Source organism: Amblyomma americanum, chromosome 11 (assembly GCF_052857255.1).
Source record: "Amblyomma americanum isolate KBUSLIRL-KWMA chromosome 11, ASM5285725v1, whole genome shotgun sequence".
NCBI lineage: Eukaryota > Metazoa > Arthropoda > Arachnida > Ixodida > Ixodidae > Amblyomma > Amblyomma americanum.
In genome coordinates, this window is record NC_135507.1 from 44,684,385 (window position 1) to 44,756,473 (window position 72,089).

Here is a 72,089-nt window from a genome sequence, read left to right on the forward strand (position 1 = left end):
CCCGCCTTATGAGAAGCCTTCTGGCAGGTCTACCTAATGTGGTCCATTACATAGATGACGTCTTGGTGGCTACCTCGACGTGAGAGGAGCACTTGAATACTCTCCGAGAATTGTTCAGGCGTATCAGACAGGCAGGCCTCACAGTAAAACCTCAAAAATGCGAGCTTGGTATGAGCCGCGTGGTCTTCTTGGGACATTTGTTGGGTGAGGGAGTGATTCGCCCAGTAGAGTCAATTGTCACCAAATTGGAACAGGCACCTAAACCGGAAACTAAGAAGCAGGTTAGGTCTTTTCTAGGTTTGGCTGGGTACTACCGGGGCTTAATACCTCACTACGCTGCCAAGGCCCAGCCTTTGGTTGAACTTACACGGAAAGCAGAGAGTAATCATGTGCATTGGACTCCCGAGCGCGAAAAGGCATTCGAAACCTTGAAACAAGCTCTTGCCTCCCGACCAGTTGTGAGGGCGCCTGATCTCGCAAAGGAGTTCATTCTCCGTACCGACGCCTCTGGGAAGGGTCTAGGTGCAGTTCTTTTGCAAGAACACAACGGTACGCTTCATCCTGTGGCGTATGCCAGCAGGCAGCTGCTTCAGCGCGAAACACACTATTCCGCCATCGAACGAGAATGCTTAGCACTAATCTGGGCGGTCGGCAAATTTCATATTTTCTTGTATGGTCGCACTTTTACTATCCAGACAGACCATCAGCCCCTTCAATACTTGACGCAGGCGAAGCATTTAAATAGCCGTGTGCTACGATGGAGTCTGGTGCTACAGGAATATACTTTCCGGGTTGAACATATTAAAGGCTCTGATAACGTTGGTGCAGATTATTTAAGCCGGTCATGACCCTGTGAGAACTCTATCGCTGTGACGTTCTATTGACTGGTCGGGTAACCAATCTTTTTGTGTGAACTTCCTTTGGTGGTGCCTGTGTACGGCTTCCTGAACCCGGGTGACCAGGCCTGGGGAAGCCGTCCTCGCCCAGTTCTGCTCAACCAGGAGCCTGCTGTCTCGTGTCTCCTGCCTGTCGCTCGCTGCCTCGGAGTGCGGGCGCCGTGCCGGGAACAGGCAGGTGCTGCCTGCCCGGAGATCCTGCCGGCCTTGCTGTGGGATCGTGCCTGCCGTCCCGTGGCTGGGATCCCCTGCCGTAAAAGGGTGCCTTCCTGGCCGTGCCCGGGTGCCCAGACCTGGGCGGCCGTCACCTTTCTGGTGCGTCGTCAGCGCCACCGGTGCTGGTGCTCCGCGCCCGGCTTCCGGCCGCAGGAAGAACAACCCTGCGGAGGTACCTGGCCCCGGCGCCTTTCCGGCGACGGGCCGCGGAACCTCACACCGGAGCCACTCCTCGACCCTCGGCCGCACAGCTCCATACTCATCAGTGACTGCTCTCCTATATTAAGTAAACCATTTTTGTTACATCTACGGACGTGCACGGTCTGGGACGACTTTTCTGGATCCTCCGGGGCCCCACCTCGGAGGACGCTCGAACCTGCTGGGGGCCTTTTCCCCTCACACCTAGTGAATTAATTAGATGAATTTTAATGGCAGAAAAAACACAACTTTTTTCTTTCATTTTTGAGGCATATGTGAAATATTTTGATTTTAGGTCCACGGTGATTCCTCATATGTCCTATCATGTGCTGGGGCAGTCCTAATATATGGCCGGAGGTAACGGTATGAAGGCTGATTTACATCAATTCGGACTCTTCAATTAACTCCGTACTGTGCCAGCTGCAGTCACCTTGTCACCGCAACATTGATAATCTCATCCGCCTACATCTGACTTTCTGCCGTACCCTGCTGCGCTTCCCTTGCATTGAAATGCAGTTAGTTACAATTAACGGCCATCGGCTGTCGTTTCTTCGCTTTATACTTCCTGCCCATGCCCATTTCTCGATTTTAACTTCTACCATCTCCTGGACTCTCTCTGCTGTTTTCTGTCTGTTATCGTTACACTTATTCTGCAATATACTGCTGCGAATCTTTGCAGTGTTTGTTCATTCTTCAAAGCTGCCGGCACGCCCCTTTATCGCTTTGCGTGCGATGAACGACGCGTCCAGATTTATCACGATTGATAGCATCCACGCGAAGCTGATTCTACGTTGTTCCAGAATGTTCTTGTAGCTTTCCACGCTTTATCTCGAAAGTTCGCTATCAGCTTTAAATGGAGCGCGGCCGAGAGCGGCGGGCATTCTGTTCGCCGACCTCCGAGCACGCTTGTTGCTACGCCTCCGCCGAGTGATTCAGTCCATTGAGTTCATTGTGGGCGCAAGTGAGCCCAAATAGAGTATTTTTTTAGACACCATTTTCGCAGCCTTTCTGCTCTCCGCACTAGTCACCACTCCCTGACAATACGACGCTGCGTAGTTTTCAATTCGTCGCAACCATTTTTTGTACGTCTCTGCCCGGTAACGGCAAAGTACCGGAAACGTTTTTCCTTATTAGTGAGCAATTTTGTACAACCTAAACAATGTGTATACTGAGACACCTGCCGCTATTTACTGACATCAATTCGAGTCTCGAATCAAGAATATGATTTACTGATTGCGCAGTGTTTGAGAAGTATTTCAGACAAACGGGCTCTGATAAACAAATGCGCTCTGAGGAAAAACTACAAATAATAGGCAAATTTTAAACACCAGGCAACCTAACAGGCAACACTATCATTGGCGTTCATATCACTTCCAGGCACGTACTCGAGTGTTCGTGCTAAGTCTGCTGGTGGTATTACTTCCTCCTTTCTAAATACACCGTGTAAGGAGTAAAGTGATAACTATTATTTGTTATACTCATTACACGTCCTACTTTTTGTATATTCTCATTGGGATGTTCAACTCGAGTATCTTCTTTGGACCACACTTTTGTTCTCACAACGTTTCTTTTTTGCTACGCTTTACCAACACCAGTGCTTGTAAGAAGCCGTTGAGAGCATTAATATAGCAGCCGCTCGAGCCCCATTTGAACGGTTCTTGATATTGTTACTTGATAAATCACGTATAGTTTTCATCGCTTTAAAATGACAGAAAAGCTCAGTAACAACGTTTTGTCTCCAACGCGGAAAAAAATTCGGAAGACATTTACTGGGGCGTAAATGTGCTGACGCGATATCGTTAATGAGCCTCTTCAGCGGCCTTTGGCTTTTTTTTTGCATATCACGTCGCAGGCACAGACACTGTTGTTTACTTTTTTTCATTTCATACGGTTTTTCTGCAAATTTTTAACTTAAAATTATTCATTCACCTAAAATACATGAGGCATCCTGTTAACTATTTCGAATGGATGTTGTTCAGTGGTCAAAGGGTAGCGCACCAGCCTAACGAACAAAGGGGCAGCGGTTTGAGTCCCTGCTCGACCGTGTTTCTTTCGATTGTCGTGGGGTGTTTGAATACCCCGCGCTTGTTCGCCTGTTTTTCACTTCAAGACACTTTCCACCAATCTCGACTTTCTAGATAGGCCAGCGCCAGCGGCAACTACCACGCCGGGTCCTTCGCTCAACAGGACCCTTAACGCTTTCGCGTTAAAATTAAATTTTTCGCTTGAAAGCCAGGATGAAATTTGCACGGATGTTATTGTTTTACTCTGGATTAACTTTTTAATTGAGAGCTGTCTGCAAAGTCAGGCGGTTTTGACATGTTCGTGAGATCAATTTAACGCAGCCACCGCTTTGCCTAAGGCTCCATTTCGCATTTAGGGTGTTGCGCGCCCTCACACTCATTCCCGTGACCGTGTGTTGCTCCTCCTGGCATTAAGGTGGCCACCAGGTACACTCTTCTCTTGCCTCGCTGTTGGTGTCATCTTGTGGGAATCGCCGTAGTAAAGTGCCCCAAATGCACCTTTGAGACGATCCCTGTGCGCCTATTTTACTTTTATGGCATTAAATCACACACCCTCTCCTAAGACGCCTCCATACGCTTAGTAACGCCTTTCGGAGAATTTTTGCGTTTCCATCTAGGGTATATAAGTGGTTATAAGAAAGGCTGCAGTAGCAGTGTTCCATACATGTACATACAAAACACGTACATACCCGGACACGTACTGAAAAAAAAATGCATAGTTGAGCAGGAAACCGTTTATGAAGGCAATTCATTCGTATAATGTAAGATTTCACTATAACAATTAATACATCCGCAGATCAGCCGCCTGCTCTCTTCATTTCATTTTCTATGAACATCTTTTGCTGCCAATACAAGCATTCTTCATTGGTTTTCTAAAGCAGTCTTAACGGTTCGACGCGATCGATGAAAACATTTTAAAAGAAATATCTTGCTACATATCAGAACTATGAATCACTACTTTCAATATTCTCTTAACAGTATCTTACAATTTTCTAATCTTGAAAATTCTTTTTCCAAGAACGTTGAAGATGGTTCGTACGATAAAGGAAGGGATCGCGGAATTCTGTAGAGATTAGAGATCACCCGACAAATATGTGTTAGCAGCATAAGTTGTAGAATTCGCTTTTTCAATAACACTGCGCCTGCTGCCACTTTTGTGAATGGGCAGGCTGCTATGGGGCTGAACATTCTGCAGGGTGGTGGGCACAGGTTCGTTTATGAGTAGTGCATTTTTACGGGTGGATTCTTCAGGTAGGTGCAGGCGGCCGAAGGCTCTCTTATGTTTCAGTTGTGTTGTGTTGGGTATTATGTCACATAGGCAGCTAAGGCCATCATGCGCCAAGCTCAAGGTATAGAAATGATTTTCTGTAAAATGTTTTGGAATATGAAAAATAGTCGATGGTGTAGATGGCCTAAAAATATTGAACTGCCTGGTAAAAAAAAAACAGAGAAGAAAAAATCTGGAAATAGCTTCCTGTAAAAGCCCCAGAGAAGGTAAGGTAGCCTCAGCGGCTATCCTTGGCTGGGCAAGGATCCTGGGGCTCCCAACCAATGAGATAAAAAGCCTCAGCCTTTTTCTCAAAAATGAGAAAGTGGCTGAGGTGTATCAAGTAATAAAGCGAACCAGTGGTTCAAAATTTACAGTTTTTCAAGTACCCCTGCTTCTTTTAAAAAGCTAATAAAGGAAGGTATGTTAACAATGGCATTAAAATCTACGGGCAGTGCTGGATGAAAAGAAAAGCATTCATTATAAAATTGAGTAAAATGGCTTTTTCTTAGTGTTTTAAGTTTCACGCATGAAAAAATATGTGATTAACCGTAAGGTAATCTACGCATTCGCAAACAGGTTTGTCTTGCTTGGTTAGCAGGAAGTTGTGCGTAAGGTGCGTGTGGCCTATCCGAAGACAGCATAAAATCACTTCCTTAAAACGTTCGTGTTGAACAGATGTTTTAAATTCACCTAAAGCCAGTTTTACCATATGTAGTTTATTATTAATTTTGCCGCTCCATGCGGACTGCCATTTCTCTCTTAATTTACGCTGTACTATATTTATGCAAACCTTAAAAGGTATGTTTACTTTTTTATTTCCTTGCCGTGAGCTTTGGCAGCGCAGAAATCTTCCCTCTCGTTTCCCCTTATTCCGACATGACTGGGAACCCAGCTGAGTTTTAAGTTTTGTCCTCGAGCTGTCGCTGTTACTATTTTGTGTATGATGTCACCAAAAATCGGACTGACTGCATTCCTAGAGTGCAGAGATGTAAGAAGACTGAGGGAATCTGCGTAAATTATACTGTTGATGAGGTTTTCATTTTCTAATTTTTCTACTACCACACAGACTGCGTAACGTTTTGCAGTGAAAATGAATGTGCACTGTGGAAGTCGTACTGTTTTCTCCGACTTCCCTCGGACCACAGCGCTTCCTACCATCTGTATAAAACAGTGTAAAACTGCTTTATTTTTTTTCGAGTGCAAGGAGTTCTTGTAGTATGTGTTTTTGCGGAGTTTGTTTTTTGTGGAATTGAGTAAGAGAGAGATCACAGATTGCAGGATAATTGTACCATGGAGGTTGTTGATCTTGCCTCCGAGCAATGTGAGGTAATGTACCTAGTACGAGGAGGTTTTGGCAAACCTCTTCAAAACGTAGGAGGAGTGGCCTGATAGCGAGCGGTTTATTGTTAAACAATGTTCTAGATGGCACTTTGTGACTAATGGGCAACATAGGTGTTTGGGCAGTGAACGAATTTTTCAAATGTATGAGCATGTGAGCATGTTTCTTCTATCTGTAAGTGACGGTTCGTTGATTTCTACATAAAGACTATTTATGGAGGACGTCCTCTAAGCACCTGGGGAAAGACGCAAACTTACCCAAGCAGTACAAGTAATTGGCCCAACATTAGAGCTGTATTGGCAAAGGGCGGCCCTATAAAGGACCACGATGGGACCATCCTGCTGTAATATTGGGCCGATCTCCTGTGCTGCTTGGGTATGCATTGAATCTAGTCGTTTCAGGTACGAAAGACTCGCTGACCCGTAAACTATACATCCGTAGTCTAAGGTAGAGCGTACCACGCTGCAATAAATTTATAAAAACATGCCCTGTTAGCACCCCAACGTTTACGTGATAGTACTTTGAGTATATTTAGGGATCCGGAGCCTTTCTTTTTCAGTGCGTTTATTTGAGGCAGGAAACTGAGTTGTTTGTCAAAAGTTATCCCTAGAAATTTGTGCTCGTTTTTGACGGGTATGTGTGTTCCGTTCAGGTGTATGAATGGGTCGGCTTGTATGCCTCGTTTCAGCGAGAAACGAATGACCACTGTTTTCTGTGTGGAAAACTGGAAACCATTCTGATATTCCCATGTCACCAGTTTATTCATTATCAACTGTATTTGTCTCTCGCATGTTGCTATGTTTGAGGATGTGCAGGCTATTTGAAGATCTTCAACGAACACTGAATACAGGATGAACTTTGTGATTATTTTACGTACGAAATTCATTTTTATAATAATTAATGCCGTGCTTAAAATACACCCCTGAGGAACACCGTTCTCTTGAACGAAGCTCCTGAACAGGGATGATCCTAGGCGTACTTGAAATGAACGGTCGGAAAGAAAGTCATTAAGGCAGTGTAACATCTTACCGCGAATACCTAGGTCGTCCAGGCCGCGGAGTATCCCAAACCTCCAGGTTGTATCATACGCTTTCTCCATATCGATGAAAACATCAGGACAGTGTTTTTGTGTATAAAAGCTTCTCTTATTGTGCTTTTGAGTCGAACTAAATGGTCTATTGTTGAGCATCCCTTTTTATAACCGCATTGATGGTGATCAAGATGTTCGCGGGACTCAAGGACAAATGTTAATCTTATATTAAGGTCAGTTTCAAAATATTTCGCTAGGCAGCTTGTGAGAGATATCGGCCTATAGCTACTAGGGGAAGTTGGTAATTTTTCAGGTTTCAGGAATGGCACTATGACGGCTTTCTTCCACTCTTTAGGTATTTCCCCTTCTATAAATATTTTGTTAAAGAAATTCAAGAGTGCCTCTATGGCAGGCTGGGAAAGATGGGCAAGCATTCGATAGTATATCTGGTTGGGTCCTGGAGCAGTTGTTTTGCCGGAAGACAGTACAGTATTGATTTCTTGGAGAGTGATTAAATTGTTGTATTGTTCGTTTACACCTCCTCTTGTTGGAAGTCTGTTTTTCAGCAATACTTTTGTATTTCAGGAATGAGTGCGTAAAGTGAGATGAACTAGAAACTACAGCGAAGTGTTCCCCCAAAATGTCTGCCTGTTCTCTTATGCTAATTTTTACAGCAGGTGTTGTCAAAAGAGGCATCGTGAACGGTGAGAAGTTGCCATTTAATTTACTAACCTGTTCCCACATTTTTTATGTTATTTGACAGCTTATAGACGAAATGCAACTCTGCCAAGAGGCTTTCTCGGCACTGTGACGGACGTACCGAGCTTTTGCTCTTGTCTTGCCTTTTTAAAACGTACGAGGTTCTCATGTGTAGGGTATTTGCAAAATTTGCCTCAAGCTTTATTTTGATGTTTTTTTTGCTTCCTTGCATCCCTTTTTCTACCACACTTTGTTTTTGCAGCACCACTCCTGAAGACTGAGGAATAGCTAAGTGTGCGGCATTAATTACACAATTCATGAACATTTCGTTTTTCTCATAGATTCTGAGGTTTTCTAAATCTATATCTTCTAAATTGGCTTGTAGTCTAAGAATTTACCAGTCTGCTAAATGCAGCTTCAAACGTCGCGATTTAGTTGGGATGATTTCTGGTGCGGATTTCAAACTTATCAACACAGGAAGGTGATCACCGCCATATGGGTTGTCGATAAGAACCCATTTAAAATCGTTAAAAACCGATGGCGAACTAAAAGACAAACCTAACAGTTCATTTTGCCTGAGGTTTGAGAGCAGTATGTGGCCTTTTCCATGTTTAAAAGACATATATTGTTTGTAAGAATAAAACCTTCGATTGCTTGCCCCCTTGAGTCGTAGCGCTCGCTTTCCCAAAAAGGGGAGCGAGCGTTAAAATCCCCAACTACCAGATATGGCTCTGGAAGTTCATCTATCAGTTCTTGTAGGGCATGGATGCCTAATGTAAAGTGCGGAGGAATGTATACGGAACAGATTGTTAGTGTTTTGTAGCTGATGATGGTGACTGCTACCACCTCAAGTTTTGTTGTGAGCTTGATTTCTTGAGCAGGGACGTCGCTTTGAACGACAATCGCGACGCCTCTCGAGGGTCGCTTTGCCTGCTCTCGATCGCGTCTAAAAGTTTTATGATGTTTTAGGATATTCACATGTTGTGGACCAAGATTGGTTTCTTGAATACATAAAACGATGGGTAACATTGACCCTAAAATTTGTTATGTCACTGTAATTTCGCTTAAGTCCTCTGCAATTCCATAGAATTAGAAAAAGCCATGTTTATGTTTTTCACGGGAAATGAAAAGGAGTTTACTTATGTGGTTGGCCCGTTATGAGGTGCCTGTCTTTTTTCCGCTCAAGAGAGTTGTTCCGCCGTCGTAATGGAGGCGGAGTGGGTGTTGTATCCATCACCTCAACAGAGGTGCTGGAGGACCGCGGAGGGGCCGCGGTTGTGTTAGTTTCAGGCATCTCCCGACGTGGGGAGGTCCTGCGGGATGCCGACCCATGGACCGGCGCTCCTTGCTTTGAGGGTGGCAGATCAGCCTTCGCTGTCCCTGCCTGGGGCGTGGAGGCCCTGCCTTCAGCTCGGTGGAAGCGACCTCGGCAAGTGCCGGAGTGCTGTGCGGTGCTACGCCCCTGCGCACCATATCAGCGAAGTTTTGTTTTGCTGTGAAGGAGAATGTGTTTGTAAGCGCAAAATGCCTTCTCGCTTCTTTAAAAGAAATGTTATCTTTTGTCTTTATGGTGATTATCTCTTTTTCTTTCTTCCAGGACGGACACGCCCTGGAGTATGCATCATGTTCTCCTTCACAGTTTGCACAGCGCGGAGCTGCGTCACATCTATGAGACTGCTGATCATTGGAAGCACATTTTGCGCAAGATTTGCAACCGCAGCAACTTTGTGAGCCATGGCCGAACCTTTGACAATTCAAACATCTGCGAGGGTTGGGTATGTATGATCTTAAATTGACTTTCAAATATCCCACGTCGATTGTGTCGGGCAATGTGCTGGCGCCGAACGTGTGGATGAAGTGTTTTGTGTCTATTTCTTTTTGTCCTTCCAGATTTTGATTCGGTGGAAATATTTGACGTCTTGGTCGGTAATCCCTTCGAGCATTTCTCTTTCAGTGATGTGAATAAAATCATTTTTGGATATTACGCCTCGGACGGTGTTAAGTAAGCGATGAGAAGTCACGGAGACAGGGATTCCCCCTATGGACATTACGCTGAAGGGCTTGAAGTGTTGGACATTGTCGCAAAGTTCAAGCAATAAATCACCGCTGGCCATTTTTGAGAGCTTATATGCAATGCCTAAGGTTTCTGTAAAGCACTTTCACACAAGGAAGGGGGGTAATATTCTTGCCTGCTTATCTTATTCTTCACAGTGGATGACATGATATTTCGGAAAAATAACTTTTCTTTTCTGAAAGAATTCGTCCGCCTCGTTCCGGCGTCTTTGAGAGAGCGATCTGGTTTTGAAAGTAGGGGAGCCATAAACAAATTTTGTTTTTTGGTCATGGTGCCAGCCACCCACCACAGAGTCCAACAAGGGGACGCGACAGGAACTTGAAAGCAAGTCAAGCCCACACCAGCTGTACACCTCAACTATAACCAAATATGACGCAACTCAGGGTAGTTGGTCACACAAGGTTAACCCTCGCCGCCTGGAAAAAAGGAAAAATCAAGAAGTGAGTAGGAGACAGGAGAGTTGTGAGAAAGGGGTAGGAAAGTGAAAGATAGAGAGGAGAATATGAAAAGGCTACTGCCGATTCCCCCCGGTCGGGTAAAGCCGGAGGTGCCGTCTACACTAAGCTGTGGGGAGAGTGGTGTGTTGCCTCCGCCGAGGGGCCTTAAAGGTCCAAACGCTCGGCATCGGCTCAAGCACCAGGATCCCATTTTCCCCGGACATGGCGATGCCACGCATGGCTAGGCGCGGGTGCTCGGGTCCGTGGTGATACACTGTTCACCAAAATCCCCATGGGGGGATGCCCCTGCGGATGCTCGGGAACACTTGGTGTCGCCAATCACCAACGCCCGCAAGCTGCAGACGCAACCCTGCGGGTGTCTGTTATGTGTCGAGGTGCGGAATAGGATGTGGGTGCATGAATTCCTAAATGTGTTGGTGGCGGTGGGCAAAAAGTTATGGTGGGAGGGGTTGCGTACGCGGTGAGTGAAGGTTGGTATGTCCTTTTGATGCGAAGTTTCACTACGTATCGCAGTGCAAATATCTGTTCATAACAGGTGGTTTCTTTTTATTCCTCAAGTAAGTGCATTTTTGTATATTTTCATCTTGCGGATTTGACCAGTGGTCTCCATTATGAATGTTTCCTTCCTTGTACCTTTAACCTAATATGCTAGGCTTTGTATGATGATTTTATTCAGTTTTTAAGGTTTCCTGTTAGTTTAAATAAGACTTGTATTAGACTTCAGAGGAGACGCCGTGAAGAAGGGCCGAAAATTAGGTTTCTGAAAAAATCAAATTTGCTACGCGTGCGGCTCGTTTTATAGGCTGTGACGAAGATCCTTTGCTGAAGTGAACCGAAGAATAGAAAAATCTTTGGCTTACCGTAGTGGTAGATTCTGCACGTACTGATAGGGTGAAAAATCTCGCGTTTCTTGAACATAGATATCTTCGCGAAGCCTCGGTCGTGAGACGCTTTTTCGGATATGGCAAGACGCCTGTTTTCTCGTCTTGAAACCTGCGTTCAAGAACAACATTTCACCAGAAAGGAAACGCACGAACAATAAAAGTATCGGGGCCCTACCATATAATTTGCGCACGTTAGCATTTCTTACTGGGGGATTCAAAGCGGGAGCCCATGAAACGGCCTGTGCTTAATTAAGAAACAAAACGATGTATTTTTACGTTAGCCGGAAGCGAAAGTTGCCAGGGGTTAAGAATGGAGACACCTTCTTTGCAGGATGCGGCGAGGAAATTGAAGGCGGCATGACGTATCCGACGTGCATCTGAGCTCCTAAGTTTCCAATGGCAGAGCTTGTGCGAAGACTAACTTTATCAGGCTATGCCACAGATCTCCATACGAAGCATGGTAGAGCATCCGCCTCGCATTCGGGAGGTGCTGGGTTCGATCCCCAGTGCCGCCGGGTACCCACCGGTTTTTAATGGGTACCAGATTTCCCCCGGCCTGGTGATCGGCTCTTCTGGGTGAGATGCTTGGGAAAAGGGTCTTCGTGGTCTAGTGGGTTGGGTGCCCGCCTCGGCTGTGGTTGGTTCGAAACCCACCGCCGGACACCCACCGGTAAAAATGGGTACAAGCGGCCCCCGGCCTGGCGCCCGGCTTTATTTAGGGGTGTCCGCTTGGGAGAAGCTCCGTAAACCCCGCTGCGCCCCTCGCGGGCCAAGCCCTAATTTCGGACAACCTCGCAGCCTGCTAAAGGTGGTGCCCCTTCGGCCAACGTGGTTCGAGTGAGAAGGCTCAAGATCAATGTTCAAGGATCAAGGTTCAAACCTTGATCTGTCTGCTGCATTAGACGCCATTTTCATGCGCTTTTGTTAGCAGTCAACAGCAGACTAAATCCTTCGGAAAAGAAACGCCATGCGTAGAAAGAGGTATCCAAGAAAAACTGCATTAAAAGGGTAGCCATCACCTATAACCGCTCGAGCTTTCGTGGTCAGTAAATGTGGTGGTCATCTTTGACTCCTTTTTTTCTCGATATCGTTTTTTCTTCTTTTTTTGCGCTGCTTGTGCAACAAAATTCTTTGCGTCTGATTTAATTAATTTGAAGGCGTTAATTTTGGTACACTTCTAGAAGCGTCCTGAAACTGAAGACATTCATTTTTTATTGATTTTCCTGATTATGAACTTCTTTAATAAAATTACGTTCTCATTAAAAAAATTGTTACTGCCTGTGCATCGAAAAAAATTTACTGTGGTTTAACCCGCTCAATACAGTAAGACGAGCGAAGAGCTCGGCTACGCCTGGTTAAGCAAGGCCAGGCACGGTTTTGCGTCGGTTCTGCCTCCGCTTCGAAGTAAACAAAGCAAAATGTTTTGCGTAAAATAATTCTAAGCCTGCCTTGCTGTACAGCATCGTGATAGAAACGCAATGAATGTTTAACCACAATTAATAATTGGTTTTTAATTGTTTTTTGGGGAAAGGAAATGGCGCAGTATCTGTCTCACATATCGGCGGACACCTGAACCGCGCCGTAAGGGAAGGGATAAAGGTGGGCTGAGCAAGGAGGGTCTGAGAGAACAAAGGAACAAAGCAGTACCGTAGTGGAGGGCTCCGGAATAGTTTCGACCAGCTGGGAATCTTTAATATGCACTGACATCGCACAGCACATGGGCGCCTTTTGCGTTTCACCTCCATGGAAACGCGGCCGCCGCAGTCGGGTTCGCACCCGGATACGCCCTTTTTCCACATTTTCTTTTGCTCTGCAGGCTTTTAACCAAATTCAGTGAGAAATATAGTGCAGAAAAAAAATCAGCTTGAGATGAAACACTGAAATTCTGGGACAGTAGTCATGAATATATTACTAGTACAGATGTAAATGTGCACATAAAGAAATTTACAAAAAATTCTGCTGAAAGCCGCGTCTCTCCTAGGTAAGAAATAAAAAAAATGAAGAGGAAAGTTTGCCAGTAGGCGGCCGGAAGTACGCCCACTGGAGGCTATTTGTGAAGGTTGCACGTGGGCGGAAGGTGTATGGGAACTTTCAGGAAAGGTAGGTTGTTGAAAGGTGACGGGTGGAGCTTTTGGAAGGTTGTTGTGGGGAGCGTGAGGAGGAATGTGGGAGTCGTAGACGTAGCTGGGAGATGCATTTTCACGAGTGTGCTTGGGTAAGCGCCCAGTGGAGAGTGTTTCCAGGACGTGGAGTTTGCACACACGCGCACAGAGACCAGAGAGTTTTCGTAGAACCAGGCCTCTATTGTTAACGGATTATCAATATTTGTGCTTCCTATAAATAAATTTTGCTGCACAGACAGCATAGCTTATGCATAGCCAATTTCTCTGTGAAACATGACCTCAGAGTAGACTTTCTAGCTATCAGGAGCCTGATACATGGAACAGCTTGTCACAGCAGCAAGACGACGTACCGAAGCACAAAGCACAGTGGGATTCTAGCGCTGTCTCGAAAGGTTCTCCGGTCACACGTGCCACATGGACTGTTGCTTTTGCGCTTGCTGCGCCTCAAATATGGCTTTGTTCACAGATTCATTCGGTATGCCTAAATTTGTATATATTAAATAAAATGTCTGCATAGCCCTAAGAAAGGTGCAATACATAAAATAAGACATAATATATACCACAAAAAGAATAGAAATGCCGCAAAAACACACATCAAATGCAATTAATCCCGCAGTTCCCAATTGACGTCGGGGCATAAAAAACAAGAAAGCGAGATTACATGTCAAAACTGAATCTCAGATTAATGCGACTTGAAGCCTACCTCCTGAAATTAAAAATAAATAACATGAAAACAATTTTAAATACATGATATTGATACAGCTGAGGAGGAATTGGAAGGAAAAGATTGATGTCACCCGCGGCAAATAATGGTTCTGCACATGACGAAATGACTGACATATTGCAATCCAGCGGATTATTTTGGCGCTATTCTCGCGTTCCTGCTTCTGTGCAGCGGTCGTTGACAAGATCGATTTTATTGTCAGGTTCTTTCGTTGAATCAATTACACAAAACTTCAACATCTGTGCCTCCAGTGAAGTGCGACCAAATATCTAGAAAATAAAGTGCTTAATAAACGCTATATAAGCGACCAATCCTCTCTCGACTGCATTGCTTACTCGTTAGAGAAGGCAGCTGTTGGTTGATCGAAAAATGAACTGCGTTGCCATAGCCTTATTGCTGCTGCTTGGCGCCACGATTTCTGGCGGCACAAGTTACGTCGGCTATCTTACGCGGGACGACCTTTACAATGTAAGAGTTGTATTTTTCTTATAAGAGATTATAGCTCACGCTGGCTGAGTAGTAAATTGGAATGCTTGTATAAACTGGCGCGGAAGTTGTGTTACTTCAAAATTACTTTATTCCAAGTTGCCAGCCTTGTTTACAGATTGACCAGGAATTACTAATTGTTTTCTTAAGATTGGTGATCGTACGTAAATTTCAATTTAACGAGGCAGATAATAAATGAGACTTTTTTGCAGTAACGCTCTTCTTGAGTTCAGTGTAGTCCTTTTGAGTGGAATCCGCATTTTAAGGTAACGCTCTTTCGGGTCAGAAAACCAACTGAAAGCACGCATGCAAGCGTCAGCAGGTTTGATATGAACACTGTCGAGCGTTCCGTTTAATCCCATATCTTCGTGTGAAGACATGTTTAGTGCATCGTATCATAATTACTTACTGATTTTACAAAGTCGACAATGAATAATTTTCGGCGTAGTCTATGCTAAGCTGAGCTTACCCCACTGCAGGAATGCACGTTTGCATATTACACCGTGATTGTTTCCATGCCCTCACATCGAGTGTTGTCAGTAACCTAATCATTATGCTCCCGCTTGGTCGCGCCTGTCTTTGATGCCGTCGTCCAAGACGGCGTTGAAGTGATCAGCGTGAAGTTCTAGCCAACTCCTCCACCAGAATATTTCTTTCGACTCCGAGTGCCCAAAACCATCGTAAAGGTCTGGCATTATTTAATGCTGACGACACCACTGTACAAGATGTTTTTCCAGTCTCCTATCTTGCTTGCTGCATGCGAAGGCGATCGCGCTGTCCCTTTCGTAGGTTGGCGTCACTGACTGCGTTTCTTATTGCCGAGCACCGTTGCTCAGCCAAGAAGGTGTTGTTCTATTGTCTACCGGAGTTAACGGGGCCTCAGCTCTCGTCTCAGCAGCCCAGCAGATGTCATACTGATACACTATATTAGGGGTGCTTGGGTGATGAATGACCAGCGGAGGAGCTGAATGGGAAGCAGTAAACGGTGGAATTTAGGCGTGTTCAACAAGAAGCCTCATCGAATCTTTTATAACCTCACTTTTTTTTTAGGCTGCACTCCACGATCACCACAAAAGGCTGGTCCAAGTGGCCGTGCTGCGCCTTTCACTAGACGTTTCGACGAACGCCGACCCACACTCGAAGCACCTGGCAGCGTCTAAGGACAGGGCACTCCACCCGACTATAACTAATACACAGATGAGCACAGAGCATCCGAAGAGCTGTTATTGCTTGCCAGTTTCGGGAGCGCGCGCTACCCGATGAAAACGAGGGTTTCCGTTTAGTCTGGTTCAAGGGGTATATCGTTCCAAAGCGACTGAGGCGATGAGGGTCGCCGTAGTGGAAGGCTCCGGAAATTTCCGACAACCTGGCGTTATTTCAAGATCACTGATGTCGCGCAGTAGAAGGGCCTGTAGCATTTTGTCTCCGTAGAAATGCGACTGATGCAGACGGTACCGAACCAGCGTCTTTCTGGTGAGCAGCCGAGTACCACAATCACTGAGCCACCATGGTGCCTTGACAACGAGGGCTGCATATTGTGCGAGGCGCGAACTACGTGCAGTGCGTGGCGCCAATAGATTATCAGACCTGACAAATGCAGCTATCGCTGAGATAACGTTTTCAAGGAGGCTCCATTTAGTCATCTCTCTTGAATACTGCTCATTCATGAGCGGATGCGATTTATCTCTCGTATGGTGTCGTTTATATAAATCTGCTTTTGCACGTTGAGATTCGTTGCGTACGCCTTTTCCGCGACTTTTTATGAACGTGGTTGTTAATCATGTCGCACTACTTGCAAGCCAGTCATTGCAATGAGCAAGTGCTATTTGCATAAGGTTCTACGTGCTGCTTGCCAGGTGATAGCAGCAGCAGTGCCCTTTGCTTACGTGGGCGCAAATGGCTTCACTGCGCCGCGTTGCAACTACCTGTACTGGTGTCTGAAAGGAGTGGTATTGATTCGCACTCAACCCTAAACCATATCGTGGGCGCTTTTTTTTCGTAGACTTTTCGTATTGTGTGGTGGACTGACGGATGGATATCATCGGACAAATAGGGTTGAAAATGTAGCCGTTAATGCATTTATGCGTTCAAACTCGATAGATTACGATAAATATCGCTCCATCTCAGTGTGCAATCTCACACAGCCTTGATGATGTTCTTAAAAATTAGTCAATTGTAGATATGAAATAAATGAGCAACGCCCTGATGAGGCTTAGGACGCTTAAAGACAATGAACTAGGAAAATAGTTCTTCGCATTTTGATAGGTATTTAAGGTGCTTTGCTTCTGCACTTTCAGTGCGAAAGCCCTTGTCCGGATGTTCAGAGCCTAGCAAAATCGTCTATCGTTGTCCGAGAGCAACCTGTATCGCACAAATTTTAACCTTGCCAGCACCTGCCATCTTAGGGTAGAGGCGCCGCGTTTAACCACTGCACTATTCCGCCTGGACATGATTGTTGAGCAACGGAAGACCAATTCTGCATATAACCACAGCGTAATGCTAGATGGATTCAACAACGAAAGCCGCACAACCATCAGCCCTAATGCAGTAAGGCTGTTCTATATGCATGTAACTTTTTGATATCGCTGGTCTATAGAATCATTCCTGTACTTACTTGTTATTGAATGCCCCTGGTATAGAAACTTAGCGGAGAACATTACAGAAGAGTAAGTTTATCTTTTTTGCAGGCCTTAAACACCCCAAGCCCATTTTGGTTGATATATCGAAGTCACATGGAAAAAACTGGTTATAGAGAACACACGTGTGTTTACTCTCTGAAGATACGTCTCACGTACACGGAATACGAATTCGACCAATATTACAAGATTGACTCTGAATGGTAAGTTTGTGGTGGCATATTACCGGAACTAAGTAGCCCAGTCCTACAGAGATTGTTGAAGGAACACAAGTGCATTAATTAAAAATTTTCATAATGTGACTCTGACCATGTTGTTAGTGTTGTATTATGCAGGTTGCTTTATATTTTATGAAATTTTAACGAAATGTTTAATTTTATGAGAGTAAAACAGCAGACTGAAACTTAGCATTATTTATTTATTTACCAAATACTGCCGGCCTGTGTTCAGGCCTTAGGGGGGTACAGATAAAAATGATAAAAAGGAGAAGTACCTACACTGCAACAGAAGCAGCTAGCGATCAGAGTCAAAACCAGAACATAAGCTACAACCCAATATCGATTACAAAGGCAGAGAACTGGCAATGACATCAAACTTGGCAATGAACGGGGGCATCAAACGTGTCCCAAAACAGGGATACATACGAGCCCTATGCTTAATTCAAGGCCTGTAAAAATGAATTCACCGATTCGCAATTGACAACGTCAGCGGGTAAACTTTTCCGCTTAGTGATGGTATGGAGAAAGAGCGAGTATTTAAAAAACATTGGTTTTACATGAAGACGCGGGAACTTTTTTATAATGGTTATAATGTTTTGTAAGCTAAAAGCTTTATTTTTTGCAGTAAGGGCGTAATTACGCATTGGCATCAACCCAAGTGCAGCCATACGGCTTCAAAGAAAAGCTATACAACTTTCTCAGAAGCCTCACAGTTAAAGAAAAATTCGTCCTGGTCCTGAGTTCGAACCCGGGACGACCGCTTCACTGGAGCAGTCGCTCTACCAATTGAGCTAACCGGGGCGGCAAGCTTATGGTTAGGCGAGAGCGAGTTGATCAACAACTCGACCAATAACTCGATCGATTGGTCAATAACTTGTGTGGTTTGCGCCAGCGTTCTTCTCAAATAGTGCAGTTGTCTCAGCGCTTTTTGTCTATGCACGATATGAGCTCATTCCATCGAAGGTAAGAGGTTATCTGAGTTCCTAAGTATTTAAAAGCGTTGACAACTAAGAGAGGTTCATTGGCTATACCGTCATCAACATCATCATAATCCTTACTACACCCACTGCAGGGCAAAGGCCTCTTCCATGTCTCTCCAATTAACCATATTTTTTTGCCAGCTGCGCTAACCCTATGCCTGCCAACTTCCTAATCTCATCCGCCCACCTAACCTTCTGCCGCCCCTTGCTACGCTTCCCTTCTCTTGGAATCCACTCGGTTACCTTTAAGGACCAGCGGTGTAACGGTGATTGCTACCGTCTTATTAGAATTCAAATTCATTTGCCACGTGTAGCACCATTTTTCTATTGCAGACAGAATCGCTGAAAAGGAGTTGATCTTCAAGGTTAGAAACTTCTTGATAAAATATGCAATCGTCTGCAAATAGTCGCGTTTAACGTGTACATTTCGAACTATGTCATCAATAATTACTAGAAAGAAAAGAGGACCCAAAACTGAGCCCTGCGGAATACCGGATTCTATTGGGACAGCATCAAAAAGGAAACCATCAACAACCACACTTTGACGTCTGTGTAAATGTGTAAAAGATAGGCTTCGATCCATGAGAGTAGGCACTCGTGTTTTAGCATAGGCTTTAACTTCTGCAATAATTTGGGATGAGACTCACGGTGGAACACCTTCTCGAAATCAAGAAAAACAATATCACCTCGATTATGCCCATCTAGCGCGCTGCCCCTAAATCGTGAACAACTGCCCTAAGATGTGTTTCCCTGGAGTGACCGCGACGGAACCCGTGCTTACAGATGTCAAGGACGTAGTTCTCGCTAAACTTAGTGTTCACAAATATTGTGTTCAAGAAGTTTTACTGAAGCGCACAAAAGAGAAATCAACCAGTAGCAAGAAGGTGCTGATTGTTTTTTTCTTAAGGAATCGGGGCAATTTTGGCGAGTTTGCAATCGCTCAGAAAGTCTGAGCAGTTTTTGGTTTTATAAGTATTAAAGTTAAGTATTTGGCGCACCATTCAGCATTTCGTACCAGAAACGTGTTAGGAATTTTCTCAAACCCTGGCGACTTCTTTGTGTCGCCAGGGATTAAGCCCAATTAAGCCCAGGGATTAAGCCCGGTTAAGCCCAAGAGCTAGGACATCGTTCTTAGTTATACAAATGTCCCTTATTGGTGTCAAATCATCAAAAGAAGAAAAATTGGGTGTGCAGCCGTCCTCGTCCGTGAAAAAATTCAGGGGGCACTTTGTTGACCTAACGTATGGTGTAGCGAAAGCCTTTAGCGCGGTGTTGCTGCTTGGGTCACTGATGTGTGGTTAAGATGTTAATTAGGTACATAATTGTTTGAGGTTCTTAAATGCTGGAGACGCTGAAGGGCGTTGGGAGGCATATCCGTCTTATTCGACGCCTTTTCGCAAACACTCTCCAGCGTACTAGACAAGGAGAATTACATGTGTGTTGGCAAGAAGTAGCGAAGTCGTTAGCGCGCTCAGCGGCGGAACGGAAGAATGGTGGTTCGAGTCCCATTGTTCACAAAGTTTTTTTTTTCTTATCGAGGTGAAGAGCATAACGGGCAGCCGGCATGACGTCACTTCCATTGTCGTGACTTCCATTTGGCGATGTAACGGACGGACAGGATCTCGACCGGAAGTACGGGCCATTAAAAGCTTTCGCCTTTATACCGATGTGAAGTACCGGTTGAGCGCCCGTGCGGTTTCTAACTGGTGCAAACCCGCACTATCTGCAGAAATGCCAAGAATCAGTTTCTTGCGTGGCGCGAGATGCCGCCAAAACGTCTTTGGAGAAGAAAAGAGGAAATTTTTTATACGTACAGTGTGGAATTAGTGTTTGGCCTTATTGATAGCGTTCCGCAACGACAGGCGTAGCGCTGGAATCTTATCGGCAGTGGCCGACGAAGGATGCTTTGAGTGATGCTGTCTCGCTTTCTTCAGTTTACACCCCAGACGCGCCATATCTTTTGTCATCTATGGGTTGCTGCTGCGCAAAATTTTCCGTCTTCTTGGCACAAAATTTCTTGTAAATTGGTGAACTAAGTTTTTGAAGAAGCGCAGCATGTGCTCAACAGAGGTACTCTGTACATCATACAAGCAGGAAAAGGAAGAAAATGAACTGTCTAGTGCACCTAAAATATCGACATCACTTGTACGTGAGAAGATCGGGATATTTATCTCTCTCTTCTGAAGCTTTGATGTAGGTTGCAGTTCCATAGTTAGACATGGCATTTTATGGTCTGATATTCCCTCTAGTACAGTCACACGAGGTGTTCGGAGTAGCAGGTTGCTGGAAACATTAAACAAATTCAGAATTTACTGAGAGTCATTTTGTACACTGGTGGGCTCAGTGACTAGTTGGGTCAAATTATGGAAGAACACTACGTCAAGAAATATTTGAGAGGCAGCAGTGAGAGTTTCTGGATGGTTTAGTTTGGTTTATTAGGGTTTAACGTCCCAAAGCAACTCAGGCTATGAGGGAAGCCGTAGTGAAGGGCTCCGAGAATTTCGACCACCGGAGGTTCTTTAACGTGTACTCACAACGAACAGTGCAGGGGCCTCTAGAATGTCGCCCCCATCGAAGTACGTACGACCACCGCGGTCAAGATCAAGCCCGCGTCTTTCGGGTCAGCAGCCGAGCGCCATAACCACTAAGCGACCGTGGCGGCACAGCCACTGAAGTATGAGGCAACCAATTTATTGACGTAAAGTTGAAATCAAATGTCAATAACAAATTGGCTGAGCGAATTTTTTTTCGGCATAGGAATTCATTAAGCTTTTCTAGAAATGTGTCATAAGCATTCGGGGTCGGTAGAATACCCCAATGATTAAATGAAATTTCTCAAGGAATTCTTTGAGTATAATACATTCTAACCCGTCAATGTTTGGCGACCTTGATACCCGCAGGTACTCTTGTACGTTATGGCAACGCCACCACCATTTCTATTTCCGTCGCTCCGGAAATATTATAACCACATGGTGTTATTTCCGAGCCGTAAGCATCAGGATGCAGCCACGTTTCTGTCACCACAACAACGTGAGGATTATGTGCCAGCACAATGCCCTCTAAGTTACTTTATCCAGTATTCCCCGGGCATTGACGCTGACACAACAGAAGGTCTTATTGTAGCAATCATCTATTCACTGTGACCGTTTGGACTCCGGCGTTCTTCAATTATAGGAACCCTTTTCTTCAGAGTGCTGTCCCACTGAAACACATCATCGTTTATTTTAATCTTCTCGTATACAAGTTTTGCTTTCTTGCCTTGTTTTCTTTCCTCAGCAATACTCTCCCACAGGTACTTTCGAATAGTTCTTTCGAATAGCATAAAACACGTTATGCTTAATTTCACAAAATCTCCTATTTTAAAATTTGACTCTCGGAAAGAACATGACTATTGGGATCACCAATGTCTTCAGCTTTCTGTTGATTAAGCATGACCAATGTGCGTTGAGAGCAGCTCATTCAAGTAATTTCCTCATTCAAGTAATTTCCAGCTCTCACTGTTAAAACCAACAAGTCATTCCAGTGTTTTATGTTACACGCCAGCGTATACTGCTCGTTCGGTCGAAAAGCCATCGGCGTAGTAGTTGTCGGCACCACGCGTCGGAAATATTCGGGAGCTGTGTAAAATTCCAGGCACACCGGGGTCTATGCTGGGGATCAAAGCAGGGGCTTTGGCGTTCGAGACGGGGGCACTTCCACTCCGCCACGATGGCTCGACGCTTCAAATAAAGGCGCGTCTAGTGAATATGTGCATGGGTTTATTAGAAACCTAACTCCGAGATCTGTACTGAAGCATACATGAGTAATTATGTGTCTGTAAATTACGAACGCCGGAATTAAGCGAGTACTATGCGTTTCAAACAAACTTTCTCCGTGTTTGGCGCGCACTCGCAACAAAAAAAATGTTGGCGGTTTAGCTCTGGTTAATTCTGGTCGAAAGCTAAAAGCAGAATCTCCCTGGCTACGTTTGTAGTCAAATGACGGGCGGATTCCATACATAGCCATACTGACACACACACACAGTAGTAGGCATTTTTTCATTTCCTAAATATCTTGCTTTCTTCGAAAGGACCAATAAAGGCGCTCACACAAGACATTACATATTTTAGATAGCTTAGGTGATATTTACCACTGCATTACTGCTCCTTGTATGCGGAGATACGGAACCAAAGCTGGTTGCAAACGACGCGCAAACCCTGCAGATAATTTCTTAAAGCCCAATTGAAAAAATTGCCAGTGGCTTAGCTCGGCTATGCCTGGATATACATCGCGCGAGGTGCGTTTCCCTGGCTGAGCTTGTTGTGGTCCCTGCATGTTTAGCAATGAGACACGTTGGGCATACACATCTTTTATTCATTGAGCTTGATAGAGCCAGGAATGCCCGGTGATCTGTGAAGTAGCATGCAGCGGTCTGAAATTTGTCGATACTGCATTTCGATTTAGTAAAGCCTCTTTAGTATACAAGCTCTATAGTAATTTTTTTTGTTCGAAAAGTGTGCCATCAGGCATAAGTTGAAAAAGAAGGGAAGGAATGCGGGACATTTAAAGTTAAAGGAAGGAGTGAAGACCCGTGGCGCTGAGGTAGTCGCAGAGGTTGCTGATGAAACGATTGTTCATAGTCCACTTCACATAGTCACGTTCGCGGCGTTCCACCGCAGGCCCACCTCCCCGAGGAGCCGTTTTCTTATAGCAGCCGTCGCTGAGCACGTCTACAAGTGCCGCACATCACAAATGTCCGGTGCAGTGCTATAGTGAGGACACCTGTAAGTTGCTGGAAGATCTTTTCCACGCCACCGATGACGGAGAGATGGTGTCAGAGCCTCCCCTGCCAGAATCCGGCGCACGGATACCTCCTCCTGCCGAATAGGACTACGGGGGAGAGGGTGCGAACACGGAGGAATTAGAGCGCGCGTTCGCTGGCGCAGAACTTCGGAATCGGAAACATGGGACAGGAACGGACCTGGGGGAAGAGGGGAAGGTGGCGGATCGTCTGATGTCTGAATATGAGTCATAGCATCCGCTTGAATGTTATGTGGATGTCGAGCATGGCCGCGAACCCAGTGTATGCGCACAGGACATGGATAGTTTGCACAGAGCACATGAATTGATTGTGAAATATGGAATGTCCATCGAACAGCTTTAAGCTGTTTAAGGGCGGCGTGGGAGTCGGTGTAAATATCAACTGTATTGAATGTTGAAACCAGCGAAAGGGAATCAATGGTATTATAAATGGCTTGATGTTCCAATGCCAGGGGAGTGCACGTATCCGCGGTATACGTCGGGCGAGAGTTGGGATACGGATGAGATGGGCTATACACAGTAGTAACTCCCCTCTTTACAGTATGTGATCCACCCGTGTACAATATGCACCCTTCAGGCAGGTACGCGGCCGATATCGACGGGGAAACAGTGGAGCGATTGTCTGTGAGCTGGCAATACGACTGCGGAGGAAGTGTCTTGTGACGACCCGCCATAATGCGCAGGTCCACACGGGACGGAGAGGCAAAGAGACACCGTATGGGTCAGTTTAAACAAACAGATATATTTAATAATTATACATGATTATGATTATACATCAGAGGCTGGGATGTCCGAGCTTACGTGCCGACTACTTCATGGGGACGATGGAGGGGCTCCGGAGTTGAGCTCGAACGGTTGCTGGCAGAAGCTGCACGCCGTCGGGCTTCGGCGCTGAAGGCCCCCTTGGCGAACGATGTCGTCCTGGGCGTTCCTTCTTCCGTACTCCTTGTCGATTTTTATATCCTCTTATCCCCACATTCCCTAGGGTGAGGACGCCCACGACGGAGTGGGAGGGGCCTAGGGCTTTCACTTGGGCGCACAAACACACCACCGCACTTATGGTCTCGCCCCCGTCACGTGCTGAGTCCGAGAGAAAGAAGGTTGTCGTCGAGGTAACGTCGGCTGTGGTAGACGGTCTCTGGCCCGCTGACGGTTCCCGCGGGTCACCGACCTCCGTTCTCCATCAAATGACACTCGCCACTCAAGGCCGGAACGCGAGGTCACTAAAAGGCCGGGAAAGTGGTCCCTTGTCCTGGGATGTGCTCGGGAGGGTTGGTGATAATGCCCGCTGTCTTGTCACGGGGCCAGGCCCGCCGAAACGAGGCCCCTTTGTCCCCGGCACGGTCACGGCAATTGGGGAAGATAACGCCCGTCTCCCCGCGCGGCGGCGTTCGACACGTGCCGACACTATGGAAAGGGGGTCCGGTTGTGCTTAAACCCCTTTGTTTTGGTCGTTCACTCTCAACGAGTATTGCTCGGCATTTGGACGCAGCTGTCACCTGGGTCTTTTCCGTGCGGTCCATGGCGGCAGGCCCGAAAGCAATCCCACTCAAGTTGCTTGCAGCCATATACAGTAGAAACATGTGTGCTGGCTGCTTCCAAAACGAGACCGGCTGTCGCCGATTCCTCTCTTCGAGCTGAATTGTTTTCCCTTGAGTGCTTTCGCCGCCACTGGGGGCTCCGCTTACGCCGCGCCGTCGAACGCGGACCCTCGTAGCACACACAGGGAACGTCACAGTCTTTAAACGATGAAGTTGGAGAGACTGTGTTCGAGCTCTGTAGTAGTTCCCCATATTGTAGACTGGACGTGAGCGTCCGAAGCTGAAGTCAAACGTTTGTTTCAAACGCTGACTAAGAGAGTCCTGTTTCCAGTTGAAATCACCGAAAGCCACACACAACTGTGAAACCTTGCCGTAAGCTGGTATGCACGCGGCAACCACATCAATCGTCTGCTTTACAGATGTTGCCGGTGCCGCGTAGAGCACTTGGATGATAATTCCGCTTTCCAGAAGCCGAACACAGCAGGCTTCATCATTATTCACCGCTATGGAAGGGAGGGAGATGTCTGACAGCGGTGATAACTTGTTTCACGTACACACAGACTCCATCGTCAGTATTTGGTTCAAGCCAATTTCCAGGCGACACCCTCAGGATCGGAAGAGTTAATCTTCTCTTGTCTATAGCGCCGTTTAACAGCAACTGCATTTTCCTTCTCTGCATGCATGTCAAACGTTGTGATACAGACGCCCACTACACTTCAAAGAGCGGCGTGCGTTGAGGCGGCGACGAAGAACGCGGCGCAGCCGTGGGGTCTCTGGTTACCATGGCATCGGCGCATGCGTACAACTGCTCATCCACGTGACGTCTCGCTCAGCTTTGACGGTGGAGCGGGCGCACGGCCGCGACGACGGCGAAGCGCACGCCACACTTTGCTCCTCTCCGGTTTCCATGGTAACGGAGCATGTACACAACTGGTCGCTCCGATGTACCGCGAAATGCTCGACTGGTAGCCTTGTGTAGCTCCCGCTACAAAAGAAATTGGTTTTTTGGGCATACAAAAAGGCGCAATGTAAGACAGGCGTCATACCCAACTCTTAAAAGCAACTTTCATTTTCCTTCGCACCGCGCGGTTCGGGTGTCCTCCGAAATCTATGAGGCAGGCGTAATTTCCTCTCCTTAAGACCAATTTTATTTCATTTTCCTTTCCTTACGGGCGCGCTTCGGATGCCCACCGTGATAAGTGAGACGCTTAACTTGCTTTCCTTAAAACCAATTTTCATTTCATTTCCCTACCTTAACGGGTGCGGTTCGGCTGTCGGTCTCCATTGCAGCTGTCGCATTATTCACACCTAGCGTTCCGCTGAAGGCACCAAAGTATACTAGCGTTTTAGGAGAACCCACTTTCATGACCTGCGCATGCGATACTGGCAGGCGCTTTCCCTCTCCGGCGCTCAAGGTCAAGGTCAACAGTCAAAGGTCACTGGTCAAAAGTCGAGATAGTTGGTGTAACAGCCGCTGCTGTCGCTGCTGTAGCTGACGTAGTATTCGAACCTGACTACCATCAGTCATTCTCATAGTTTTACCTCTACCAACAGTCAAGGTGAAACTTGCTGCCACCGTGAACTCTAGCTACATTCAAAGGTCAAACTTGCGGCTCCTGCTGACGGCTCGAAGTGTTGGTGTAGTGAAGCCTTTCGTTTCATCAATGGAACCCACCTTCCCCATGCACGGCGCTGGCCCGGCAGATGGCGCGCGCGTAGGCGACCTTTATGTGTCGAAGTAGTGTTGTTCGTTTCTGAAAAGGTGTGATGGAACCGCAGCCGTCTACGATTGCTAGACCCACCGGTGGCCCAGTGGTTAGGGCTCTTGGCTACTGATCCGGAGTTGCCGGGTTGGAACCCGACCGCGGCGGCCGCGTTTCCTTGGAGGCGAAACGCAAGGACGACCGTGTGCTGTGCGATGCCAGTGCACGTTAAAGATCCTCAGGTGGTCGAAATTATCCCGGAGCCCTCCACTACGGCACCTCTCTCTTCCTTTCTTCTTTCACTCCCTCCTTTATCCTTTCCCTAACCACGCGGTTCAGGCGTCCAACGATATATGAGACAGATACTGCTCCATTTCCTTTCCCCAAAAACCAAGTAAAATTTATATTATTATTTTCTACGATTGGTAGTATAGGGGACAGAACCTGGGCCAGAGGGCGCTGCGAACACCAGTGAACAGCGCCCTCTCAGAGCGACTCCTCCTAGTGTATTGAGCAGGACGACGAGCTTCGTCACTGACTTGTGTGCGTCTGCCTCACCCGCACGTGAAAAAGAAGTCTTGCGCGCGCGCGCTCGTTCTTTCTGGCTCGCGCTCCGGCGCAGTTTTGAGAGCAGCTTGCTTCGCGCACGCTATGCTCTCTCCGCTCGTGCATGGACGCCGTTGTGAGAGAAGAGCGCGCCCGCTCGAGGGTTTTCCTCGCGTTTTGACACCGCTGCGGAAATTTCGCGCGTGCTCTCGTGCTTTAGAAAGGGAGCAGCTCGTGTGCGCGGCGTAAAGCAAATAGTTCAAAAGGATGCTGCTATCGTAACGCCCTAGTTTTGTGCCCAGAGCGCATAACCCCCTTGTGTACGAAGTGAAAACTTAAATTAAAGCCTACCTTCAAACGAAACTGCGGCACGAATGCGCTTAGCGTTATTTTTTTTTTCATCTTTAAGCAGCGCGAAACACAGGACAAGAGGAAGAAACACGAGACGACACGAGCGCTATTCTAATAACTGAACTTTTATTTTCGAAGGGTTAGTTATAGAGGCACCAAAAGCAAGAACCGAAAAAACACACACAAAACACAAAACATAAAATCGCAATAGTCCATAAAACCGCACGTGCACGCTGCGGGAGGTTAATCGCCTCATTTTAACAAAGCACACCAGCAATCTTAACACATGACGTGCACCCAGCTATCACCCTGTCGCCACACATTCCCCGAGAGCGTGAATCTCTCTTTCCACAAGATTGATAGAAGGCGAAGCGACACAAGTTTCAGACTCCTGCCTTATCAGAAATGCGTCAACTAACTCCCTGCAGGTCCGATCTGGGTGACTAAACAAGATATTTGTCCTGTCCAAATGGGGGAAACAATATTTACATTTTCGGCAGTGCACAGCAAAGTTCGACGAAACAGCCCCTTTTACTGATCTTCGATGTTCAAACAGCCGCTCGTTAATACAACAGCCTGTCTGGCCGATGTACGTCTTGCCGCAGGAAATCGGGATATAATAAATCACTCCTGTGTCGCAGTCGACGAGCAGTTTTTTATGTGTAACTGTGCGTCTGATCCCCCTTCGGTCATCCCGGCCCTCAAGCTTCTTTCTAACTGCACTGCAGACTCTGCTCAGATTATTATTAGCTGTGAAGACTACTTTGACCCCGTATCTTGCCCCTACCTTCTTTAACCGGTGTGACAATCCATGTAGATACGGAATCCCGACTATTCTTGTTAGCGCGTCGTCTTTTCCTTTTCCTTTTGTTGTTAGAATAGCACTCGTGCCGTCTCGTGTTTCTTCCTCTTGTCCTCTGTTTCGCGCTGCTTAAAAATGAATGCATTCCAACTTGCCCAGTTTTATGTTCGCGTTTTCTTTAAAGCGAAAGCTTTCCTACGCCATCCAGCGAGCCATTTCGGCTCATCGCGCACTTCAGCCGTATGCCGTCTGCCGTGGCCGACGAAGGACCTTGAGCCGCCATTGCCTAGCAACGCCGCAGCCGCCCTTCAACAGATGGCGCCACCGTCGACGCCACTGCCGTCGCCGCTCGCTCCACCCACCAGATGTGCTCCGCGGTGATAGAGGAAGAGGAGGTGTCGCCTCCCGGGGTATATATATATATATACTTCACAAAAGTCTTCTTGGATCCAGAAATTTGTGATGCAGAAAAAGGGGCACACGAACGGAAACAGAGATTTATTAACGACGTTTCAGCCGGGGCCCGGCCTTCGTCAGGTAATGTACAAAGCATCTGTGCTTGGTCCTTCAATACCTGTTCTATGATAAGACATGTGACCAGCCACTAATGGCTGAAGACAATGTAATAAAATGCGCATGACGTCCTAAGTGACGCACAGTGATGAGGCCCCGGCCCCGGCCGAAACGTCGTTAATAAATCTCTGCTTCCGTTCGTGTGCCCCTTTTTCTGCATATATATATATATATATATATATATATATATATATATATATATATATATATATATATATATATATTGATACGGAAATAAAAGAAGAGGCGGAGAGCGAGCTCGAGCGGCGAGCGCGCGGCTCTAGCACGAGGGAGATAGAACGAGAAAGCTTGGCCGCCGCCGGTCGTGCTTCGCCGGCTCTCCTCCGTACTGCTGCTATATTTCTCTGGGCGGGCCCGTGGCCACCCCGTGGCATCCCACACCGTAACATTTTGGTGGCAGCGGTGGGATCATGCCGCTCACCCGCTCCCAGAATCAAGCACCCGACGTGCCAGACGACAGGAGTCCACCACCAGCCGATAGCGCCGACGACGCTGCGGCCGGCGCCGCTAGGCCTAGGCGCTCGTAGAGGCTCGGCTCTTCGCAGCAGCCGGACGCCGGTGTTGAGCGCCTCCTGGATACAGTCACCCAACAGATGGCCGCATGGGAGGCCCGTCTGACTGCCCAGGCTGGGGAGATGGAAGCTCTCCGGCGCGAACTCCGTCGCCTGGTGCCAGCCGAGCCGAGCACAGGTCAGGTGCCTTTGGGCGTCCCCGCCGCCGCTGTTTACGGCTCTGCCGTCGCTGGGCCTGCGGTCGTGGCCGCCAATGGCGTGCTCGGCGCGGGTGCGTCCTCGCCGCAGTGTTCTTTGGACGTTGTGGAATTGCCCACATTTGACGGCACCATCTCGTGGGATGCTTACCGCATCCAGCTGGACGGTATTGCGGCGGCGAGAGGCTGGGACGAGCAAATGAAGGCATGGATGCTCGTTGCAAAACTGAGGGGCCGCGCCACCGAGCTACTGCAGAACGTGCCGCCCACCAGCTGGGCTCTTACACTGTTCTGGCGGGCCTCCTCGCCGACCACTATGGTGCCTCAGGTCAACCCCGTGTGCAGTACCACCGCCTGCGAGCCCGCCGTCAAGAGCCCGGGGAGACGTACCAGGACCTCGCCGCCGCCATTGAGCGCCTGGCTCTGCAGTCGCTGCCGGGAGCGCCTCAGAACGCCGTGGCCCTGGTCGGCACCGAGGCGTTTGTCGACGCCATCCGACTCCCCGAGGTGCAGCGCTTGGTCCGCTCTGGCCGTCCTGATTCCGTCCGCGCCGCCATGGCGCTCGCCATCGAGGCGGAATTGACTTTGCTGGCCACGCGGGGGTCGCCACCGTCTGCCGAGCGCAGCGTCCGGGTGCAGGCTCCTCGGTCCGCAGCCCCAACTGCGGCCTCTATCCGACGCCTGCGTAACGACGTCCGCATGACCTGCTTCCGCTGCGGCCTGCGGGGACACTACGCGAGGGACTGTGCCGGCCCTCCAACGTCGGGAAACGATTTGGCGGAACTCCGGGGGCACCGTTCCGCCGAATCCACGTCCACGTCCACGTCCACGGCCACGTCCGTCCCCACACTCCTTCGTTCTCCGCGTCCCCTCCTTTCGTCGGCTCCGATTACCACTGATGCTCCTTACGTGCTCGTCGACGTCGCCCTGCTTGACCGGCACGTAAAGGCCTTGGTTGACACTGGAGCGGCTGTCAATGTACTGCACAAATCGTTTGTTGCTAACGCGCCCCACCTGCTTCTGCCAGCCGCCAAAACCCGGCTCTTAGCTTTTAACGGCACCCCTGTGGAACAAGTCGGACGTGTCGTCGTCAACCTGACAGCACTCGGAAATACCATCTCCACCGAGTTTGTTGTCGCAGACAGCCCTATTTGGCCAGTGGTCCTCGAGTGCGGGTGGTGCCAGCAAGCCGGAGTCATCCTTAATTTTACTAGAACCAAACCACGGGCGAGCCGAACTCTCTGTGGGCCGGGCTGGCTTAGCCGGGTTTCCAGCCTCGGTGTCGCCCTGTGGCAGTCCCTGGTGTCGGCGACCAAGCGTGCCTCAGCATCTCTGCGTGACCTCGCGACGAAGTGGCCGTGTCGAGTCAAGCCGTTCGACGTCACTACCGTGACTGTGGCGTCCGCCGTGACCCTGCCACCGGGTGCGGCAACGTGGGTGTATGCCAAGCTTGACAGTCCGGTCACAGCAGACGTACTGTTCGAACCCATCCGGTGTTCAGCTCCAGCCCGTCAGATGACCTCCCCTCGAAGCCTTTTGCCTGTGCTCAAAGGAGAGGCCCACGTATTTATACTCAACATCAGCAGCGTACCTCTCGCGCTGACTCCCAGCACGCAATTGGGTACAGCCTCAGTTTTGGACCCCGGGTCACCAGTGGCGTCTCTGCAACCTGAAGCCCCGCCTCGCCACCCTCCAGCGCCAGCGATCCTATCATGGGAAGAATTTAACTTTGGACCCAGCCTGACCTGCGCGGAGCTCGCCTCTCTGAAGACCTTGCTGCTCGAGCATCGCAGTTGCCTTGCTCTCAGCGTCGGTGAACTCGGGTGCACTTCCTGGGCTCAACACCGGATCAACACCGAAAACCGCGGGCCCGTTTATCACCAACCTCGCCGTGTAGCGCCAGCCGAACGGAGAGTCATCCAGCAGCAGGTGTGCGACATGCTTGACCAGGGAATCATTGCCCCTTCTTGTAGCCCTTGGTCCTCCCCTGCCGTCCTTGTGCGCAAGAAGGATGGAACATTCCGCTTCTGCGTTGACTATCGGAAGCTAAATGCTATTACTAGTTGCGACGTGTACCCGCTGCCTCGCCTCGACGATGCGCTTGACCGCCTGAAGGGGGCCCGTTATTTTTCCACGCTAGATCTGCTCTCGGGCTACTGGCAGGTGCCTGTTCACCCCGATGATGCGGAAAAGACGGCTTTCGTGACTCCCGACGGCCGTTACTAGTTCAACCGTATGCCCTTCGGTCTCTCGAACGCTCCAGCCACCTTCCAGCGTCTCATGGACCGAGTCTTAGGCCATTTGAAGTGGACTATGGCGTTGGTCTACCTGGATGACGTAATTGTCTACGCGGCTACATTTGAAGAACACCAGAGACGCCTCAAACTCGTCCTCGAAGCCCTTACCTCTGCTGGGCTTCGCTTAAAACCAAAAAAAATGTTTCTTCGGTTTCGCGGAGGTGACGTACTTGGGTCACGTTGTGAGCCGGCATGGCATCCGTCCCGACCCTGAAAAGCTAAAAGCGCTTACAGCTTACGAAGCTCCTACCACCGCCAAGGAGCTCAAAAGTTTCCTTGGATTTGCTTCGTATTTCCGTCGTTTCATTCCGGACTTTGCCAAGCGCAGCGCTCCATTGACCGCCCTGCTGAAGAAGAATGCACCGTGGAGTTGGACGCAGGCCCAACAGCTCGCGTTTCTTGACGTCAAGCACGCCCTCCTCGAGCCTCCTACATTGGCCCATTACGACGAATCGGCCCCCGTCGTTCTCCACACGGATGCCAGCCAAGATGGGCTCGGCGCTGTCCTCCTGCAAGAAGACGAGTCTGGTGACCACAAAGTCCTAGCTTATGCCAGCCGCCAGCTTTCCGACGTTGAGCGCCGCCGCCACTCTTCAGAACTCGAGTGCCTCGCCGTTGTCTGGGCCGTCGAGAAGTTCCGTCCCTACCTGTACGGCCGTCACTTCACCATAGTCACGGACAATAGCGCTCTCACTTGGCTGCAGTCCGCCAAACATTTGAATGCCAAGATTGCACGCTGGTCCCTGCAACTTCAAGAGTACAATTTCACAATAGTGCATTGGCGCGGCTCTGCCCATCAAGATGCCGATTTCCTTTTTCGCCACCCTTGTTCCGTGACGGCTTTGACGGACCTGAGGACTGCACAAACGCAAGATCCCGCCATTGCTGCCATAATCCACTCCCTTGGCACCGCCGCCGGCGCAGGCCTCCGCCAACTACGCCGGGTCTATCGAATGAAGGACGACCTCTTGTGTCATGTGAAGCGGCTCCGTGGTCGACCACCCGTCTGGTTGCCAGTTGTGCCGGAAACACTGCGGCCGCAAATCTTGCGCGGCTTACACGACGCTCCCACGGCTGGTCGCCTTGGTCGCGGCAAGACCTACGCACGAGTGTCGGAGCGGTTTTGGTGGCCTAATATGTCCAGAGATGTCAAGGAACACGTGGCGTCCTGCCAGACATGCCAGTACAGAAAACCGTCCACAGGTGTAACCAAGCCACCCCCGCAGGCTTTTTCGCCACCAAGTTCACCTTTCGAGCTGGTTGGACTGGATCATTTGGGCCCGTTTCCGAAGACGCGTGCCGGCAACCGGTATGTTCTGGTTGCGATCGACTACTTCTCCAAGTGGGTCGAAGCACTGCCCGTTCCAGACACGTCGTCCGCTCATGCCGTCGCGTTTGTGGAACAGCATCTCGTTCTTCGGCACGGTGTTCCCCGGCGCCTCATCACGGACCGTGGGAGCTGCTTTATGTCCCATGAATTCGAGCGAGCCCTCCGCTCCTTCGGCATTGCGCATTCCACTACATCCGTCAATCATCCGCAGTGCAATGGCCTCGTGGAGCGTGTTTACCGTACCCTCACGGATATACTCGCATCCTACGTCGCTCCGTCCCACACAAACTGGGATCGTTTTGTTTCTGCTGCAGCTTTTGCAGTCAACACTGCAGCGCAAGAAACAACGCATGTGACGCCGTTCTCAGTCGTGTATGGCAGAACGCCCTCCATCCCTCTCGACGCGCAGTTGGGCCTTCCCCATCCTACTGCGTCACCAGCTGAATCTGCTCAACGACTTCATTCCGCCCGCCTCGACGCCCAGCGCAACCTCCTCACGGCTCACGCGCGTGTGCAAGCGGCCAACGCGGCAGCACCACCACATCCCCCCTTCCGGCCCGGTGACATGGTCCTCGTTCGCCGCACCATCCGTGCGACTGGCCGTGCCGCAAAGCTCTTGCCCCGATACCGCGGCCCTTACCGTGTCGTTGCCCGACTCGGCCCCGTGACATACCGCCTCGAAGACCTGCCAGAGCATCGACCATGCGGTGTGCACCACATTTTCCCAGAGCATGTTTCAAACATGAAGCGATATGTCTACGGCGCCTGCGGTGACTCCGACTTAGCTACCGGGTCCTCATCAGTGCCGTCGTCGCCTGCTGGCTCCATGCCTTCCCCACGCAATGCAGTCCCATAAACGGATCGCCGCTCAATATGCATAAAACTCCCTGAAGTTAGCCTAACCGGTGTGGGACCTTCTTCGGCGACTGCAGACACCTTCGCCCAGCTCACACACTTCCAATTCAACGAAGAGTGTGACCGTTTCCTATCTGCGAGCCCACATTGCATCGCCCCAGGAAACCCTGCATCAAAGCACGGCCTGACTTCTCCCCCCCCCCCCCCCGGTGGAAAGGTGATACGGGAATAAAAGAAGAGGCGGAGAGCGAGCGCGAGCGGCGAGCGCGCGGCTCTAGCACGAGGGAGATAGAACGAGAAAGCTTGGCCGCCGCCGGTCGTGCTTCGCCGGCTCTCCTCCGTACTGCTGCTATATTTCTCTGGGCGGGCCCGTGGCCACCCCGTGGCATCCCACACCGTAACAATATATATATATGCTCTTCGCCTCAGTGTATGGTAGTAGTTATGTAGATATAGAGATCGCTAAATAGAAGCAACAACGACCGAACGAAGCGAGAAAGAGACAACGCGCTGAAGAGACGTTAGTAGAACGCGCGCCGCGCGACTCGAGAAGCGTCGTAATGAAGATGCTGCTAGAAGAAGTCGTGCCACGTCGGAGTAACTCTTCAACTGCGGAAGGGACCGGTTTGACAAGAGCGTCGGAATGAGGCGCTGCGTAGGCGACGTGCCGAGGAAAGGAAGCTTTCGCAATTCAACCACAGCTAAATCATAGCAAAATTTTTTCTTCCTGTCTTCAAATTGTACTAGCTCAGCTCGATCTGCTTCCTTCTGCCGTGTATGTTGGTGCCACGTTTCTGCTACCGTTTTCTTTTCTATTTCCGCGGTGTTTCAATGGCTTTGGCGCTAGGCTGCTCACCCGAGCGTCACAGGTCGAATCGCAGCGCGTTTAGACTTGTGCGAAATACGAAAGCGCATTTCGCGATTTCGGTGCGCATTAATGAATTCCATTTTGTTGAGGTTTGAGAGTTTTAGCATGGGCGTGTGGCTGATAGGACCAATATGGCAACGCATTGCGGTTCGTACCGGTGTCGCGCTTGCCTAGCCGCTTCTGCCGTATGGTCGTATTTACAGCAGATGGCGTATTTACCATACAGACATCTAAAATAATACCTTAATTATTATTATTAATCCAGAACACTTGAAAAACGGCTTTGCGCACAATCTACGCACATCCTTGGAAGTCAAACTCACAAACCACTGGCACGACTCTGTTCTCATGCGCATCGATGAGGCACGAAAAACTATTGTGCGGCCGCCCGATGTCTACAGGCCGTGCTCTGTAATGCAGAGCCACACTGCTACCACGTGTGTACGACAGAGACACAAGGTTAGTTCATATGTGGAATCGTGTCTGCCATCTTCGCCTTCCTAGTTGTATGCGCTGCCTGCTTACATCGTGTCGACCGAGTAAGTGCACATATATTAAGTGCCCGCCAGCGCTCTCTCCTGTTGTCGCAGGTGACGGATCATTAGTACTATTTGTTAATCAATACTGCAGCGCACGATACAAGCCAGTACTTCTCATTGAACGATTCCTGCCACCTGGGCAATTTCTGTTCACAGCACACACGGCAGTAAGCAAATGCACCATTTCAGAGAAGCCCACAGGTCAAGCACGACGCTTCCCCGCCTTTAGGCAACCATGGTACCGTGCGCCGCTTCAATCATCGCGTAAAAACTGCCAACCGGTGGACATAAACGGCGCACTATGCAGTCGTCAGGCTGTGCTCGCCTTCGCCGGCGCGAGCAGGACGCGGAGAGAAAAAGCGAGCGCAGCACGTGAACACGACCAGTCAGAGTGCCGCGGCGCCGTCGCGCCCGGTCGACGCTTCAAAATTCCGTCGCTGGGGAAGGAGCACGGCGCTGCCGCCGCACAGCAAACTTTAGGTCGGGGCCCCTCTAGAGCAGCGGTTGGTGTTGTTTTAACGCGACAGTGTTAAGGGCCCCTTGCCTCAAAAAAGCCGCTGTCTTTGGCATCGGGGGCGTTGGCCGTGAGCGAAAAATACTAGAAGCATTAAAAAACGAAACCGAGTACAAAATTGGTCGAGTGTGGGAATAGAACCAGGGCCTCCGGAGTGCCGGAGGGACACGCTAACCACTCCGCTACGACGGCTCGATAGTTTGGAATGAACAAAGGCGCGTCTAGTGAATACGGTGTTGTCTTAGAAGGGTGGCATTCCTTCACTTACGGCACAGTTTGTGTGTCCACTGAGACAGGTGACACCTAACACAATCTTTTTTATCATTTTCCTTGCCTTACAGCGCGGTGAGGGCGTCCACCAAGATATTTTTTGCTTTCCTTAAATTCTGCGACAAAGGCGTCGCGCCGAACGGAATATTGGCGTTCCGTGGATCCCTTGGCAACGCAGCAGAACGCTGTCGCGTCCTGCTCTTAAAGAGGAAGCTTAAGCATCCTCAAATTTTGAATAGTTACATTCTGTATATCCGCCGCGGTGGCTCAGCGGATAATGCTCTCGTCTGCTGAGCCGGAGTACTCGGGTTGGAACCCGACCACGGCGGCCGCGTTCCGATGGAGGCGAAACGCAAGGGCGCCTGTGTGCATGTCAGTGCACGTTAAAGATCCCCAGATGGTGGAAATTCTTCCGGAGCCCTCCAATACCGCACCTAATTTTTTCTTTCTTCTCTCTGTCCCTCTTTTATCTCTTCCCTCACGGCGCGGTTCAGGTGTCCGCCAATACGTGAGACAGATACTGTGTCATTTCCTTTCCCCAAAAACCAATTTTCATTTTCCATTCTGTGTCGACCAACTCATAACGATCATGGTTTTTTTTAGCCGCCCATGAGAGCAGTTTCATTTGTAGTGCTCGATGTCAGACACTTGGTCGGTGCCACCGGAGCATATATTCGTATAGTTGCAATACATTTAGGGCTATTGTCGAATGCGTCGTGTCATCAGGGACAATATTATTTATACGCATTCCAGTACAATGAACTGAAAGCGTCCTTTATCATTTGTGAGTTTAGACTGCGCACTTATGACTCAACTCAGGTACTGGCTACGTTTAGGTATCCGGTTAATGGGCCTTGAAAGAGCTCTCATAGACAAACATTGAGCGTATGGTGTGAAGCTGATTGTGGTCTTGCCGTCATGTGGTTTCAGGAGCACCTTGTAAGCGTAGGCAAATTCAAGGCAAATATCGCCTTGAAATTTCACAGGCTGCTTCTTGCAAACTGGTGAATAAGTGCCAGTGGTGGACGAATGGTTTTACACTGGATATCATTTACTGCCACAGTAGCAATAGAGCTACTACCGCCAAAAGAGTGCTTCTCTGGTTTTACACATTCAGCGCCGAAGCCAAGACAACATGTTGCATGGATGAAAAATAGCAGCATCCCATTTCAAACGGGGTGCTGGCAGTTGCCACCATGCTCGGTGTTTTCTTTTTCTATTTATTTATTCTGTAATAAATGTGCATGTAAATTTGCCATTTCTAAATGCATTTTTAATCCTATACTTGCAACCTGATGCCGCGCCCCTGCTTTTGAGCTACCAATCTTGCAATCGCTTTTTGCCAACTTCAGCCACAAATTCATTCACATGACCACTGTTGTATTTAAAACCTGTGGCTTCAGGAAAAGTGATTGCGTCTGCACCAACATTCGTATGCATACCTCCTCGTTCGTCGCGGACGCGCGTCGTATTAGCCTGCCCCGCGTCGGTAGGAGGAGGAGGACAGGAATGAAAGCGCATGGTGTACAGACCGAAGGGCACAAGGAGAAAAGTGCCACCAGTGCGACAAGTTGAACGAGGAGGCACTAAAAACTTAAATCATGGCGACGAGCCGAGATTCGACTGAAGGGAGTGTCAGAAGAAAGGTGGTAGGTAACAGGCGTAGCAGGAGATGCCAAATGTTGAAAGGGAATGAGAGAAGGAAGGCATGGTATTTAGTTTTATGAGGGTTTAACGTCCCAAAGCGACTCAGCCTATGAGGGACGCCTTTCGTGAAGGTCTCCGGAAATTTCGACCACCTGGAGTTCTTTAACGTGCAATGACATCGCACAGTACACGGGCCTCTAGTATTTCGCCTCCATCGGAATTCGACCGCCGCAGGCGGGATCGAACCCGCGTCTTTCGGGCCAGCAGCCGAGCGCCGTAACCACTGAGCCACCGCGGCGGCTAGAGAGGGAAGGAGGCGCTCCCTGCTACGGATCTTACGCGCACTAAGGTATTATCTACGTAGCAGTGCAGATAATTTTTGTAATCATATAAATGATACTGAACACCCTTGGAAACAAACAGCACTTCTGGATTGGCAGCGGGGCGCTTGAAGTCAGCATAATGCTCTGAGGGCAGATATAGGTAACGGAGGGGATTCTAATAGAAGGCAAGCTTTGCAAGGAGCGGCAGAAGGTTAGGTGGGCGAATGAGATAAGCAAGTTGTGGGGATAAGATGTCCTGGGCTGGCACAGGACAGGGTTAAGTGGATAGACATGGGAGAGGCCTTTGTTCTGTAGTGAGCGCAGTCGGGCTGGAGATGATGACAAATAGCGCAGGTTGGTGGGGGTTCCTCCAATGACACGAACAGAGGATGAGGCCATTCGAAGTATGAAGGAGGAAGGAGTTCTATAGCAGCCGATGCAAACGGTAGGAAGAGCGAGAAGAAGGGGGAGGGCAAAATCCACCTGCTGGCTGATATTCAGCGCAGCATTTTTGGTGATCGGGCACAAAAGTCCTCAAACTTTTATCTCTGCAGTTCGGTCAGAAGACTGCTCTCGCTTAGGGTTGATACATTATCTGCAGCCCTTCAGTTTTTCTGTTGGCTTATTAGCAGCTGCATTATTCCTCATCTATCATTGAAGGGTATGAGCTCATGTAGAGTGCAGCGCCCGGTAGGCACAAGCGCTTCCATGGCATTTGACAATATCAGCAATATGTTGTGGCAACATAAATTTATAGTAATCATCTCCTTCCCTATGAAGGCTACGTAGCCCTCTGTACTTCGCGCAGTATTGAGAACATGCAGTTTTGTTTTCATGCGAACACAAAAGGATGTTGTCCTATTACTTCAGTTTAATACAGAGGGCGTTTCAATTGGGAATTTCTGTAATTTTTTAAAATATAATTTTTGAGTGAGTAAAAATAGCGGTGTTTCTGGCATAGCATAGCCAGCAGTGTCATGCATGACAGCACAGGCAAGACGTGCTAATTAGCAGGCTGGTAAACTAATATTCAGTAGCTGACTTTTTAACGGTAACGTTAGGCTCCTCAACTAATGTGACATGTACCCCTCCCCCCAATAAATAATATCCTGGTCAGTTTTAGAATTTCGAAAACGCGGTTACCCTCAGCGCTCTGGCGCAGAAAATTTTGTCCACGATGCGCCAAAAAACATGTGGTATCGACAAGCTTGCTGTAAAAGCAACCCCTTTATTGCACGTAACTCGTCGAAATAGCTATAACTAGTTCGCCCACACAACCGAGGGAAACCGCGTTTTCGAAATTCTAAAACTGAGATTGATATTAATTACGCTGCGCAATCTTAACGAAAACAGGTAGACAGTTAACTGTTCAGTGTTTAACTAGACAGCTAGTTTTCCCGTCTTAGCCGCATTCAGGTGTGCTGCACTGCTGATAATGTTGTGCCGAAAATGGGCCCTTCGAACTCAAGAAAGCTATTTTTAAAGATTGTAAAAATTCTTAACTGAAACGCCCTTTATATATTATTATGCCGCTATTAGAGGGCACTTTAAATGTCTATACAATCACTTCCTTCCCTGCAGTAATAAAATGGTGTAGCTGGCAACCCAAAGTTTTTTCCTAGTTAAATAAAAGTCTCTTACGGTCCTTATGAACTTATGCTGCTGCTCGTATTGCTTGCTAGCATTTCTGGGCAATATTGATCCCTTAAGTTCTTTTAAAGTACTCGAACCGTGCTGCCTTCGGCGTTATTCGGAACAGCGGTGAAAGACGCTGAAAGAAAAATGAGACACACAAACCCGGAGCTGTGTATAACCATTCCGTCCTTATATTCCAGCGTTGTTTTTAATATTGCAGGGCTGACTAGCGAAGCAGGCTGCTTCTAGTGCTTTGTGCGTATAATTGGAGCAGAAGCTTCTCAAAGAATAATTATTCAAAAGAATTGATGGGCGAATCACGGTGATTCATGCATACACAATGTTTTCGTGCATGACGCGGGCCACTTGCGATGACATCTTTCGTGGTCTGCACGAAGCAGTGCTGAACACGGTGTATGCCTTCATAGAGTAGACAGACGCATTGCGGATTTCTAGACATAATGCGTAATCTGACGGGTGGCACACACTGTAAAATAGAGCTGAATTAGGATGCCTTCTCTAGAGCTTTTGGCATATGTTGCGAATGACGGAGCGCGTCCAACTGACCACCGAAGAGACGAAAGCGATATTATAGCCGTGCCGGCATTAGGTGACAAACAAAAAAACCTGTAAATGAAACTGTCATTCACAGCATTATCCTATTACTGTGATAAGTGTACAGTCTTTCTTCAGCAATGGAATGCTAATCACTTTATTCTGATGGGTGGCTTCATGCTCAAGAGGATACCACAGTTGAAGAGGCAGGCGTTTTCTCTTGTGATGTACGTTTGTAATTTTTGCTGCAGTTCGAAACACCTCATCACGAAAGCCCAGGTGAATAACAACATACAACTTTGTTTTCTAAACAGCGCATGGTGAATATCGTGCCCCGCTGTGAACTCAGCCAGTGATGTTTATTGCCTTGTGCGCAGAAATGAACAATTTCCTGTGCATTTCATACTCTATAGATGCAAGTATACATTTTAAGACATTCAAGGAACTTATTCTAAATGCCTACCTATAATATGAGTCGGGTGACCCCAATATCTGTAAAGAATTGCAGAGATATATCGAAATGACCATCCCTTACTATAAATATATTTCAAATTTTCAGCGCGAATCTCCTGAAGCGACACATTCTCTATCACACAAGGCTTAATGGAGGCTCTGTGATCTGTTTAGACTACCTTTGGTTCTTTAGCCTGCGTTGGACGCTGCATTTAGTATATCGTTTCGTTCAAAATGTGGTCGCCAAGGGAGCCTAAAGCCAAAAGCACTGAACAACTGTTGCGCGTGATCGTACAGTGTTTTTACGTTGGGGGTTGCCTAAACGGTTTTGAAATTCCGCAGATGCTTGCAATTACGTTTTTTGGAGAATTGCAGACCTACAGTTAGAAAGGTATCGCTCATTAAAAAAAAGCGTTTGCGTGCTCACACAAGACAGTCACTCAAATTAGGAAGACTGCATTTTGTTTCTTTCTGTTAAAATCGAGTTTTACACTCTATAAATTGTACTTTTCGAGATACTTCTCTAAAACAACGGGAGTGTTTCATCGATACCTGCTTTCTGGTGACAAGAATAATACCCAGCTATGAGACTAATGAAAGAATTTATCAGTTCTTTAGCCGGACACCGAAACACAGGGACGTCGTTCCGATTCCACGTTGATGTTAGGATAATGCCACTGGGCACAAGCAGCATTTGTGGATGAGGTTATATATGTTGTGCGAGGTAATAATTTTTTCCCTTTAGCACAAAATTTGCCTTTTTATGGTAACAGCAAAGGCTAGTTCATAAGTGAAACAGAGACGGCGCAAAAAATCAAGTCCGTCTGGTTCCTCTCGTGTAAGAATATGAATATCGTTCTAATTAAATCTCCAAGCAATAAAACACCACTCAAGAGTTATGAGCTTGGGTCTTACTCACACCTATGTTTTTGATAATTATGATTGCGTGCAGCGCGACTTCACAAGTATTTGTCAGTTACGCGTTGTTCTATACAGCGAAGAGCCGATACTGGTCTTACCTCATATCAATCGGCGTAAGCCAAGTATCGTTTTCAATTTTTGCGCAGCGTGTTTTTTTTTTTTGTGCTTACGCTGGAGTGCCTTAGTGGTGTGCCGGGAAGTCAGCGGCACATCTCCTGAGCCCACATCGTCGCCATCATTACCCATACCCCCCCCCCTCTCCCCCGGACGCCAACTGCTCAGTTGGTGGGTGGCTCTGTGCAGTTTGCAAATAAACATCTGTCGCTGTACATATCAGTGAATAGAAAAAGTGTAAGAATAAAATATAACCCAATATACGAAATTCCTGTTGCTGAGAGGAAATAGAAGTTTACGAGGGTGTTGTTGCAGGCTAGTTGGTTTGACATGGTTGAAAGGGAACAGCGCAAACACAGGACGAAGAGAGGAACGTCGGTATTATACGTCTGTGGTGTACGAGCGCCTGTGTTGTACGTTCCTCTCTTCGTCCTCTGTTTGCGCGGTTCTCTTTTAACCAAGAAACAGAAAAAAACCAAGTGGTCGGTGAATGAGCTCCCAGCATATTACCCGTATTTGTGTTCTCGAAAATTGAAACGGGTATTTTTTTTCAGGCACAATCAGCGTTTGTATGCCAGTATCTCACGCGGCCATCATGCTCACGAAGAGCCAGAGCTCGACGTGAGCAAAAGCAGAGGTAAGAAAAAGTGCGGGGGGGGGGAGAAATACAGTACTTTTGTTCTTTTTTTCGTGTTATGTTTCAGCATGGCGCACTTAAAAGTGTCTATTTCTTGCCAGTTGAAGGAAAGTTCAACAAAAGATTTTTTATTCAAAGAAGTTCTCTGTTGTAACTTCTTGAAATGGCTTTAAGGATATCTAGGTCAGCTCCAAATTCGCTTCTGCCTCATATAAAGCAGGTAGCGGCGGTAGGTTAGAGATGAAATATCGCAAGAACTCCGTATTTTCAGTATTTGTCTACAAACTGTCCTCGTCGATTATAAACGTACAAGCTCAGTGTGCCCTCTTGCATGCAAGTCGTCCTATTTACTAACAAGCTTCTAAAGACTGCCTGTCAGATATCTGATTGCCGTATTTTTATCTGCCGCTATTGAACCATGTGGCATCATCATTTAAGTTTCTCAGAAAATCGTTGTTGCAAGGAAGAAATTTTCAGTTGTAACTAAAACTAAAGTGTATGCCAAAACAGTTACACATAGAAGTATAATCATATATTGATTACAAAACTTTCACCTAGAAACTACATCACTGCATAAGAATTGAAATAAAATTGATTGAGAACATGGAACTAGTTTAATTACATGCATCCTTTATTTTAAGGTTTTCTTCAACCGATTTTTTAATGCTTCCTAATTTCTTTGTTGTTTATCGACTCGTCCTGCCTTACTCTGGTGTCGACTTCCTCTGTGATGCTTCTGACTTTTTCTAACACACCTCGGCACAAGCACCGTCAGAATAGCATGGCTGCGGTAAATTTGTCTCCAATAAACGCGATGAGAAGAGGAAGCGATTTTGATATATCATTTGCTTATTCCCGGCCGTTCTTGAAGCAGAAGTGCTAAAAGGACATGCAAAGACTGGGTTTCAATGCTTTGAGCTAGATATGGATGTTCGAGAACTCTACACTGTTCTGCGTTCGAAGCGTTGTTTTCTACAGAAACCGCCTGTGAAGAAAGACACTCTAATGAGCGGTACAATATAAGATTTCCACAATAAGGATTGATAATATTCAAAGGTATTTCAATTATAACGCCTGATTTCCTTTGTATCATGCAAGTAGTAGTGAATGCTTCCAGAATGATCAATCTGACCACCCTGAGACTTCGAATCAAGACTTAAAACTGCAAAACAAAGCAACTTCTTTTTATAGCTTAGTGCCTTGGTGAGATAGCTTAACCTTAATTTTCCCTCATACTATTCAGAACTGACTGAAACCTGACCTCTTGCACCGGTGTAATATTTCATAGAAAAGTTTTGATTTTTCCTTCCTCCTCGCTCCAGAGGTCAGACTTCTGCACCAGTTCGAGATATACTGTAACTTAACACTGCGCTCACAGCTCACTCTGCAATCACGAGCACATAAAAAAAACACGCAATTTTCCAGAAAGTAAAGATATTTTTCGCTCTTAATAACGGAAGGAAAATTTTCTTGATTGGAACTAACACCCATTAAGATTTCCGGTCTGCTCACAAGGAACAGGATGCAAAGAGTGATTGGAAAAGAAAGTGTCATTTCGTTATGCATGTATTACCAGGAAAAAAACAATGACCGCAGAATATCGGGCTTGCAGAACGGGGCCTAATAATGAGGGCTACGCTTAGGCACGTGTGAGAAATATTGCACTGATAAAGTGTAACCAAACAGGCAGGTGCTCAGAATTATGCCCTTGAAAAAATAATAAAGTCGCCGCAGCTGCTTGGAAAAGTGATCCGATAGCGAAGTTTATTTAAAGACTTATTTCCGTGGTCCAATCTAAATTACCTCTCTTCTTTGCCTAAAGCAAGGTTAGTGCTTTTTTAGTCAACATTTTTAGTCTTCTGTGCTTTTATCTATTTCATCCACCTTTTTTTCCCTCTTCACAGTTTATTTACTATGCACTACAACTTGGCTTGAGGGGCGATAACTACCGCCCAAATTTCGAAACAACGCATATTTTGATATTTTTTATTTAGTTAGAAACAAGCATAACAGAATTACAGTAATCATTCTGCCACGGCACTTGGTGCAAAGAAGTAGGCGAACTGAAACGAAAAAAAAATTGCACTAAGAACTTTGAAATACCACATTTTGCCGCAGTCGCGAGGGTAACACAAACGCGTTGCGCAGTCTTGTAACATTACTCCCGATGTAGGCTTTGTAGCGACGAACAAGTTCTTTGTGAGCCTGTTCGCATTGCAGACACCGTATCCAGGAAAAATATTTCATACTTTTCTCCACTTCGCAGGTGTAAAGCCAGGCATTATATGTTCTCTGGGTGCATGAGCCGTGGATATTTCTGCTGTCTTGAGAACTTATTCTCTGCCGCTTTCACTGGTTCACAACTGTTTTCGTACAATTGGTCCTTTTAGAGTGTGTTTCTGACAAGGTCTCATTCGGCGGACGAGAAGGCGCGATTGTGAGCATAATGACAGGCGAGACCACACGAAGCTTGGTGCTTGCCTTGATGTGATGCATAGGCAGCTAATATTTGTACTCGAAGTGTGTGACGCTCAGATCTACAGAAATTGGTGAAGCCTCAGCCATTTGGTTTTCATTTCTTTTTGTGAAGGGTGACTTTAGAACAAGGAAATGCTTGTTGGCACCACTGCTTTTTGATTCTCTGCAGACGTTTCTCTGTTGATTTTAGAGCCTAGTATCTATCAGTACTTATCTCTGGCACAATTGCACCAGCCTAGAGATCTTTCAAAAAATTAACCAAGTCAACATTTTTGCTTTAGACTCTGGAAAACGCGCCGATTCTATAATTTCAAGTTGGTAGCAGCTACCAGAAATATCTATAAGGAACGCAGTAGTCACTTTGTCTAATATTTGGCATATTTTAATAGAAATAACTATTTAAAAAACTTTTATTTTTTTATTTTTTATGTACTGCGCATTACCGCACAAAGTGGTCTGACTGATTGTCTTTTTTTATGTACTGCGCATTTCCGCACAAAGTGGTCGGACTGATTGTCTTTTTTAATGTACTGCGCATTACCGCACAAAGTGGTCTGACTGATTGTCTTTTTTTAGTGCTTTATTCTTCAATAGGATGCAGTTAGCAATTATTTTCTGTTGTTGATGACATCTATCCCATTCGGTTTAAACTGAGGTGCAGTAGGTATGTAGCAGGTAATCGCAGCCAAATATTAAAATCATTCGACTGCTTACCTAATGGTTAGGTGGTGCTGCGCTGATATATGTCGCATTTTGCCCCAAGTCGCAATCCACCCCCCCACCCCCTACATTCTAGGTTGCTGTGTTTAGCTCTGATGATGGAGCATTTATTTCTTTGAAAAGTGTTTCTAGCGAACTTTAAAAAACATTTTAGCTACATTGAGTAGTCTTCAAGCTCAGCTGCACTCAATGGAGGTACGAGAACTTTTTCAAGAGTAATACTGTATTCACTTGTTAGAATTTAATGACTACAGGTACTCAGAGCTTCCCATTGAGGGCACCCACGCTTTTCGCTGAAGAAAAAGGTAAAGAAACAGTGAAGTGAGCCGAATGGTCTCGCCATAGGTTCTATTTTTCAACACCGCACACCAGTAACTATGTTTTTACTAGCACAAAAGAGGTGCGAGTACCTTTTTTTTCACTGCTGTTATATTCACTACCTTTTTCAGACAGTACGTTGCTCCTTCCGAATTTCAAAACCCAGCCTGCGGTCCAGTCAGCATCTGGATCTAGGCGTGACGCTTTGGGTAGAAAATAATTTCCCTCAGTTCTTCCTGTGATAGTGTGACTCGCACATTGTACTGCTGCGGATGCGGTACCTAACTGCGGAGCTCTCTCTACACATGGAGAATGAAATTTAGCAACCTCATTTTGGCGCATATAATTTTTCGTGTGTTTTGCAGGCGGGCATGGGAGAAAATATACACTGCGGCACTGGGATCCCATAAATCACTGCGGTGTTTTGACTTTCCAGAAAAAAGAAGATGGTAAGTGTAAAGCAGAAGAAAAAGTTTAATTTGGTGTGCCTCAAATGTCATGTGACGTTTCCCACTCGCGCCTGTGTGTTCAGAGCTTCTATTTTACGGGATTTAACTTCATAAAACAACTCATGTTATGGTGCGCCCCTTTGTGCAGGACTAGGGTAGTTTCGATGACGTGGGGTTCGGTAAAGGGCACTGATCACCGCATAGTAAACGGGCCTCTAGCATTTCGCTTTTACCGAAATTCTACCGCCGCGGCCGGGATCAAACAAACGTCTGTCGGGTTAGCAGCCGAGCACCAAACTACTTAGCCACTGCACCGACTTGCAGAGCTTTTCGCTGCTACAGTTTAAATACGCCACAAATCAGGAATATATAAATGCATGCATTCGAGTGACCCAATTGATGTTGCTTAATCAAGCTCCAATTGGTATCACGCTCATTCTTTTTTTTCTACTTTTACTTTGTTCTGGATATTTAAAGACAAATTGTCATCTCGCGTATTGTAAAAGTTTGTTTAGTTTTCCATTTCGTTGGGAAGTGACGGATATCCTGGGAAAGCAAAAGGAGGTGAAGAGGAATGCAACAATGAATAGTGATAATGCTCTGGCTAAATACAAAGGTCCCTTGGAGCAATTGAAGTGAAACAAGCGATAGAAAAAGACCTTGCCGCAAGGACTGAAGAGAAAGAACGTTAGTGGTTTGCGGAGCCGTCTATCCGAGTATTCCATTATGATTTGATTGTTTAAACTTCCGTCCCGCCCCACTGTATGCCATCCATTACCACTAAGCGTTTGTTTCATGTCTCTATGAAAAAAAAAATATTAGCCTTGCTGAGAGCACGATGTGTAAGTTATAAAAAAGGCTGCAGGCAAAGCTCCGGCAGTTGACAATAGTCAAATAACTACACGCAGGCACACAGACGCGGCTGTAAGAGCAGATAAGTCATTCTTTTGGGCTCGACTACTGATCCGGAGTTTCCGGGTTCGAACCCGACCGCGGCGGCTGCGTTTTTATGGAGGCAGAACGCTAAGGCGCCCGTGTGCTTCGCGATGTCAGTGCTCGTTAAAGATCCCCAGGTGGTCGAAATTATTCCGGAGTCCTCCACTACGGCACCTCTTTCTTCCTTTCTTCTTTCACTCCCTCCTTTCCCCTTCCCTTATGGCGCGGTTCAGGTGCCCAATGATATATGAGACAGATACTGCGCCATTTCCTTTCCCCCAAAAAAACCAATTATTCTTATTATTTTTTAACTTCCGGCGCTCTCTTTGCTGTCCCGAAGCAAGTTGAAGAAGGGACGACAGTGATGGGGGAGGGGGGGGGGGGTGAACGAAAGCTCGCAGTCTTTGGCTCTGGCAGTTGCTTCCCGAAGGCTCGACGTCGTCGCAACTGCTGTGTGAGGAGGATAGGGAGGACGTTTTTGGCATTCTCTCGCCATATTTGAGATACTTTAGGATCTTTTTCTGCAGCCACTGAAAAAACAAATACAGTAGACTACTTGTCTACGAACGTGAACTTAACGCGCACAGGCCTTAAGTCATTCTTGCGCGTCATGCACACATAAAATCTAATTTTCTTTAAACACATGCTGAGTTTCGGGCTCTTCGAATTCACGTTTTTGCAGTGTTTTGAGGCACAAAGTCTTGCGAAACACAAACGCACAAATACACCTATGAGATTGTAGTAAGAACATTTATTTCCGCCGATGCTGCATTCTCAGCTTCCAAAGCTGCCCTTCAAGCGAAGGTCATTAGTCTTTCCTGTCGAAAAACTTCAGCCTTGAAACTCTTTGCTGGTTTACGGAATTTCTGATGTTTACTAAAAATAAAAACAATACACCCTGATGCTCTTTGCATTGCTGTGGTCGTAGTGTTTAAAGCCTACCTTTCGTAACCACCATGAATGCGGTGCTTCGGCATTTTTCATATAAAACGACCCAAAACTCAGATGATTTAAGAAGCTCCGTTCCTAGTTTTTTTTTCTGATGGTTTAGTCACAGTGGTACAAATGCCAGTAAAAGGACAAAGCTGGCAGTCTTTTGAGCGAATTAGCATGACATTCCTCTTTCATATACTCAAAACCTGCGTCAGGCTCGGAGAAAAATACTCGCAGGAAAACTTGATACACCAGCCATTATTATTTGCTTATCGAATGTTGGGGTTTATGACAAAGTGACACGAAAGCAACTGAAGACTACATTGTTCCATGCTAAATTGCGAACCGCTAACAGTTTCATTATTGCGATGACAAATGCACACGATGCATTAACTCATGATCTACGGAGCAAACGGTGTATTTGGCTCCGCGACACAAACTGAGTTTGTGCATTTGTGCCCTTACAGTGCATTATTGTCTGTGAGCGAAGTTAAGAAAACCTGGTGATACATGCGCCAAAGCATGGTGCTTGACAGCGATGTCTCGATGTTCGGTTGCCGTTTGGGCCGCTGTGGGATGAGGACCATCACCAATGCACATGTGGTGACCTCCCAGTACAATTGATCGCTTGAAAAATTTGTTTCTTTTCTTTTCCCGTGGGCTCACTCAATTTGCTTTACTTTAACGTTTGTGGCCTTACCATGGCCTTTAAGTTTTTATGTGTAGCCGTATCAGTGTTCTCGATTGTCTGTATATGCTTTATACAGCGGCTGCCACCAGGAATGCACTGATTACCGTGATATCGTTGACGTAGTGTGATAACGATTAGAATCATGATGCACAGGCATTTCTCGGAAGCCCATCAGATTTTACACGACTGCGTGTACCGCTTCTTCGGTCCAAAAGTCGCCGCCTTGAGCAAGGGTTGACAGGACGACCTTAAAAACGTGACGGAAATATAACTATTTGAAATGAAAAAAATTGCTGATGTTGAGGTTCCCTCTGCATGCTTGGGGGGCACGCAAAGTAAATGTCAATCAGGTGCTCTGTTTTTTAAACATGGTATTTATCACAGCGAAGCAATGTTCTATGTACATGAACTATGTAAAAACTATGATGGAAACAATCATAAACCAACGAAGTGAATTATACGAGAAACCTAAACGACAAAGCACGAGAAAATACGTGACACAGGGCACACCACTATTACAGAAAAACAACACACCTAAGCAACGACGCACTAGAAAGAAGGCAATAAAGAGTACAGCACAAGGAGTGGTTGCCACTCTGGTTCAAATTCAGTCTGGGCACCAACAAATGACTGTGTTGTTAGATACCGAGCAGAATGCAATGTCAAATTAAGTCTTTTATCAAGACATTTTTCTATAATCTACAGAGCGACGCGTTGCACGTTAAAACACGGTTAGAAAAAAGGCAACCTTTATGTACTCGGTAAATTAGCGCGTTTGTGATCGTCCACAAATGATTTAACGTTGTTTCATGAATTGCAAAGATCATTGAATTTTTGGGGTATCTTGCAACAAACATTAAAAAATATGCCACAAAGAGTCGTTGGTTAAAGCGTGTGAGAGGAGCACGAAGTGAACGCATTGTGGTTTGTATATCAGTGAATTGTGTTGCGGATATTTACTGAAGTTACAGTATGTAAAAATAAAAATAAGGAAAAGACGCTATAGAAAGTACTCTTAAGGCACAGCCTAAGCGGCTCCATAATGTTTTCTAACGGTTTTACCCCAGCACAATGCAAATTTTGACACCCGTGCTTGCGCAGGACGTTTTGCGCTAGCCATCAGTAAAGACCTCTTAAGCAGTACATGGCAATAGCAGAATGCCGACGCTGTGAATAGAGAAGAAAGTTAACGCCGTCCTGTGTTGCATTTACAAATATGTGTGCGCTGCAAACATACGAAGACCCGCAATTTTTGTGTTTTTTTTTGCGTGCCAGGACTGTTCTGAACAGAGAAAGACAAGCTGGTTAGAAAAGTTTGATGAAAATATCGTTGATTTCATCGTCCTATTTATTATAGAAGCCAACATTTCGACACGGTTTGTGAACCACGATATTTTCTTTTTCAGGAGTAAACCATTGCGAAATGTATGCGTGGCAAGCTAATCTTCAGGGCTCTGGTAGATACGCTTGTCAAAGTGCATATGACCAGCTTTGTGGGCACATGGAAAAGCACTGGGTCTACACGAGAGACTGCAGAGCCTAAGCCTGACACCCGTTGTGTTCAGGTCGATGTGCAACACAAGTGAAAAGAAACGGCAAATACTAATGTTTTATGCCGTCTTCCATTGAATTGACAAATAAAATAACGAAAAAATTTCTTCCTTCTTGACTGATTTTTCTGGCGTAACAAAGACATGATGAGACTGCTCTTATTTTCTGCGTTTTAGAGCCAGAGCACAATTTTTCAGTTGTGTTGTGTTGGGTTTTATGGCATATCGGCGGCTAAGGTCATCATGCGCCAAACTCAAGGTATAGAAAATTGTATTGTGCCGGATTTTATATGATAAAAATGGAACGGTGGTGTAAATGACCTACAATGTTATTTCATACCATCAAGTGAAGGTAAAAGGCAGAATTTTTTGAAATGGCTAAAGGTAAAAGCTTTAAAAACGGTCAGGTAGCCTCAGCGGCCGTCCTTTTCAGAGGAAGGGTGTCGAGGCCCCCAACCGATGAAATATACACCTTAGCCTTCTTCTCAGGAATGAGAAAGTTGCTGAGGTGTGTCAAAGAAAAGTGAGGCGATCACAGTTCATTAAGACAACCAACCTCTCGCAAAAAGCTAAAGAACATAAGAAATGTCAACTATTGCATTATCACTCAAGAGTAGTTCAGGGTGAAATGGAATGCATTGATTATAAAATTCACTAAAGTGCTTCTTTCTTAGTATTTCTAGGTTTAAACAAGAAAATAAGATATCGTTTAGTATGAGTTCGTCTCCCCATCTTTCATAAACAGGTTTGTCTTCTTTTGTAAGTATGTAGTTGTGCGTCAGTTGTGTGCCTCCTATGCGAAGGCGACATATAAGATTACTTCTGTGAAACGTTCCTGGTGTCTGCATGACTTCCATTTTCATAAGGTGGTCTTTATGAAGTGTAGTTTTTGTTCAGTTCATTATCTCACTCTTTCTGCCATTTGATCTTTAGTTTGTTATGTATGAATTTCGCTCAGTCTTTAAAAGTTATGTTCACATTTTTGATTTTACCATTTTGAGCTTTTACTGCTGCTTAGTTTGCTCTCTCGTTACCCTCTATGCCGACGTGGCTCGGGACCCACCAGAACCTTATCATATGTCGTTGTGTTGTGATCATATGTCCTTATCATATGAACTTATCATATGTCCTTGTGTTGTGTTGTGAGCAGCGGCAATGCAGTACCATGGTGGCAATAGATCGTGCCTCGGGGCAATTTTAGGTAGAGCATCTAGTATTCCGAATTGATGACATGAATCTTCAAAGCGTAACAGCAAAGGTTTGATCGATTGTGGTTTATTATTGAACAGTCTTCTAGATGTGCACTTGGTAACATTTGGGTATTTAAGATGTTTTGTTAAGGATCGTATTTTTAGGACATGTGCAAAGGTAAGTATTGCTCTTCTGTTTGCAAGAGATGATTCATTTGTTTCTACATATATACATTTTATGGGGATGTTCTGTATGCACCGGTGGAAAGACGAAAACCAAAATTATGCACTGGATCCAGCCGTTTAAGGTACGATTGCCTCACTGCTCTATAAACTATGCATCTATTGCCTATAAACTATGCATCCATTACCTAATGTAGAGCGTACTAAAGAGCAATGAATCTGTAAAAGACAAGTCCTATCGGAACCCCAGTATTTTGTGAAAGTACTTTTAGTACATTCAGAGATTTAGAAGCTTTTTTTAGGGGGTGTTTATGTGTGGAATGTGAGCATTTTGTCGTAAGTTATTCCTCAAAATTTGTGCTCATCTTTAATTGGTAGTGCGGCTTTGTTTAAATACAGCGAGGGATCAGTGTGCAGTCCTCTTCTAAGCGAGAACAGAACAGCTACTGACTTTTGCGTAGAGAACATGAAACCATTATTGTCTGCCCATGTTGTTAGTTTATTTACTGTAAGCTGTATTTGCCTCTCACACAATGTAACGCTAGAGGATGTGCAAGCAATCTGGAGATCGCCAACAGAGACCGAATACATGAAAGACTTTGGACTTAATTTTAGGGAATTCATTTTTAATATAAAAAGCATGGTCCTTAAAATGCAGTCCTGAGGCATGCCATTCTCTTGAATGAAATTCCTAGAAAGAGTGGCACCCAGGCGTGCTTGGAATCAACGCTTGGTCAGAAAGTCACTCAAGCATTTCAGCATTCTACCACGGATGCCGAGGTCTCCAAGGTCCCGCAGTATGCCAAAACTCCATGTGGTGTCATAGGCTTTCTCTAAATTGAAAAATACCGCAAGGCAGTGTTGCTTGTGTATAAATGCTCCTCGGACTGTGTTCTCCAGGCGGACTAGATGGTCGGTTGTAGAGCACGCCTTTTCAGACCCACAGTGATGGATGTCAAGAAGATCATGGGATTCTAACAGAAACATTAATCGAATGTTAGGACGCTTTCAAAGGATTTGGCAAGTACGCTTGTTAAGGCTATAGGCCTGTAATTGCCAGGCGAGGTAGCTACCTTTCCCGGCTTCATTAACGGTACAATAATGGCTTTTTTTCATGCCTCCGGTATCTCTCCTGATAACCATATTTTGTTAAAAAATGTAGAAGCGACTATACAGCGGGTTTGGACAGGTGGGCGAGCATTTCGTAATGGACTTCATATGGTCCTGGTACAGTCTGTTTACCGGACGAAAGTACGCAGTTAATTTCTTGTAGTGCAAATGGGCTATTATATGCTTCGTGAGCACAGCCCTTTATCGACAGTCTTTCTTTTTCGGCTATGTTTTATATTTTATAAATGATTCAGTATAGTTAGAGGAACTAGATACAGTGCAAAAATGTTCACCTGTAAGTCAGCTTGTTCTTTGATATTTATGTGTACACCAGGGGCGGTCAGAAGAGTAACTGTGAATGGAGAGTAGCAACCATCCATTTTGTGTACTGCCTCCCGCATTTTTTTCGAAGAGACTTGGCTGTTTATCGAGGAAATGAAACGTTGCCAGGATGATTTTTCGGCGTTTCGACGTATGTACAGCGCTTTTGCTCTTGCTTTTTTAAAGTTTATAAGGTTCTCCTGTGTGTGGTATCGGCGAAATATACCCCAAACTTTATTTTGTTGTTTTTTTCTTCTTTGCAATCTCGTGTCCACCACATTTTATGGTTGCGTTGTACTATTCCTGAAGATTGGGGGATAGCCAAGCGTGCGGCAGAAAGAATGCAATTTGTGAACTTTTAATTTATTTCATTCACATTACGTTTTTCTAACGCAATATTTTTAACGTGGCTGCTGCTCTAAAAAGCTGCCAGTCTGCTAAATTGAGCTTCCAACGCCGTGGTTTTGTCGGGGTGACTGATGGTGGAGATGACACGCAGATTTCAACAGGGAGATGATCCATTCCATATGGGTTGTCTAAAACACCCCATTTAAAATGGCTAAAAACTGATGGAGAGCTAAAATACAAATCTAAAACACTTTTTTCCTGAACTAGGGGAGCATTAAGTAGGTTTACCGGTGTTCAATAAACAAATATTTTTAGATAGTATTAAATCCTCAATAAGTTGACCTTCGCTATCAGTTTTCTCACTGCCCCAGAAACAAGAGTGTGCATTAAAATCGCCAACTATCAAGTATGGCTCCGCTAACTGTTTTAAAAGGTTCTCTAATTCATGTTGTGTTATTTCAAATTGTGGTTGGAGATATATGCTACAAAGTGTAATGGTTTTGTTACCAACAACAGTGGCTGCTGCGGCTTTGAATCTAGTTTTCAGTTTCATCTCACCGGCTGCTACTCCAGGTTGCACAATGATGCCTAGCCTCCCGAGAGTCTGCTCGCCCCCTCTCGGTCACGGCGGAAGACAGTATACTTTTTTAGCATCTTTGTGTGGTGAGGGCCTAGATTGCTTCCCTGCACACATAGAGCAATAGGGGAAAGTGTGTTTAAAATGTCTTTTATGTCGTTGTAGTTATTTACGGGACCTCTGCAGTTCCAGTGCATTACAAAAGCCATCCTAATGTTGAGTGCGCCCGTGCAGATAAAATTAGATTAACTTTGATTTGGCCCCGTGACTCGGAGCTTCGCATTTTTTTATTGATCCAAGGACCTCCGCCGTCCTTCCGACGTAGACGGCACGGGGCTGCCCTGCGACTTGTCCAGCGCCTCTGCAGAGGCGCTGGACGACCGTGCAGGATGCGCGCTGACTTTTGAGTTAGACCTCGACCTGTGGGAAGAGGTCTTGAGGCCCGCTGACCACGGCTCTGCGCAGTCTGTACGGGTCTGCGGAGCCTGCTTTGAGGTTGGCGGAGTAGTGTTAGCTACCCCACCAGGGGGTGCGGATGGCACTGCCATAGGCCCACTGCGTGCGGCCTGGACAGGTGCCGAAGCCTGGTGTGATGGGCCGCGCCCACGCCCCACATCGGTGAAGTTTGTTTTTGCAGTGAAGGAGATTCTGTTTGTTTCGGCGCATCGCCTTCTAGCGTCCTTGAAAGAAATGTTTTCAGTGGGTTTGAGAGTAATTATTTCTTTTTCGTTCATCCAATACAGACAAGCCCTGGAGTATGCAGCTTGTCTCCTTCACAATTTGCGTACCGCGGGGCAGCAACAAATTCATCTGACTGGTGGTGCTTCGACAAGCATTTCGCGCAAGTTTTGCGGCCACGAGAACTCTGTGAGCCGTGGCCAAACCTTTGGCAATTGAAACATCTGCGTGGGTTGCGTATATATTGCCTTACAATTATTTTCAGGTGCCCGACTTTAATGCTTTCAGGTAGTGTGCTGGTGTTGATAGTGAGGATCAGGTGTTTCTTATTTGTTTCCTTATTATCCTTCCGGATCTTTATTTGCTGAACATTTATGACATATTGTTCGGCAAGGCCTTGAAGCATTTCTTTTTCAGAGAGGTGAACAAAATCAATTTCTGATATGACGCCTCCGACTGTGTTCAAAATCGGTGTGGCGTGATGGATACAGGAATCTCCCCTACCGATAGAATGTTTGGAAGTTTCGAGTGCTGGACGCTGTCACTCAATTAGAGCAGTAAGTCACCACTAGCCATTTTTGATGCCTGGTACCCAAAGCCCAAGGTATCTGTCGGGCACTTTGTTACCAGGAACAGGGAAATCAGTCTTGCTTATTTTTATCAGCTTTGCTATGAATAACATATAATCTGGGAATGACATTTTTCTTTTTTGAAAAAATATTTATCGTTCGGCCCTCTTTTTAGAAAGCGATCAGGTTTGGAAGGGAGGGGAGCCATAAAAAATTTAGTTTTTAAGTCACGGTGCCAGCCACCCACCACGGAGCCCAACAAGGAGACGGGACAGGAACTTGCAGGCCAGTCCTGCCCACGCCAGGTGTACACTTCAACTATAAGCAAATATGACGAAACCCAGGGTAGTTCGCCACGCAAGGTTAACCCTAGCCGCCCATGAAGAGAGGAAAAAAAAGCGGGAGACGAGGGGGACACAGGACAGTTATGAGAAAGAAGATAGGAAAGTGAAAGATGAAGAGGAGGACAGGAAAAGGCGACTGCCGATTTTCCCCTGTCAGGCCAGGCCGGAGGCGCCGTCTACAGGAAGCCGGGGCCAAAGTGGTGTGTTGCCTCCGCTGAGGGGCCTTTAGGGTCCAAACGCTCGGCATCAGCTCAACCACCAGCAGCCCCTTCTCCGCGGACACAGCGATGCCACGCACGGCTAGGCGCGGGTGCTAGGGTCCGTGGTAATGCACTGTTCAACATCATACCCCTGGGGGATGTCCCTGTGGTTGCTCGGGAACCCGTGGTGTCGCCACTCACCAACGCCTGCAAGCTGCAGACGCCCCCCTGCGGGGACAATCCTTTAGAGCTAGGGAAAAATATTCAGAACTGTCGCATCGCATTGAAAGGAGAAGAAATGGAAAGCATTGCATGTTCTTCCTCACTAGATAGAAAAGCGCGAAGAAAATATGAAGTTCCTGCTTACGGAAGTGAGAAATTGATTTCCTCACGTAATGCTTGCTTGCGGTTTACGGTGTATGGTTTTTAGTTTCACATCCCAAAGCAACTCAGGCTATGAGGGACATCATAGTGAAGGGCTCCGGAAATTTCGACCACCTGGAGCTCTTTAACGTGCACTGACATCGCACAGTACACGGGCCGCTAGAATTTTACCTCCATCGAAATTCGACCACTGTGGCCTGGATCGAACCCGCGTCTTTCGCTACAGCAGCCGAGCGCCATAACTACTGAAATTCCTTTTTTTTGCAATGCCAATGCTCATGTATGGTCGGAAATGAAATATTTCATAAATGCTGTCATGATTTAAAATTTGCACACACAATAAAAATTGGCTTCCAGGCGAATAAAAAATAAAATTGTGTATTTTGTGCTTATGTTTGACGCAACTTTTTAGCAGTACTAATAATTTGTTTGCGTACATTAGTGAGAGGCATTTCCTTCATTACTTCAGGCGGACAGAAGTGTAAATTGAATATATCTGCGATATATTAGGATTGCTGCACTGGATATGTCGATTCATAATACATTACCAAAGGCCTGGTTTTTTTTAAACTGATATTTTTTTTACACACCAATAGGGAGCCTTCGTTCGGTAAAATACGGCTTGATATATAGATACACGTATTGAACATGTGATACCATCAATTTAAACTAAGCGCGCTCGCACTGACAGGTGCGATGTCGTCGCAAATAATGTACATTATCAGCGTGCAATTTTCCGACGCGGGAACGGAAGCGAAAAAGGACTTTACTTTATTATCAATAGAACGATTCGACTGTATTCCGAAGCCTAGCTGTTGAATATAAGGCTAAGTGGGAATCCAATGAAATATTTTACATTCCTAGCTGTGCTTCATTCGTAGATCCTGCTTAAACGTGTATTCTTACATGTTGGAAGCCAATTCATAGACTTCTTCTGAAGTTATTTTGTTTCAAAGTTACAAGATCTACTCTGTTTCATCATCACAGTCTACTCCCAATTTGCTGTTAGGGTTTTGTACTCAACAATAAATTGAATATTTAAGGCGAAAAATTACATTCGCGTGACACTTCAAGCCGTTCACTAGGAGCCAGGCACCGTTTACATGCCGACATGTGAAAATAATCTTCACATTTGCGGAAAAAATGGTATTTCCTGCAGCAATTTTAACTACCAGAACCCTAGTGTCCAGCTACTGCACTCGGGGTGCATTTAGCCTATGTTTTATTTGTGTTGTGTTGTGTTGGGTTTAATGGCACATAAGCAACTAAGGCTATCGTGCGCCAAGCTCAAGGTATAAATCCTATGTTTTATTATTTCATCAAAATACTTCTAAATTAGAGCATTGTATATTACAAACGTTATTGTTAGATATAGTGCTATCGAGTACTTTGCAGTGTGGCAGAAATTGGCTTCCATAACCGGTACAAAAAAAGCCATGGAAAGAAGCAGCACTTAGTTTTTGTTTGGCCTCTTGAGAAATGACTGGAGTAAAATTGTCTTCAAAACTATATTCAAAGAATGTGCGCTCGGTTCGAAATCTAATAAGGAGCACAAGTCGGAGTAGATTTTTTTTTAACAGGCAACATCCAGTAATAGCAACAGAACGAAGTATGAAGTGGAATGAACACGCCTATTTAGAGTATAAAAATATATTGCATTGCTATCTTTTTCATCTGAAATTACGCGCAGTAAAGCCCTTTGAGGGGACTTTGAAGGGAGACAAGTAAATGTTTCTTTTTAAAATCTCTTTCAAAATTTTCTGTTTTTCAATGTTTTTTAAAATATCTAGATGATTTCAACAATAATTAAAACACTTACCGGCATTGAAGCACCATTTACTTGTGACGGTGACCTGTAGGGGTGACAAAGTCTCAACATAAAACCTCAATATTTTATTTCTTTTCGTCACACTGTCGTGCAGAAAAGCGTCCTTCTTAAAATTTATGCTTTTATTAGAAATGCTTGAGGTTTTTTTACCATATTCCAAGAGAAAAAATGCTTTTCACTGTTGCCAACTGTACTGTGTGCGTATTTTCCTAATAATTAGCACGTCTCATAAAATATATATTAATTTATACATGGATTGAAACTTTCGATCCTGGACAACCGCAAAATCCATGTTTTCTATCTCCTGAAGCATAGAATGTTTTTAACAAATCTACACCATTTCTTGCAAAACTAAGATACACCGCTCTACGCGGACACAATAATGCTAGGCCCAACTACATATATACCTTCTGCAGGAGAATAGACTTTCCCATATCGTTCCAATTGACCGTGTCCTCCAATAAGCCATCATATCTGAACATTTCATTCAAAACAAACTACGCTCAAGACACTTCTACTACTGCAATTTTCTGGACGCACCCACTCATTTGAACAGCACAGATGAAACAGGTACAAATATGTGTTCGGAAAGCAGTACTTTCACATAAAGTGTAGGTACATTCCCCTGACTCACATGAAAAATCTGGAGCTGTGACAAAACTTAAGATTCCATTTTTTGTAGCCACTGTCACTTCGTTGCTACTGCGTGCCACTTAGACTACATAACACTTTCTAATGCAGTTCTGAGCTTAACATCACGTTTCAGCTATTATTTACAAGCCATGGTCATTTTATCGAGTTATCAAAAAGAGCTCATCGTAGTTCGCAAGAAAGGAAAGCGGGTAACAAAATGAAACCTTCACACCCAGTTTTCACACTCTTTATAACAGCTAGCACATATAAAACGTTCAAGAACATTTCATCTCGGTACTGAACCTTAAATATCTGGACAGTAACGCCGTCTCTTTAGTCTCATTGCTTTTGTTTGCAGAGCGAGTACCACGCTGCATACGTCAAAATTTACTGTGCAAAAACCGTTGATACACAGAAGCTCCTTACCTGGAATTTCTTTTTGCTGTTGACAAGAAGATGGAGGTACAAAAGCTGTGGAAGAAAGTGCCAACACAGGTTAGACTGATGGGTAAATGACTTCTTGGTATACAACATGCAGTATTTATTACGCAACCGATATTGCTACAGGAACAAAAGTAGCTTCCATCCTCGAAGCGCTCAGTAGGGGCTTGTATCTCAGCACACGCATCACATATTTAAAAAGTTAACTAAACCGTATGACTCACAGCAATAAATGGCGCAGTATATAGGCCTCGCTACAGTTTACTGTCGAATATATGTCACTGCCGACTATAACCAGGTCAACCTCTCGACTTTATACACACTGCTAGAAGGTATTGCTAATATCCACACAGAGGCCAGCTGTTCATGCAGATGCTTGTCTGTTAAGTGCGACACCACGGACACCGAGCACCCGCACTTCGTCATGTATGGCAGTGCCATGTCTTGGGAAAAGAAGATCCTTGTGGTTGACGCAGTGCGAGTGTTTAAACCTTTAAGGCCGCTCGGGGACGGCCTAGATGGCATCACTGGGCTGACCAGACGGGCGGAAATCGGCAGTCGTCTTTTCCTACCTTCTTCTCTATCTCTAATTTTCCTATCTTCTTTCGTTCAACTGCCCTATCTTCTACTCTCCTCTTGGCTTTTCCTTTTTCATGGCCGGCAAGGGTGACCCTTGAGCGGCAGCTACCTCGTGTAACATCATATTTGGTTATAGTTGTGGTGTACAGCTGGCGTGGGCAGGCCTTGCTTGCAAGTTCCTGTCCCTTCGCATTGCTGGTATTGGTGGTGGAAAGCGGGGACTGGGGCCGAATAACACATACACTTCGTGGCTACTTCTTTTCTTAGCGCTAATAGCCCTCTCAACAGAACGCGCCGAGAACACTACAAAATACTTGGTTAAGAATGGCAAGAACCTTCCATGAGTCCACGTGAGAAAAACGAGCACGGCTTATTTCACCAGTCGTTGCCTCCGAACCTCAAACAGCTACCACCGACCAGGGATACAAGAGCGAAAAGTTTGCAAATAGAGGTCTTACTGAAAGCTTTGTAAAGCTACCAGGACGAAAAATTTTCCGAAGTCAAAACTTTCGGGCATATTATTTTAAGTTAGCCAACACTAAACATTGAATACAGTGCGTGCAGTCATCTCAGTTGATGACCTTAGGTATTTCGCTCAGGAGGAACTTTTTGAAGGAATAGTGGGGAAGAATGTCATGACTACCTGCCTATTATAACCAGACAAGAGAATAAGAAATTCTTAGAAAGCACATTGTCCTCACCTTTGCACTAAAAACACCTCCAGATTCAGGTGAGCTAGGATACACACACGCAACCTTGAGCCATACATTCCAAGTCAATGTCGTAGCTACAAATGCAGAGGTGCGGCCATGGCTCCCAGAGCTACAGGGGTGAAGAAACATTTGGAAAGTGCGCTACCTATGAACATCTCGCCAATATTGCGGCGTTCAACCATATCTCTGCATATATTGTGTGGACAAAAATCCCTCCTGCTCACGAGCCGGACAAACATCAAAAAGGGTCACACTCAAACACAAAGAAAATATTAACATTCAGAGAAGAAAGGAAGCGACTGCTGTGGGCTCGGTTGCTGTGCCACAACACGTTTGCATAACCCACTTGTCTTCGCCATGCAGGTTCACTCGCCCTCGATCATCTGGCTCATGCTCAATGCTGTCTTTTGCGCTACCTGGGCGACCGCGATTGAGCGTGCGCCGTTGCGCGGCGCGGCTGACGGAAGGACATTGTGCGCAGCAACTACCAACCCGCCGATTCAAGTCAACATGAAACTCAGCGCAGACTGGGAGGCCCCATCGTCAGCAACAACACTCACCGTGCCATCTATAAAGGAGCAGCGACCATCCACCGCACCCTGTGGGCTCGGTGGCTGTGCCACAACACGTTTGCATAACCCACTTGTCTTCGCCATGCCGGTTGGTAACCAACGACCTCTATTCACAAAAAAAACCAGCAACTACTTTTTGGTACAGCTTCCGAGCCCCCAGTGTTGCCTTGCTACCTGTATCGAGTGCTTTCATGTTGTTCGGTCCCTATTACTGATGTGCGGGGTGACATTGAGAGCAACCCCGGCCCCGACAAGCTAGACGTAATCCTTGGCGAACTAAAAAAGATGTCTACTGGCCAGACAGAATTGGTTAAGGAAGTGCAAGAGCTTAAGGGCCAACTGCTCTCAATAGACCTGAAAATGACTAATCTAACTACGCGTCTCAGCCCCTTAGAAACTCACTACGAAAGTCTGTGTACACTCCGGAATGATCTGGAGGGGATTCAGGCCACTTCAGCTGCAACGTCTCGTTTAGTTGGTGTGCTGGAAGCTCGTCTAGGTGACGCAGAGAATCGCTCTCGGCGCAATAACCTACTTTTCTATGGTTTACCCGATACCAACCCCACCGAAACGTATTCGCTTACAGAAGACTTGATCATTCGCCACTGCTCTGACCACCTGGACACCCAGTTGAGCCCTAACGACATTGAACGCGCCCATCGCCTCGGACTTCACTCTAAGGACAGGAAACGCCCAATTATCGTTAAGTTTACATCCTTTAAAACTAAAGAATCAATTCTTTCTAAAGGTTCTAAATTCAAAGGTACAGACTACAGCGTAGGTGAAGAGATTTCGCGCCGCGTTCAAAACTGCCGGAAACATCTTGTCGCTTTTGCCAGGGCGAAGTGCCCTCCTTTTTTCTTGAGATTTAAAACTTTGCATACTGGCCCCAAACGTTACGTTTTGGATGAACTTTCAGGATCTGTAAGAGAAATACCCTAGCAATCAGCTCATCCTTGCCGATGATCGCCCTCAGCTCATCCCCCACCTACGCCATGCGCCAACGTTTCACTATCAGTAATCTTTACTAACGTTCGCAGCTTCCTTCTGAAACGCGATATCGTATCGAACCTTGTAACTTCGTCAGGCAGCAATCTACTTATATTGATCGAAACGTGGCTGAACAGCGATATCACTGATTTAGAAATTCTGTTTGACCTGCCCAACTTTAATCTTTTTCGCGCTGATCGCAAGTATACTCGTGGGGGAGGAGTCCTAATTGCAGTCAGCGAACAATTGTCTTGTTCTGCCATTGATATCGCGTCAGACTTAGAAATGCTGTGGATTATGTGCCGCGCCTCACCTCTGACGTTATTAATTGGTGTGTGTTATAGGCCGCCTCGCAAAAGTTCCGACTTTCCCCGCAAGCTTCACAATGTTCTGAACAAACTAGTATCAAGGCACCCTAAAGCACACATCATACTATTTGGGGACTTCAATTACCCGAATATCGACTGGAGTAACCGACCTCAGCCCATAGTCAGTCAAGAAGAGCCGAGTGTCTTCATTGACGTTTGCCTTAATTTTAACTTGACCCAAGTTGTATCGGAACCGACACGCGTCGCAGGGGAAGCAGCGAACACTCTGGATCTCATACTGACCACTCATCCAGACAGTCTTAATTTCATTACAGGCCTCCGAGAAATCAGCGACCATAAAGTAATCCATGCCACCTTTAACTTCTCACCTGAATGTAGACAAACATCCCAGAAAACTGTTAGGCTCTACGATAAGAGAAACTATGAAGCAATAAACTCTGAAATAACGAACTTTATGTCGGTCTTTGAAACGTCCTATCTTTCCAGAAGTGTAAATGAGAACTGGACCCTTTTCAAACATAAAGTCATCGAACTAACAAATAAATATATTCTGTCATGCAGTGTACGAAAGAGTAATGAGAAACCCTGGTTCACAAAGACACTGAAAAGGCTCGAAAACAAGTAAAAACGCGCATTTCGTACAGCGAAACGCCACGCAAACCCCCACGCATGGGAAAAATATTATGAAGTTGAGAACGCATACTTGGCCGAGATTGGAAGTGCTAAGCGTTCATTTTTTGAAGTAGTTCTACCAAAAATGATAGTTGATAACCCCAAGAAATTCTGGAAGGTGATAAACCCGAAGGAATCGCGCGCTATCACCCTCACTAACAATGCTGGTGAAATCGTGGCTGATTCCGACTGTGCAGGCATCTTTAACTCTGCATTTTCATGTTTTCACCGACGAATTCCAAGCACCATGTTTTACATTACCACTTATTATTACTACAGCCATGGACGCCATAACTTTCAGCAGTAGTGGAATTTCGTGCATAATAGATAAAATAAAACATTCATCTGCCGCCGGCATAGATGACATCAATCCAAAAATTTTGAAAAACGCTAACCCAGCCTGTTCCAGTATTTTCTGTTTATTGTTTTCGCAATCACCCCCCGAAGGAACCATTCCAGACGACTGGAAAGTGGGTAAGGTCGTTCCCGTGCACAAAACAGGTAATACTGATTCACCTCTTAATTATCGGCCCATTTCATTAACAAGTATTCCCTGCAGAATCATGGAACACGTCATTTACTCCCAAATCATGCAATTCTTAGATTCCAATAACTTCTTTCATCCGTCACAGCATGGTTTTCGTAAGGGTTTTTCGTGTGAGACTCAACTAGCCATTTTTCTTCATGACATTCACGCCAACCTTGATATTAATCTGCAAACTGACGCCATCTTCTTAGACTTCGCTAAGGCATTCGATAAAGTACCTCATCAACGCTTGCTTCTTAAACTTTCCCAGTTAAACCTACATCCAAACATCATGGCGTGGATTAACGAATTCCTCACGCATCGCTCTCAGTCTGTCTACATTAATAAACAATCCTCCAACCCGCTCCCAGTCACCTCTGGCGTCCCGCAGGGTTCCGTCCTTGGTCCCTTGTTATTCCTCATTTACATTAACGACTTACCCCAGCGCGTATCTTGCTATATCCGCTTGTTCGCTGACGATTGCGTTATTTATCGTTCGGTAACTAACCCTTCTGACCAAGAGTCCCTTCAAGCAAACCTAAACCTCGTACTAAACGGGTGTTCGCAGTGGATGATGGCACTCAACCCTAACAAATGTAAGTACATGTCGTTTCACCGCCGTCGCAACCCTTTTGTTTTTGAATATTCCGTTTCTAACTGCCCTGTTGACATCGTCCAGTCTTACAAATACTTAGGTATCACCATTTCTGATGATTTATCTTGGCGAATGCACGTAACTAATCTGATATCATCAGCTAATAAAACATTAGGTTTCTTAAAACGTCACCTGAGGGAAGCCCCTCAACACGTCAGACTACAAGCATACATCTCTCTTATCAGAACTAAACTGGAATACGCATCGCCAATCTGGAACCCTCATCAAGCATATTTAACAAATGCCATCGAAGCTGTACAAAACCGAGCTACCAGATTTATTCACTCTTCATACTCATACGACGTTAGCATATCATCTCTAAAATTACAATCAGGTTTGTGTGATCTTTCTGCTCGCCGTCGCATTGCCAGTCTTGTTTTGTATCACAAGTTTTTTTATTCGCCCCTAAGACAAGAACCATACATCTGCACACCCACACCACGCAGATCCCATCAGATCGGTCACCCTCTTCAAGTTTTGCGTCCACGAGCCCGTACTACTACCTTCATGAACTCAATTTTTTCACGAACAGCAACTGACTGGAACGGCCTTCCCCACCATGTCGCTGCCATAACCTGTCCATCCACATTTTCGACATCTGTGATCGCCTGCATCTTGTAAACCCCACCCCTTATGTAACACCCCGAAAGGGGTATTTAAGGAAAATAAAGTGATGTGATGATGTGATGTGTGTTATGTTGGGTATTATGGCACTAGGCGACTCGCACCGTCGTGCGTCAAACTGAAATTAAGGGAAATTGTTACCTGCAGAATTTTTTAGATGTATTATTTATCGGTAGTGTAGAGGGCGTAAAGCGTTGTCTATTACCCAATGGTAAAAACGAAAAAAAAAATTGAATTGCTACTATTGAAAACATCAAAAAGATCGGGTAACCTCGAGGTCACCAGGTATCCTTGACTGCGCAAGGACGTTGAGCCTCCCAACCAGCAAAACAAGACCTCTCCTTTCTTCTCAGGAATGAGTAGGTGGCTGAGGTGCATCAAAAAATGAAGCGACTCAGTGGGTAAAATTTAGAGTTGACTAAGAACACCTATTTATATTAAAAACCTGAACATACGTGATATGTCGACAATTGCACCTTCTCCCAAGAGCAACATTGGGTGTGAAGGAATGCGTTCATTATATAGCTGAGGAAAGCATTTTTTCCTTATTTTTTCAAGTTTTGTGCATAAAGTATAAAATGTGAGGTACTGTTAGCTCATCTCCACATTTTTCCAAAGAGGTTTGTCTTTGAGTAGGAAGTGTGTAGGAGATAGGAGAGTTGTGAGAAAGAAGAAGGGAAATTAAAAGATAGAGGGGAGGATAGGAAAAGGCGACTGCCGATTTCTCCGGTCGGGTCAGGCTGGAGGTGCCGTCTACAGGAAGCTGGGACCAAAGTTGTCTCCATCGAGGAGCCTTAAAGGGTCCAAACACTCAGCATCGGCTAAACCACCGGAATCTCCTTTTCCCCGGACACGGCGATGCCACGCACGGCTAGGCGCGGGTGCTCGGGTCCTTGGTGATGCACTGTTCCCCATCATCCCCCTGCGAGGATGTCCCTGCGGATGCTCGGGAACCCCTGGTGTCGCCATTCACCAACGCCTGCAAGCTGCAGACGCCCCCCTGCGGGGTCCTGCTAGAGGTGACAATCAACGAAAAGAATAGAAAGGAATTATTTTGACTGTTGTCCGAAACACGATTTCAGGCACTATAGACTAACCTATGTAAGCTTTAGGTGGGCTAAAAATATGCTTTCAAGGGCTACCCATTCTTTTTTTAGACTGAAATATACTTCTGAAGATTTTTTTATTTACAAAAGCCCATTTTTAATTCATTGGCAGAGAAAAGATAGGTTGGTCTGGACGTCCGCTTCGGCTACGGGAGGTGGTTGGTTGGAAACCCATCGCCGGACACCCACCGGTACAAAAATAGTACAAGACAACCCCGGCCCGACACGCGGCTTCTTAAGGGGTGTGTGCTTGGGGGAGGCTTCGCAAACCCCGCTGCGCCCTTTTGGGGGCACTGCCAGTTTCGAACAACAAGCCTGCAAAGGTGTTTCATGTTTCAGTTCGAAGTGAGGAGTTCGACTCAAATCTCGTAAGGTCTACCCATCGTAAAGTTCAACACTGTTCTACGCAATCCTTCGTCACAAGCGAACACTTGAGTATCACTGCGGTCCTGGGCAAGTCCCATTTTTCCGGCTGTCCGATTTTGTGAGAAAAGAAAATGGGGCCAAAAATGGGCTTCCACCACATGAGGCGGTTTTAGGGTTGCTTGACGGCGGAACTTATTTCTGACGCGTCAAGGCAACTGTGGTCAAGACCCTTTTCCCAAGCATCTCACGCCAAAAAAGCCGAGCACCAGGCTGGGGAAATCTTGTGTCCATTATAAATCTGCAGGGTACACGCGCACTGGGGATCGAAACCAGCACCTCCCGAATGTGAGGCGGATGCTCTACCACAAGACAACCGCTTCGGTAGCCACCGTTTCGGCCATGTTTCAGGGAAGCGGGGATAGCCCTGCCGACCACACAGCAAAGCCAAACAATGACCCTACACAGCCTTAGATACTGGCAAATCGGCGCTCAAATTTCGCCTTAGGGAGTGCCGCAACGATCCATACAATTTTTAGTCTAAAGTTCTTGTGTTTCTACGCGTTCGATGTCTAGGAGACGGTGCAAAAAGTGCTTTTCATGCATTTTAGAATGCTACTTCAGAGAAACAGAATGACACGTTCGCAAGAATCGGTAGAAAATTTCCCCTTCATTCCAAATCTTTTTTTGTTGGAGAGAGTGTTACGCAGCAGCGTGCAGAATGCTGTGTTCTGCGCGACTACATCACCGCCTATAAAAAAAAAAATAGGTTTAACGCCCACGATGCTTTGCTAACACTATTGGCTTTAAACGTCGCGTGAAACAGTCTTGAAGAAAACACTTCCGATTTGGACATTTATATTCGAATTGTTACGATAAATTTCCCTCCTTCGAATCATATTGAGGACAACATTCTTAAACATTCTTAAAAGCTTAAACATTCTTCTCTTCTAACAGTCACGAGTATCGCGAATCCCGAAAAAAGCGTTGAATGAGCCTACATGCGTTGGTAATTGCCCTTTGAGGTGTCATACGTGAAACCCTTTAAGACATTACTTAACAAAAGATGATGAAGGTTACTGAACACATCAATAGTATGTGTCATATATTGCAAAATCGACACGAAATAGGCACCGAAGTAACCACCATCTCAAATTATGCGGCGCTAGCATGTGCATCCTATTCAAAACGGCATTTCATGCCCGATTATTCTATAATAACAATTTTAACAATAGAGTAATAGGCTGAGCAGAAGAAAGATACAAAGATGGAGGTTCCACAAGACATTGGTGTTCATTTCTGTATCAATACAGCCACCATCACAAATCAGGTGGCGCTAGCATATGCATACTGCCTATGTGGCTTCAGTGATCACTCACTGTTTCAACTCGACCTCACCATTTCACTCCAACGTTGTAGTTAAGTGGTGAAACCAATTCGTTATTACAAAAAATGAAATTTTTATTCTATAAACTCTAAGCTTGGCATTTATTTGGACTCGCACCTTGTATAATTCGATCAGAGAAGTGCCCAAGAAAACTGGGACCTCTTTTGAAATAAAATGAGGGAACTCACGATTGCACATGTGCCATTAAAACATATTAGATCTGACTCAAATGCTTCATGGTACAGTAACACAATGAGACGCCTTTGCAAAAAAAAAGAAGAAGACTTTTTTGTTCCGCAAAGCATCTGAACAGTGCCGATCGCTGAGAAGCATGCTGGATGACTGAAGTACATTACCTCAAAGCGGTGCGTGACGCTAAAGACATTTTCTTTAATAACACCCTTGTCGTCATCTCAGTGTGCCTCTACATTGAACCATGTGTTTTCCAAGAACTTTTCTTTATCGACTGGAAGTACGCTTGAAACTACTTTCCCAAATCGTTCAAAATCGTTCAAAATCGTCTAATCGTCCAAAAGCTTTTGTCGTTTCATATATTGTCGAATTATTCACTTGTTTGTGCTGACTTTGAAACTGTTTGCATTGGTTCTCCAAGAGTCACTATAATGGTTGTGTATCGCCCCCCTCAAGGTAATTCAGACAAGTTTTTTCAGTTCATTGATTCGTTTCTGAAATTTGCAAACATAAACAAGATGCGTGTCATTGTGTTAGGTGACTTCAATGTTAACTTTTTGGAGGATAATCCTTTGAAGATCGGTTTAAATGAAATAATGTCTCACGGTTGTGACAATGTTTTTGAATTGCCTACTCCTATATCGTTACACACTGAAACATTATTTCATTTGTGTTTCGCTGATTTCCCACCCGATAGCTGCATATCAGTCGGTTTTTCTTCTGGGATTAGTGATCACTTGCACTTCTAACTTTTTCCTGCGATGACGAAATCGAATACTCCGGTATGCGCACGAAGAATTTTCGATGAAAAGAATACCTCCAGATTTTGTCACTAGATTCTACAGTTTATTAGGTAGATGTATATTGTGAAGATACTCGTCCCGTTCCTAAGATATACTTATTCAGAAATTGCTTGAATGTTACGACGCTGCGTTCCCATCCCAAACTATAAAAAAAACACGGAAGGGCTAGAAAATAATAGAATACAGGTACGCTTTTGAAGCAAATTAGACAAAAAATAAAATGTTCTCTAGTTTTTTCGAAACGCGTTGCCTGGACGATTTAATTAAGTTCATGATGTTTCGTAACAAATTAAACTGAGATTTAAAGAAGGCTAAATCTCTTTTCTAGATTAATAAGTTCTCATCTATTTTACACAACCCTAAATTACTTTGGCAATGTATTAAGGCCGTCACAAGGAAACAAACATGTTCTTCCTATCAAGCTAAGTATCAATGGGGTGAAATATGCTGGCATGTCACTCGCAAATAAACTAAGTGAACACTATTTAGCTTCCGGAGCATACCAATCTTCAGTTAGCTGCCACTTAACTCGGACTGTAGGCTCATATTTGCCCTTTTACAGCGCTGATTCTATATATTTGTCCCCCACTTCAGTGGATGAAGTTGTTTCCATCAATAATGCCTTTATAAACATGTGCTCACCTGGAGACGATGAAGTTGCTGTTTTTTCTATCAAATGTGCAGTTAATATTATCTCTGGTCCCCTTACGCATATTTGCAATAGAATTCTGTTCTCTGGTGTATTCTCCAGCAAATTAACAGTCAGACGTTTTGCCGTGCTATTCAAAGGTGGCAACAAAAATGACCGGAAAAAATATCGTCCTATTTTGGTATTGCCTCTGTTTTCAAAATTAGCCGAGCGTGTACTCTTTAGGCGAATAAATAACTTCTTACAAAATAAACATCTACTCTGTCCCCAACATTATGGTTTTCAGGACGGTAAATCAACTCAATCAGCTCTGTTAGATATTAACAACTCTATGAGTAATAATTTTGAGAATAGGCTTTTTTCTGTAGGAATTTTTCTTGACTTGTGCAAAGCCTTCGATTCTGTTAACCATTTAATACTACTCTATAAATTAGAAATATAAGGGATCCGTGGAGTCGCAAATGCACTTTTCGAGAGTTACCTGACTGCACAAATCCAGTACACCCAGATTCACAATAATAATAACAATAATAAATGGTTTTTGGGAAAGGAAATGGCGCAGTATCTGTCTCATATATCGTTGGACACCTGAACCGCGCCGTAAGGGAAGGGATAAAGGAGGGAGTATAATAATGCAAAATCTATTTTCGGTACGATAAATTTTGGTGTCCCTCAGGGTTCAACTCTGGGACCACTTTTATTTATTTTATACATCAATGAAATTGTCAACATTCCATTAACTGCTAATATTATGATATGTACCGAAGATACTAATGTCGTTTTTTCTGGTTCTAATCTTCACGTACTTGAACAATAATCTAATGGCTGGCTTAACGAGTTAGTGATTTGGCTCTCGGTTAACCAACTTGGGTTAAACGTCAACAAAACAAAGTTTATGTTCTTCCATCCATAAACTAGCCATAAGATCATAACATCAAATTAGCTTTTAATGACTTGAACATCGAGCAAGTTCATATTTGCTGGTTTCTAGGTGATCTGGGTGTGGTGCTATCATGTAAACTGCATTAGACTAAAAATGACTAGGTCTGTTTGTGTTATCTATCGTATTGGGCATCTGCCTCCACTAATGGGTTAGAAGACAATTATATTTTGCCCTTGTTCATTCCCAACTTTTATACTGACCTGGTATGAAAAACCGGCTACAAAACCGATTCGTGTGAGTTGTTTTCACTTGAGAAACGAACTCTACGTTCACTGTGTTCTAGCACAGCTGTCGAATAAAATTTTTTCGAACCATTTCATGTTTGAGATTTCTTTCATTCGTACAATTTGAGATTGGCTGCACACATTTTTTATAAAGTAAAGCACAATTTTAGTTGTTTCCAAAATACTTATATTCAAAAAATGTTACGTGTGATTTATGTGCGGTTGCCTTATACGCTGCAATACCTAGAACAAACTATGGAAAACAAACTATGGATAATAAAATTGTAACATTGTTTAATGCCCAGGAGTCTCTTGTAAAAATCGCTGTAGATAGCCATTGTGTATCTGGGTATACTTAGTATACTTAGTATACTTAGTATTGTGTATCTGGGTATACTTAGTATACTTAGTATTGTGCTTTGTTTCCTCTTCTAGCCGAATGTGCATATTGTGTTTGCTGCCAATTGTTTCAGTATCTTTTGCATCGTTTATCAGTGTTCGCTATTTCTACTGTGGTAACTTTTGTTGAATGTTTTGAAAGTGTGTGTGTGCGTGTGTGTGTGTGTATGTGTGTGTGTGCATGTGTGTGTGTGGTCCACTCGGCCACCATGTTCGATCTATTATTCGGTGGGTAGGCCTCGTTAGGAGGCTTGCCTCGTCTTCCTCCTCGAGGGCTTATTGTATTATGGGCCAAATAAATACTGCTACTACTACTACTACTAAAAGAACGTCTTCTTGGCGAGTTGGTCACAATCCGCCTTTTTCATGTTCCGGTGCTGCCACTTCGCGTACAGCGCTGGAAGCTCATTGGAAGGGTACTGTGCGCCCATCCCGGCCGAAGTGAGTGCCGCTGCGGAGCACGTTTTGTAGGAATCTGTCAACGATGGCGTGTCCTGGGCAGCACCTGGTGCCTGGAGGATTTCAGGGATTGACTGGTGGCTGTGTGCGAAGTCCGAGGCAGGCTGCTGAGCCCACCGAAGAGCAAATTCTTCAGTATCTCCGATCATGCGGCATGCGATGCGATCGCCAGCTGAGCAAGGGCCGCCGCTTCAGAGATGAAGGCTACATTCGGAACATAATGTTCAATGAAATATCCCCGATCAGTGAGAATGGCGTTTTCCGCTGTATATGCCTGCCATCCAGGAAAGGTGTATACTACATCGTGCACGCCGTAGCACAGAAAACGACTGGGGACAACAGTTTTCACAATCCCGCCGCGGTGGCTGAGTGGTTATGGCGCTCGGCTGCTGGCCCGAAAGACGCGTGTTCGATCCCGGCTGCGGCGGCAGAATTTGGATGGAGGCGAAATTCTAGAGGCCCGTGTACTGTGCGATGTCAGTGCACGTTTAAGAGCCCCAGGTGGTCGAAATTTTCAGAGCCCTTCACTACGGCGTCCCTCATAGCCTGAGTCGCATTGGGACGTTAAACCCCACTAAACCAAACCAAACCAAGTTTTCACAAGCAATCATTGTGCTCAAGCGCTTTCGAATAGCTACACGAGCGATAAGAGCACAAGCGTACTCGCAACATGGCAGCTCTGCTAGCATTTTACTTTATTTTCCCACAGCACACCGCTGCATTGGTTAAACAAGCATGCGCGTTATAAAGACGTACGCGAGAAG

General features: G+C 45.9%; 1 protein-coding gene across 1 annotated transcript; it reads left to right on the forward strand.

Moving 5' to 3' along the window:
* Positions 1-14,253: 14,253 nt before the first annotated feature.
* LOC144110297 (uncharacterized) lies at positions 14,254-50,442 on the forward strand. The gene is made up of 5 exons (XM_077643150.1): positions 14,254-14,403; positions 17,109-17,260; positions 42,177-42,259; positions 46,141-46,224; positions 50,191-50,442. The coding sequence occupies exons 1-5, from the start codon at positions 14,305-14,307 to the stop codon at positions 50,325-50,327; spliced, it is 555 nt and encodes a 184-aa protein (XP_077499276.1). The 5' UTR covers positions 14,254-14,304; the 3' UTR covers positions 50,328-50,442.
* The last annotated feature ends 21,647 nt before the right edge of the window (positions 50,443-72,089 follow it).

Coding starts and splice junctions, on each gene's coding strand:
- LOC144110297 (XM_077643150.1), top strand. CDS start 14,305: ATGAACTGCGTTGCCATAGCCTTATTGCTGCTGCTTGGCGCCACGATT. Junction 14,404..17,108: donor CGCGGGACGACCTTTACAAT/GTAAGAGTTGTA, acceptor TCTTTTTTGCAG/GCCTTAAACACCCCAAGCCC. Junction 42,260..46,140: donor CGACGTGAGCAAAAGCAGAG/GTAAGAAAAAGT, acceptor TGTGTTTTGCAG/GCGGGCATGGGAGAAAATAT.